This window comes from Papaver somniferum, chromosome 2 (genome assembly GCF_003573695.1).
Source record: "Papaver somniferum cultivar HN1 chromosome 2, ASM357369v1, whole genome shotgun sequence".
NCBI classification, from domain to species: Eukaryota; Viridiplantae; Streptophyta; class Magnoliopsida; order Ranunculales; family Papaveraceae; genus Papaver; species Papaver somniferum.
The window spans coordinates 13,833,728-13,905,816 of record NC_039359.1 but is presented as its reverse complement, the minus strand read 5'-3'; the positions used below and the strand labels follow the sequence as shown (position 1 = coordinate 13,905,816).

At 37.8% G+C, this 72,089-nt stretch overlaps 4 protein-coding genes, 1 long non-coding RNA gene and 1 pseudogene across 5 annotated transcripts; 4 read left to right on the top strand and 2 right to left on the bottom strand.

Moving 5' to 3' along the window:
• Nucleotides 1-7,885: 7,885 nt before the first annotated feature.
• Nucleotides 7,886-9,238, bottom strand: LOC113352978. Its single transcript, XR_003361009.1, has 2 exons — nt 9,146-9,238; nt 7,886-8,963 (listed from the first exon to the last, which is right to left on the bottom strand). It is a non-coding gene; the product is annotated as an uncharacterized LOC113352978 (long non-coding RNA).
• A 17,481-nt stretch (nt 9,239-26,719) lies between these two features.
• LOC113352977 lies at nt 26,720-29,129 on the top strand (annotated as a pseudogene).
• Nucleotides 29,130-29,461: 332 nt separating this feature from the next.
• On the top strand, nt 29,462-34,095 carry LOC113346958 (SWR1-complex protein 4-like). The gene is made up of 16 exons (XM_026590519.1): nt 29,462-29,803; nt 29,897-29,986; nt 30,090-30,155; nt 30,249-30,308; nt 30,456-30,512; nt 30,679-30,808; nt 31,161-31,228; nt 31,745-31,837; nt 31,956-32,003; nt 32,213-32,386; nt 32,504-32,614; nt 32,781-32,876; nt 33,009-33,080; nt 33,269-33,329; nt 33,419-33,453; nt 33,565-34,095. The coding sequence occupies exons 1-16, from the start codon at nt 29,690-29,692 to the stop codon at nt 33,640-33,642; spliced, it is 1,353 nt and encodes a 450-aa protein (XP_026446304.1). The 5' UTR covers nt 29,462-29,689; the 3' UTR covers nt 33,643-34,095.
• A 779-nt stretch (nt 34,096-34,874) lies between these two features.
• LOC113350667 lies at nt 34,875-35,909 on the top strand. The gene has a single exon (XM_026594800.1). It carries the CDS (start codon nt 34,875-34,877, stop codon nt 35,907-35,909), a length of 1,035 nt encoding a protein of 344 aa, XP_026450585.1.
• A 5,542-nt stretch (nt 35,910-41,451) lies between these two features.
• LOC113350666 (probable protein phosphatase 2C 72) lies at nt 41,452-42,778 on the top strand. The gene is made up of 4 exons (XM_026594799.1): nt 41,452-41,817; nt 41,916-42,033; nt 42,143-42,366; nt 42,488-42,778. Exons 1-4 carry the CDS (start codon nt 41,659-41,661, stop codon nt 42,776-42,778), a joined length of 792 nt encoding a protein of 263 aa, XP_026450584.1. The 5' UTR covers nt 41,452-41,658.
• On the bottom strand, nt 42,081-44,963 carry LOC113346957 (patatin-like protein 2). The gene is made up of 6 exons (XM_026590518.1): nt 44,822-44,963; nt 44,153-44,634; nt 43,938-44,076; nt 43,549-43,845; nt 43,243-43,418; nt 42,081-43,072 (listed from the first exon to the last, which is right to left on the bottom strand). The coding sequence occupies exons 1-6, from the start codon at nt 44,945-44,947 to the stop codon at nt 43,015-43,017; spliced, it is 1,278 nt and encodes a 425-aa protein (XP_026446303.1). The 5' UTR covers nt 44,948-44,963; the 3' UTR covers nt 42,081-43,014.
• Nucleotides 44,964-72,089: the final 27,126 nt, after the last annotated feature.

Sequence of the window (72,089 nt, the reverse complement as noted above, 5' to 3'; positions counted from 1 at the left end):
AATGTACTTCAAGACAATAAGGAAGCTTTAGGGTGGACTATAGCAGACATTAAGGGTATAAGTCCTACTGTGTGTATGCATCAGATTCATTTAGAGGAAGACTCCAAACCTTCTAGGGAGATGCAACGTCGACTGAACCCTAACATGAAAGAGTAGTTCGAAAAGAGGTGCTTAAGTTGTTAGATGCGGGTATTATTTACCCAATTTCAGACAGTAAGTGGGTCAGCCCTGTTCAGGTTGTCCCCAAGAAATCAGGTATCACTGTAGTCCAGAATGATAATAATGAATTAATCCCAACCCGAGTGACCACGGGATGGCGTGTGTGTATTGACTATAGGAAATTGAACAAGGTCACAAGGAAGGATCACTTTCCCCTTCCTTTTATCGACCAAATGCTAGAGCGATTAGCTGGACATAGTCACTATTGCTTCTTAGATGGCTACTCCGGTTATAATCAGATCGTTATTGCCCCAGAAGACCAAGAGAAAACCACTTTACCTGTCCCTTTGGTACCTTTGCGTATAGACGCATGCCTTTCGGGCTATGTAATGCCCCTGCAACTTTTCAGCGTTGTATGATGAGCATATTTTCTGATATGGTAGAACGGTTTTAGAGGTCTTTATGGATGATTTTTCAGTGTTTGGTTCATCTTTCGATGAGTGCTTGCATCATTTGACATTAGTGTTGACTAGGTGTAAGGAAAAAAAATTAGTGCTTAATTGGGAAAAATGCCATTTCATGGTTAAACAGGAATTGTATTAGGGCACATCGTCTCTTTCAAAGGGTATAGAGGTAGACAAAGCCAAGTTGACTTATTAAGCTTTACAGGTCCAAAAACGTAAAAGATATTAGGTCATTCCTAGGGATGCAGGTTTTTACCGTCGATTCATTAAGGATTTTAGCTTGATTTCTAGACCTCTTTGCAATTTGCTTGCAAAAGATGTTAAGTTTGTCTTTGATGATGCTTGTTTAGAGGCTTTTGAGAAGCTTAAAACTTTACTCACTACTGCCCCGATAGTCCAGGCACCTAACTGGAACCTACCCTTTGAGATTATGTGTGATTCTTCAGATTATGCTATAGGCGTCGTTTTAGGACAACGAGAAAACAAATTACTTCATGTGATTTATTATGCTAGCAAAACTCTGAATGATGCCCAAATGAACTACACAACTACCGAGAAGGAACTTTTAGCCATCGTGTTTGCCTTGGATAAGTTTAGGTCTTACCTATTAGGTTCTAAGATCATAATCTGTACAGATCATGCTGCTTTGAAATACCTTTTATCTAAGAAGGATACCAAACCTAGATTGATTAGATGGATCATATTGTTACAGGAATTTTCCCCAGACATTAGAGACAAAAAGGGTGCAGAAAATGTAGTAGCAGATCACTTGTCTAGGCTAGTTGTTGGTTCCCCTAGTGATTCCCTTCCTATAAGGGATAGCTTTCCTGATGAACAATTGTTCTCTGTTTCCCAATCACCTTGGTATCCAAATATAGTGAATTATCTTGTTACTGGTCGAACCCCTCAACATTGGGGTAAGCAAGATCGTTCTAGGTTTTTAGCCGAGGTTAAGCATTTCTTTTGGGACGATCCTTATCTGTTTAAGTATTGTCCGGACTAGATTATTAGGAGATGTGTATCTGAGAATGACCAGTCTAGTATTATCTCCTTTTGTCATGAACATGCATGTGGGGGTCATTTTAGTGCTAAGAAGACTGCTGCTAAGATTTCGCAGTGTGGATTTTACTGGCCTTCGTTGTTTAAAGATTCCCATAGCCATTGTGTTTCTTGTGAGCGTTTCCAGAAGTTAGGAACCATTTCCCGTAGAAATATGATGTCTTTGAACCCTATTTTAGTGATTGAGGTTTTTGATGTGTGGGGCATTGATTTTATGGGTCCATTTCCTATTTCGTTTGGTTATCTTTACATACTTGTCGCTGTAGACTATGTGTCTAAGTGGGTTGAGGCGGTTCCGTGTAGAACGAATGACCACAGGGTCATAGTCCAGTTTTTGAAAGAGAATATACTTACACGTTTTGGTACGCCGCGAGCTATAATTAGTGATGGAGGTTCACACTTTTGTAATAGACTGTTTTCTCTTTTAATGAAACAATACGGTATTACCCATAAAGTAGCAACCCCATATCACCCTCAGACTAGTGGTCATGTAGAGGTTTCCAATAGGGAAATTAAACGTATTCTAGAGAAAACATTTGATCCAAATAGGAAAGACTGGTCGTCGAGGCTTACTGATGCCTTATGGGCTTACCGTACTGCGTTTAAGACACCCATTGGAATGTCACCTTATCGTTTAGTGTTTGGCAAGGCATGTCACCTTCCTGTTGAGTTAGAGCATCGATCCTATTGGGCTATTAAGAACTTAAGCTTTTCACTTGACAAGGCAGGAGCTCAAAGAAAGCTCCAGCTCAATGAGTTGGATGAGATTCGTAGAGATGCATACGATAGTGCTAAGGAGTATAAGAACAAAATGAAACTTGTGCATGATAGGAATATTTTACGAAAGTCATTTTCTCCAGGTCAAAAAGTTCTTCTGTATGACACTCGTTTGCATCTATTCCTCGGGAAGTTGCGCTCTCGGTGGACCGATCCTTTTGTGGTCCGTACTGTTTTTCCTCATGGCGCTGTTGAGATTGAGACACCAGATGGTAGTAGTTCTTCGAAGGTTAACGGCCAGCGATTGAAGCCCTTTTTAGAGCCTTTTCTTACAGGTGATGTTGAGGAGGTCCCTCTGGAGGACCCTGTTTACCTTGATTGACCATCGAGGCGATTTTGTATGTTGTATAATATTTTTGTAGGTTTTTGGTTACACTTCACCCAGGTAATATCTTTCCGACTTCTCTCTTTACTATTTCCTCATGTTACTTATATTTTTGGTACTGTTCTTTGATTAGAAACATTGAGGACAATGTTAGATTTAAGTTTGGGGGTGGGGTAGAACTTTTTGTTACATTTTCGTTGCAATAATTAAACTCCAGAGCCTAGAAATTTATCCCTATTAAGGATGGCACTAACCAATCTAAGTGGATGGAAGCATTTTGGTTGTAGGAGTTGAGGAACCAATCTGACTAGATGGAAACATCTAAAGAGTTTATTCATAAAAGCACATAGCTCAGGTGTTATAAATAACATGATAGTTTCACCATAGCTTAGGTGGGGCTCACGATTCAAGTTTTTACCAATGCTAGGGTGAATTAGAGTGATTGAGATACCAAAAAAAAACAAAAAAAGAGACCAGACCATAAAACCAACTGGAATAAATTCAATAAAGTCGACCACTGGAACCCTTGTATATGCTAGTTGTGTTGACCTAGAGTTAGGATTATCAATCACTGGTTCCCTTGTATATGCCAGTGTGTTGATATTAGTCAGACTAGTATCTCATGCCATTAGGATAGGTTCATTTTGACGGAGGCCTTCAGACAGACATGAGAAACACCGTTCACCTAGTAAACATCAAAACCATCTATGTTTTTCTATATCCATCTTCTTGATCTATCCATGTGATTAGTTTTGACTCCGGATATTGATGTCCATAGTGCGACTATCTGAGTAGAGCTCTGTCACTTCATATGAATTTTAGTATGCTTGAGTGCAAACTCGTGTACAACAATTGGAATTTCGCATCAGGGTACTTCCTCCTGTAGTCAATAAGTATGCCGACCAAGGAGATTCTTTAGTGCCTTCCAAGGTTCTGTGTAGATAGCTAGGGTCTGGAGTAAAAAGGTTTTGTGGGTATACCTATGGTAAGCCCTCCGAAGACAACACTCCGCCACTAGGGACACCTAGGGGTTTAAAGGCTTATTGCATACGCTAAATGCAATCGACGATGCCTGCGACAGTGAGTTAGGATTTTATTTCTATTTTATTTTTGCTCGAGGACTAGCAAATAATAGGTTTAGGGGTATTTGATAGACACATTTTTGTGTCCGATTTGTCTCAATTCTATATATTGTTAGGGCTCATTTTTGTACTTATTATGGTGTTTTATTTATTTGTAGGTATTTTTGGCTAATAAACATTTTTGGAAAAAATTGGCTCGAAAAGTTGTCGGAAAGCACCCGGAGGACACTTTCTATTCGGACTGTCACTTTGGATAAGGGGTAACCTAATTACTAAGGGGCATCCCATTTCCATGAAGTTGCTAATCGCACCCCTACTCTGAATAAGGGGCAACCATCTTCAACATTAAAAAAAAAAAATTTGGCGGGAAAAAAAATGCAGTTAAAGAGCAGTTTTTGCAATCGTGATTTGAAGGAGTTTGAGGTCAATTAAACCTCTGATTTGCATAGGATAGACTCCTTATGGGTCTAGGAATCTGATATGGGTGTTTAAATCGATTAAACTGGGCTCAAACGACGGATTTTTCTCACAACAAGAAAATATGGAAAGTCACGTGTGTGACCTGTTTTAGGGAATTTTAGAGTGATTAAAACGCTGTAAACCTTCCCAAAGATTTGTATCTATCTAAGGAAGAGTTTAGAATAAAAAGGAAATCTCAGAAACGCGTAGAAATCCTAAAATAAGAAATTGTCGCAACTTGGCCGTGAAGAGAAGAAGGAGATTTTGGAAGATTTGGGAGAGATTTAATCGGTATTTTTGATATAAATAGATGTCTTCGGTCATATAGAAGAGGTGTCGAGAGTTTGGGAACCTAAGGAGAGCCAGAGAAGAAGAAACCAGAGCTTTACCAAACTCTGTTTCTGCTGCTGCTGCTGCTGTTGAAGAAGAAGAACGCGAAGAACATTGACCCCCGGTAGACAGTCGCAGAAAAGTATCACTGTTTAACAGCTGAAGAACATTAAGATGTTCAGGGAAGTCTTATTCTAGGGTTTTAAAATCAACGACAAAGCAACAGTTTTTCTGTAACAGTTCCATTGTAACAACTGTTTTGCAACACCAATACACTGTTACAAACAGTCTGTGGTATTACTTTTCACTCTTTTAATCATCTTTTGAGCAACAAACACATATTTTGAGATCATGATTAATATGAGGAGCTAAACCCCATTGCTGAGGCGATAGAGGAAGCTATTTTTCCAACAAAAAGTGGTATATTCTAGTTTATCTTTTTATTTGCAATAATTATATGATTATTTGCCTTGAAATATTATTGAATATGATTTTTATTTGAGTGATTGTGATCTATTTTGATGGAGTATGCTTAGTTTTAAGACTTTTGATGCTTCATACTTGGTATTTACAATTATTACTTTTGAAAATCTACTTGTTGCAATCTTTTAGAATCAAATTAAACAAGAAAATTGCATAAATATATGTATTGGTTTAATCACTTTGAACTTGGAAAATAGTGGAATCTTAGCCTCAGTGTTTCTTTTAGTATTGATATCATCTTTGATTGAGTTTGCTATAATTTTTGGTGAGTTTTCTATTTTAATATTAGGATTTAAGTCTAATTAATATCCTTCACAAGTCTGAGAATCGAACCACTTTTACAACTATCTACAAATCACATCACTTGTCTATCAATTGGTGTTGCACTGTAGTTTCTGTTTAGTGAGAGATCGGACAAGAAGTGAATAAGGTTGCAGTTGAAGTTAGCTGTGTATTGACTGATTTTCTATGTGTGGTTGAGTTTAACTTGTACAGGTTCTTCATACCGGAAAATCAGTTAACAAGATAAGTTGCTGCCGAGATATGGATTATGAATGCAAGTGATTTAAGTGATATATTAAAATTTTAGTCAAGGTAGAAGTGAGTCTTGAAGACCCTTGTTTGGTTGCATCTGATTTTGATGGCAAACAAGGAAGAACTTTGAAATAGTTTTGATTCGAATTTTCAGTAGAAATCAATGGGAAACTGATGTGGTTACAACTGATTTTAATGGTGAATAATTGTGTTGGGTAAGAACATCAAGAAAATGAAAGAAGATGGTTCCTGGAATAGGTGCCAATGCCTTTTTTTTTTCATGCCGATTCCAGCCAGGGGTTTTTCAGTCATTTGTAATTCAGTTCAAATCGGCTTGAGTTGGTATTTAACGACAGTTCACAGTTTTATTAAAAAAAATGGGATGTAAAAGCGAAACTAGGTGTATCTTAGCAATTTAGAAAGAAACGGGTATACTTTAGGAAATACTAATCCCACGTGATGTACTTTGTCAAAATCCCCATACAATTCTTATCTGTGTTGATTTTTTCGGAATTCGTCTTGTTACTTTTTCAAGTACCTTGATTGCATAAATTATGATGAGTAATGAAATCACCTACATATGATTCTGATACATCTTGTATTCTATTAGTCTATCTGGTTATTCCCATCGATACAACCATACAAGATTCTTCTAATATACATCTCATAATACCTACAGAATCATCAATAGTAGACCAAGCAGCTCCAATAAAAGGTAATAAACTTCTAACAAAAAAAGATGGAAGAAGAGAAGAAAAAGAATAGTCGGCGGTTGGGAAGAAGAGGAGATACTTGACTTAGGTTTTTAGTGTTTTTATTTTCACTGATAAAAATACCTCTTAACCTATGTTATGCCCCTAACTATTAATATCTCCAATTTGTGGAGGTATCCCCAATTATGTGTTCTTTAAAATATCATTAGTGTTTTAAACGTTGTCCAAAATTATATGCACGTTCAAACATGATTCCTTTTTGAAACTTGTATAAATAGCTCCACACAGACCACACCATATTGGCTCCACACAGACCACACCAATTTTATGCAAAATCTTGAACTGGGCGAAGTATAACAATTGCAAAGTGTGTTCTAAACGCGTGACCGTTATAACGTGTTTTGACAGGTGTGAGCACGTTTCTGGCAAGAAACGCGTTATTTAGGAAAAAAACGCGTTTTTATACGTTATTCTAAAATAGCGGCGTTATAACGGTTAAATAGAAAACAAAAAGAATTATGGTTTGAAATTCCTATCTGACGGTTACAACGTGCGTGAAAACAGTTATAACGGATCTAATAACGTTGTTATAACGTATTCGATATATTATTATTTTATTCTTTTATATTTAAAATATTAATTGTAATTTTTTAATCTTTAATTTAAAATATAAAGATGTGTAAGAAAATATTTTTATATTCTTTTTTCTTAAAAAAACGGTTATGACTGACGTGAAAACGAAAAAAATGGTCTAAAAAATTTACATGAAAATATTATTTAGAAGGAAAAAACGTAAAATTCAATTTTAGAAAAACGGTTTTAAAATGCGTGAAAAGGATTATAACAAGTCTAAATAAGGTCGTCATTTTCTATTTATCGGCAATACATAGATACGGGTGTCAGCGACCTTCACAGACACGTGACCGTTTTAACGGGCATTTTTCCAAAATAACGGCCGAACCTTGCTCTCATTCAATGTTGTTCCAGGAAAGTTTGAAACCACTTTAAAATCCAGGCCGAAACGGACAGTGATTTCACGGTGGTTTGACAGTCAAATGCAGAAAATCATTATCCGTTTTGAGATCCAACGGCTACCAGAACTCCATCTAATAAGAACGGATAGTGTTGTAGTGATTTCCCGAACGATCCTAGGGAACATCATATATCGTCAAACTCATCTATATACTTTTTAGCTTTTTGTACTGGGAAGTGGGAAAATATCAACCATAATGCATAATTGAATTTTACAGTATCTATCAGCTGAAAGCCTGAAACAGAGGAATTTTACAGTGTCTCTCTCACTATCAAAGAGCCCAAAGTTAGTCATACAAAAAAGAAGGAATTATGATGACTTCAATGAAAGTATTAATTTTTGAAGTCCACAAAGTAGCAGCAGCCACAGCAGCAGTGGTTTAATAGTACAAAGAGAGCAGTAAAAGTGACTATCAGTGTTTTAGGTTGTAGCAGTCACGAGTGAAACCCATCCAAGATTATGTCTCATCAACTATTAAGATTAATTTTGCACTTTAAAAAATACTAAGTACAGTATATAACACCATTATCATACATTTTAAAAGAAAAATTATCAGTCATTTTAATCAGCCAAGAACGCATCATGTAAGATTAAAAACTTATGTCATGATATCCATGGCTTCAAATACACATTAAAACCCTCAGAACAAAAACAAAAGAACACATGAAAGTGAGTTTTTTCTCGTTGTATTAATTCCACTGATTCTTGTTACACTATCAGTTGGTACGCTTGAGACAAACGTATACTTGACTTGCTGGAAAATACCCCACTAGTGGAAAACTAAACTAATAATGGACTGACTAAGATGTAGGTCTTAAACTCTCTGAAGTCACGACCTCCATGAACTCGTCACTTGGGGGAATGACTTTTACCACTATGGTTTCATCATTGTTCTTCTTCAGTGTCAGACACAATAAAACAAAAAACCCTAGCTAAAAGAAGAAAGAAATAAATAAGCTGAGATAAAGCCGGAGTTGTAGTAAGAAAATCTAGCTTTACTTGATCGAATTTCAGATGGGTACTCCCAAACGGGTATGATTTTGAGGAATGCCCATTTTCATGGTGATTTTTGATTTGTGAAAAAGCTCAAGAGGGATAGACAGGAGAAGAGAATATGAGTTGAGTGGGAAACACAAAAAGAGAAGCGAAGAAAATGGGTTTACGAAGGATTAAAGAGCGGAGAAGAAGAGATTGAAGCTGGGTCTTACAAGGTCAAGAAAAGGTCTTACAAGGTCAAGACAACGATAGAAAGGGAAGATAAGAAGGAATATGATCCAATACAAGGAAGATCGATGGTTTTAGAAAACAAGAGAAAAAGAAAGATGATGAAGACTTATCGAAGAAGATTAGCGGAGAAAAGCTCAGTTAGGATAACGCCAGTATATATGCTAAAGCAATAAAACAACATTACTAGTAGTGGTACTCATTGATGAACAGTGCTGTCCGTTGATGATGAATATTACTGTTGCTGCATAAGCTTTCCCTTTCTTCACAAAATATTTCCAATCTTGATGAACTCTTGAATGACCCATCCATGACATTACTCTACATACACAAAAATGAAACAAATTCAGAATTAACAGACAAAAATGTTTGAACAAACCTTGCCAATATATATTCGATACATGCATAAGATAAAATTAGCAGAAATAGTTTTGATCATATATCGATGGTAAAGATATACATGATCAAATTAATCCCCATGATTTTTTTTGCCATAACCTCACCTTATTGAAACAGCTTCCCTCTCCCAGTAGAAAGAAGAAGAAGCTCAAACTTTTTGAGAGAAATGAGAGAAAGAGAGAGAGTGAAAAGGGAGCTACTGGAGGTGTTCTTATGGAGAAGTCATAATGGGCTGGTTAGTTAATAATTGGACTAAAGCCCAGAAAGAATATTAAACCAGTTCCATCTATGAGGTCAGGTCTTATCCTGACCGGGACCGATCTGCCCGCACACCGCTGCGCTGACCATAAACCATTAAAAATCAATCACAGTAAGTCAAATTGATTATTCCTTAATTTGGTAATTTTATAGCTACGTGGACGCTGCTCATTTGTTGATAAACAGTCCCACGCACTAGGTAACTGACACGTGTAATTTGTTTATTGCTAATAGTTCAGTCTTTAGTAAATGAAGTTATTAGTTCATTAATTTAGAAATCTACTCGAAATTTGAGAAAATATCAAGTAATTATTTTAGTATGGTTTTGCACAAAAGAAATCAAAAATGAATATTTAGCTGGCAGAGAGTCACGTGCAACACGATACTGATGCACGCGTGTGGTAGTGGTAGTGAAGCGATAGATTAGTGGTAGTTTTCCGTGCACCTGCAAAAATATACTAAAAGAGTTTGTTTAATAATCTCCCATTAAATTATCACACTAACCTGATGATAATCAGGGGAGTATCTCGGAAAGTATGGATATCTAAGGTTAGTCGAAGTTTCAATGGTCATTACAAGGTGCAATGAATAAGTTTCTTCTTCTCTTCGTCGGCAGGATATTTTGGGAACTAGAAGAATGTGATTAGTGGAACCTAAGTGCTCTTTCAAGTGTTGGTGTATACGGATGATTTGTTTAATATAGGTGGGGTGGCATAGGGAAAGGAAGTAAATCCTGGTGTTAGTGGTGGGAAGGGATCAGCTCACGGTCTTCCAAAAATCGGTCAAGGAGTGAATCTGGCTATTTTTGTTAAGAATTAATGGATTTCGGGCAGCGGATAAGAGTTTAATTCAGTTGACCTTAACTGCCCGAACTGCCCAATCCTTTTCTGCTCAATTTTTTTATGAGGTCCGGTCCCCTACCGATTTAAAAATTCGCATGTAACACGCCGGTGTTTTATTTAGGGCAATTTTGTCTTCGAATAAGTGGAAGGACCCATGACCCTACAAAGCCTTTTCACTACCCACTAGGCGTGTCCCCCCAAAATGCCACACTCTGATTGTGCCCTCTCAGTTATGGGCTTTCTTCCCTGAATTTCTTACTGATTGTACCTTCAAAATGGATGGCCCCTCTCTAAAGTTTTCATGGTCAATTGTCATCTCTTTTAACACGAGCCGTATAGTGTACATGTCTATGTCTAATTTGATATCCAGAAAGCCTGAAACCAGGTGCGTTCCCTAGATGGAAGAGTTTAGGAAATCTCACCCGCTAAGTGCATGCTCAGTCACATACTTAGGAAATCTCCACAATGAAGGGGCTAATCTACAAGTTCAGCGCTTAGTAACTTGCGTGGTAACCTTAGATACTGTGTAGTCTTATCTACAATCTACGCTACATTGCTAGTTTGCTACATGATTCATCTTTTTCAGCCCACTATGATTAAACTGTGAAAGCTGAGATGTTGAGTCTAGCCTTTTAGGGTTCATCATACTGCCATCTACTAAGTAGAGAATAGCTTCTTAACCGGTGCAAGATTAATTTGCGCAACAACACTAAGTCTAAGGATTTCAAGTTGCACCATTCAATTTAGTATTGATTGTACATGACTAGCTAGCTAACAATAATGGTCAGATCCAAAACCTGAAACGCTGCAAGAAACTTTTGAATTGAATTTCCATCCATTATGTTTCCACAACTCTCCATTGAGAAAGTTAGGAGATGATAGAGATAGTACGTAGTAGGTATTGAATGTAATGAAAATAACTAAACACCGAAAAAGGAATAAACAGAATATATAAAAACAAATAAACAAAGAAGTACCCCCTGAGCCAATATTACGATTCTCTTTCTCTAGATAGATCTAGCATCTATATATGCAGAGAGAAACAAAAGAGAGAAGTAGTGGTCCTTCCAAATTTGGGGTACTAGCTATTCGTCTACCTTCGCTGCAAGAATATACGACTCAACTTGATCACGAGAATGAATAAGCGAAAATGCTTCCTATACCCCAAGGCGTGTCAATCTTTAATCGGTTGACATGGCTTTCGGAAAAAGAACTAACCCTCCAACAGTTTTCATAAGGATTTAACGTTACTAGATTTAGGATCTAGACGGCGTGTACATGTATTAGTGGTTTGCATATTTTGGTGTATACGTTTAGCATATAGACGAATAAGAAGGCATGCATGAAAACACACGAATCATGCACCGCTAATGTTTAACCACGTCTCTTGTATTTCACACAATAGATATTGCTGTACTTCCAAGAGCATGCAGATTGCCGTGGTAATTTGGGACGCCACGTTAGAGAGAGAGAGACCGAGATGATGAATTTGAATTCTGTCTCTTTTGTGAATCCCTAAAATCTGTTTTCTTTGCCTGCAAAATTTAATTTGAAAGTGAAGTATCAATGTGTCTTTAAACCAGAAATGGTCAATATACATCATCCTTTTCATAATTGATGAATCTTGTCAAAGTACAGGGAGGTGAGGCCAGGCCGATTTGGTGCACTGCGTAACGTTTTTACCCATGCGGTATCGGCCATGGTACAAGATGCTTGTACCACCCTCAAATATTACAAAAAGAGTAAAGAAAAAGAAGCAGGCCAAAAAAGCCTGGCGCCATTAGGGGTAACCCTGAAAGAGTTATGGGCGATTTTTTTATTCCCAATTCATAGATACGATTATGGGATGACCAATTTTCCGGAGAATACCCTTCTATAATCGGTAGTTTAGAATATAGTTATGTCTACCAATTACTAGTTTGTTTAAGAATGGATTATTGCCATAATCAGTAGAATACTAACATATCATATCTACCGATTGTTAAAGTAGAAAACTCGATTTTATCGGTTTTGCAAAAAAAATGAATTTGGGGAAACCGTCTATAATCGGTAGCAAATGAACATCATATGACTACCGATTGTATAATTGCCGACACAACCTTTGGACGATTAAAACCACCCAAAACCTAGGAATTTCATTTCATTTTCTTTCTCTTCCCTTCCGATTGTGGAGGGTAAAAACACTATCCCCCCTTTTCTCAAACTTCAATTCATCGTCGCTGAATCAAAAACATCGTCGATTCTTCTACAAAATGATGACTGATACTAATGAACCCACGAAAGCTCGAGAAAAATTAAAGAACAAAGTGATTGTTACTGCTGCAAACGACAAAGAACACGACGAAGACGACGAACACGAAGAACATGAAGAGGATGACACCGCTGATGTAGGTAGTGATGGTGATTCTGATAATCAAACTCTCCAGCAAATGGCCCCAGTTAGGTAAGTTTCTATCATTTTATGTGTTTATGTTGCTTGAATTTGACGAATCCATGAAAATAAGTTTTAGGGTTTTCGGCTATTTCCCAGAATTGGTAGTTAGATCTTATTTTTATCTCCCGATTGTGTTCATTTCTAGGGTTTTAGGTTACATCGACCAGAATCGGGAGTTAATTTTTATAGCTTACTTCCGATTATACAAAGTTGTTTGCCACTAAACCATAAAATTGACATAATCGGTAGCTAGGTGTTGATGGTGGTTTTTAGCTTACGGTTAAAATCGTAAAACCTTAGTCAAACAGTGACGTCACACTTGAGTAATAATGTTGCCACTAGCACATTTATTGAACCATTCAACATGTCTGCACAAAATTACCGGGGTACCTTTTTTATGTATAAGCCATGCTCCATGACAGAGCCCTCGGTAGTGACTGGCGTCATCTCTACACATGCCAGCCACGCATGCTAGCCAAACGTGCCAATGGCATGCCATGCCAGCCACATATCTGCGCCGAAGGCATGCCAACCGCATCATCGTGCCAATGGCATGCCATGCCAGCCAAATCTCCGTGCCAAAGGCATGCCCACCATGCCAGCCGCACCACCGTGCCAATGGCATGCCATGCCAACCACATCTCCGCGCCAAAGGCATGCCAACCGCATCATCGTGCCAATGGAATGTCATGCCAGCCATATCTCCGTGCCAAAGGCATGACAACCATGCCAGCCGCACCATCGTGCCAATGACATGCCATGCCAGCCACATCTCCGCGCCAAAGGCATGCCAACCATGCCAGCCGCACCACCGTGCCAATGGCATGCCATGCCAGCCACATCTCCGCGCCAAAGGCATGCCGACCATGCCAGCTGCACCACCATGTCAATGGCATGCCATGCCAGCCACATATCCGCGCCAAAGGCATGCCCACCATGCCAGCCGCACCACCGTGCCAATGGCATGCCATGCCAGCCACATCTCTGCGCCAAACGCATGCCAACCATGCCAGCCGCACCACCATGCCAGCCACATCTCCGCATCAAAGCCATGACGGCCATGCCTCCTTGCCGCTGGCTGCCAAACGAAGGGTTGCAAAAATCAACGGCCACCCTTCCCTCTGAGATGCAAATCTCAGCCGTCCAAGTTCGCCACCAAACGCGTGGAAACTTTTGGCCCAATGTCAATCCTTAATTTTGGTCGCGCCTGAACTACGCCAAAATCCTAATTTTGGCCGCGCCTGAACTATGCCAAAACCTTAATTTTGGCCGCGCCTAAAACTATCCTAGCTTGGCCGCGCCTAAACCATGTCAAATCCATGCGGGCCATGCCTCCATGCCGCTGGCTGCCAAACGGAAGGTTGCAACAATCAACGGTTGTCCTTCCTCCCGAAATGCAGATCTCAGTCGTACAAACTTGCCACCAAACGACTCGTGGAAATCTCTTGGATACGGTTCCAACTCTTGGTCACGGTACCAAAACCCTAATTTGGCCACGGTGCCAAAGCCCTAAGTTAGCCATGCCAAATCCATGCCGGCCATGCCTCCATGCCGCTGGCTGCCAAACGGAAGGTGGCAACAATCAACGGTTGTCCTTTCTCCTGAGATGCAGATTTCATCCGTACCAAATTGCCACCAAATGTCTACGATGCCAACTCTTGGCTACGATGCCAACTCTTGGCCACGATGTCAAAGCCCTAATTTGGCCACACCAAAGCCATGCCGGCCATGCCGCCATTTCACTGGCTGCCAAACGGAAGGTTGCAACAATCAACGGCTATCCTTCCTCCTGAGATGCAGATCACAGCCGTACAAACTTTCCACCAAACGACTTGTGGAAACCTTTGGCTACGCTGCCAACTCTTTGGCCACGACACATACTTAGTTATGCCAATTATTTGGTCACGACACCAAACCCTAATTAGCCACGCCAAGAGCATGCGCAAGCCATGCCAACACCGTGGCCACGCCACTGGCTACCAACAGAAGGTAACCACGATCAACGGCTAACCTTCCTCTCAAGATGCGAAATCTCGGCGGTCGAAAGTCACCACTGAACCGGCAAGCCTCTCAATCTTAACTTGACAAACAATAGCAACATGCTACACGTTTTCCACGAAAACACTCGAGACATCAAAACATGTCACAAACTGGGGGATGCTCATCAGGGTATTGGTATGAAGGTTTACAGCGTGCGGCGTACACTACGCCCGTTACAAGAAAGTGTCATAAGAGTGAGGCGGTTAGTAAATACAGGAAGTAATGGTGAAACGTTTCCTTCATTATGGAAACATCAATTTCAGGCGTTACCCGTTACCGCTTTCTTCCATTTACTCAACCGTTTCCACTTCTTACGAGACCAGGGTACGTTTTTCTTGCAACTTGTATAAATAGGTCTCACCTATTTCCACCAAAGGTCAAGTTTTTGGTCAGGAGAATACAACACTCAGAAATCACTTGTTAGCTTTCCCATATATTAGCTTTCCATTTTCTGATACAAGTCGTCAAACAACTACTCTTCCCGAATCAACCATTCTGGTATCAACACTCTCTTCGCCTCCCTCCCTAGACCAACCTTTCTCCTTCACTTTGTGACCGAAGCAAGTCTGGAACGACCATTTCTTGGTTTAGGCCGGATTTTTACAGATTAATCTCACGAATCAAAGTACTCCCTTGCAGTACATTGTTTAGGGTTTAGACTCGTTTCTCACCCACACACTCGAAATTACCAAAACCAACAGAAACTGTTTTCACTCTCAAACACTAGGTTATATGTTGCCTTATAATTTTAACAAAGAATTAGAACATGTAGGGACACACAATTGGTACCCAGAATCGGAAGATAATATATAGTATTTGTCTTCCGATTGTGTATAATCATAGGTTAGACGAATTCAACCCACTACCGATTATGTAAGTTGTAAAATTTGAAAATTTTGTGATTTTAGCAAGATCCAATTTCGGGGCTACGTTTTAATCGGAAGCCAAAGGCTATTTCTTTACTTCCGAGTATATGCAATCGGTGGATATGTTATATTGTTTATTTCGATTGCATATGTATCATGACTTTATCAGTTTCTGAACCCAAATTGATGCATAATCGGGAGATAAAACTAGAACATGACTTTCGATTGTGTAGAATCGGAAGAAAAGTTTTTACTCGTGTTTCCGATTATGCATAATCAGAAGTTTATATTTTAATTATGACTTCTGATTGTGAAGTTTGTAATATGATTCTTACGAACCAATTTTATTGTTTAGGGACAAGCGAGGTAAGAAAGACCAAGATACAACTGTTACAGGCCCTCGTCAAAAAGGGGGTAAGAAGCTAAGCGCTAGTGCGCGGAGAGAAAGGAGCCAAAAATAAGTGGAACCAAGCGCTCAACAAGGAACTCAAGAAGAAGTGCAACCAAGCGCTCCAGAAATCACTCAAGATGAAGTTGGACAAAGTGTTCCAGTAATTACTCAAGAAGAAGGACAACCAAGTGGTTAGAGCTGTCAATTTCTAACCCGGCCCGCAGGTTGGACCTAGCTTGGCTTGTTTTAACCCGGCTCGGCTTGGCTTGTTGTCTAAACAAGCCGGGTTAGGGTTGTCATATCTAGCCCTAGTAAAAACAAGCCGGGTTAGGGTCAACCCACGGGTTACCCGCCAACCCGTCAATTTCATGTGAGTTACTAATTTAGGATTTTTAAGTTACTAATTTAAGAATTTTAGGGTGTTGTGCTAGAAATAAAAGTTCATATTTCCTCAAATGATTTAATACAATCCAAATTTCATTTGATTTAGGATTACGGAGTAGTGATCCCTCTGCCCACTAAATTTTTTATACATTTAAGTGATTTTACGTTTGAACCACCCCATTTAACAAGCCAACCCGCAACCCGTTAGAGCCAACCCGTCTAGGGCTAGGGTTGGGGTTTTTGTCTTGTACATGAATAGTACTAGGTCTAGGGCTGACCCTAACCCGTCCATGGATTGTCAAGCTAGGGCCGGGTTGACCCTAGCTTGCCCGTTTGACAGCTCTACAAGTGGTACAAAAGGAGAAATAGGAGTTACAAGGAAGCCAATCACGAAGAAAGCATCACACCTTGTCCCCATTGAGTTGAAGAAGACGGATTTTGAAGAAGAAATCTCGGGGATGTCTAGAGATGGAGGAGCATTGTTATTTGGCTACAAAGACTCCTGGGCCAGAGAAATCTACGAAACCGAGGTAATAATCGTATTCTTTTTTAATAACTTATTGTTGTTTTATTCGTAATAATACTCTATTAATTTTGTAATGTGTTGTGTGTTTAATAGTATCATTCCGATGCGATTCGTCTACTCAAACCCACTGCCGCACCATCAAAAGTATTGAAAGATTGGCCTTTATCCGGTGAATGTGAGAGGTTCAACAGAACTATAGCCAACTCGGGATTATATAGTGCTGCCGAGAACTCAATGTTGGACTATGATCGGGTCGCGATATTGGCTTTTGTAGAGAGATTGTATCCCGAGACTGACACCTTTCATATGCCGTTTGGGGATATGACCATTACTACGGATGATGCGAAGCAGATTCTTAATCTCAATGACCATGGTGTAGCTTTCAAGTATGAGTACACAAAGCAGTTAAGTTGGGAACAACTTTATGATTTGTGTAAAAAGTGTTTTGGTTGGGATAAAAAGACAGTAGACATTGAGTTCACAAGTGCTTCTCTTACAAAACTAGACAGTTTAACATGAGTCAGTAGATCAAGATGTTCAAAGGCACCGCCGAGAAAGAACATCAAGGACCGTTAAGTGATGCCGAAGTGGATGTGTCATATTCCCCAATACCAGTGGCAACCGAGTAGACGCCAACCTTCTGCAACTATTTCATCATCTCAATAAGGTCGCGGACTACTCCTAGGGCACGACAACTATTGCATTCTTGATGGCAGAGTTGAGAAGCGTCGAGGGTATTTTCTCAACTCTATTAATCCATTGATCGTTATGTTTTTTTTTCTAATTTAAGAAACAATTTCTAATACTTGGTTTGATATCTATGTACACATAGATCTATGACCACTACCCCAGTCTGAAATTGGCAGATGTGAACACATCGTGGGAGAGAGGTACACCGAGAGGAACAAAGTACAAGTTCACAAAGAACCTTTCAAGGACAAAGGAGCAGCAGTTGGTTAGCTCGAGGGATAAATTAGACTCGCTTAAGGCCTCAGAGGTATGCTTTGATCCATACAAGGAAGACCGAGCTAGTGGACATATAGCGGGTCGTTCCGAGTTGTCCCATTATTTTGGACCGTTGTGGCATCCCACAGGTTATGTGATGTACAAGGGCTCCAGAGGTGATGCGACAACATGGTTCTTGCCAAACAATATTATGGCATCACATAAATGGCAAGTTCAAGTTGGACGTGGAGCATAACGAGTCTAACCAGGACAACATCAAGGTAGTTTACTATGGTACACCATCTGTTAATGAACATTGGAATAAGAGGTAATACCACTTGGTGAACGCTGGGAGAGCTGTCAACCGAGGTGATGAAAATGCTACAGGCTATATGGAGTGGTACCGGGAGTTTTCACATCTTCGTGTAATCCGTGAACTTAAAGCAAAGTCGATCTCGACGGCTTCCATTTACAGATGTATCATCAAAGAAAAACCCCCAGGCTATGATAAACCGGTGCGTATGGTTATGACTTTTCCCTCTAATATTACGATTAAATTTCTTAGGTGAACTCCATTTGATGTTTTGTCCATTAAAAAAACAAGTGAATAGGTTCAAGTTTTTGTCCAAATGGTGTGCTGATTGCATAACGGCTGGACAGCCTGTGCCAATTTAGAAGATAAAAAAGCACAGGGAGATGATTGATAATATTGATAATGAAGAGTATGCAGCTGAGTTTGGGGAGAAAGTGACGAAGAACCCGCCCAAGAAAAAAGCATCAAAGGCGAACAAAAGATCTCAGGCTTCTTCAAGCTATCATGCTGAAGGAAATATTGAGGGATATGAAGGTGATGCTGGTGATAATGCGGGTCGTTCGGATCGTGTTAAGCGTTCTAAAACTTTAGCTAACAATATGAAGAAGAAAACTAGGTGATATTGTGTTGTTCGATGTTATGGATTATGTTGTTTTAACAATTTCTTTAGGATTATGGTATTTTAAATACTTGTTTTGGATTATATGTTCTTAATTTTATGGGTTATGAATGTATTTTGAGTTATGTTTATTACTTGATTGTCTGAAACTGCTGAATTTTTCACCATAATCGGAGGATACATGTCAACCTTACCTACCGATTCTGGTAAATTTTCAAAAACTAGTTAACTTACCTAGTGTTTGTCTTGCCTAAAGAGAAAGGTCTAAGTTATTTTATGAGTAATTAGAGCCTGATGAGAGAAATAAAGTTAATTCCGATCTTTAATTTTGTCTTATCGAAACAAGCGATTGTACATACACAATCATTTCAACAATGGAGTTAAGTATCTTAGTCGATTTGTTGGACTATAGGGAAAATTGCTTCGGGAAATTGTTTCCTTGATAACATATTGGAACTAAATTACTTTTGTGATTTCGGTTTTAATATTGGTTATAGCGTTTATTGTTGTTGTTGTCGTCTTTCTTGTGGAAGCTAATATCTCCTTTCGTATAATCATTGTTCTCCACACCATGATTGATAAGCTCTGGTTCATCACCGATTCAAGTAATGGAATTTTTAACCAGGTCAGGCAAAATTACAGTCAACAGAAAGTCCATTTCAAATTTGAATTAATTCAATCCCTCCTCTTGATCTGGTCAATTTAAACGATTTTATTTCTTTTTCTGTTCATCGTAATCCCAAAAAAATCTCTGTAATGCCATATTCTTCGGTATATTCATCCAAATCTAATTCTGGTAAACCTAATTTGACCGGCATTTATCAAATCCCTAAAAACAACAATTGTATTCATTTTTCCTATCTCTCGGTAAGTCACCAAAAAATGGCCGCAACCCAAGAGAAAGATGATAATACTTTGGTTAACAACACTGAAGTCACAGATCTTGCTTCCAAGTTCAGGAAAGCCACTTTGGAACTGCCAACTGATGAAGAAATTATTGTCTTCAACCAAAATGAATATGTTGAGGATGAAACTGATGAAGGACAATAAGATTACTTCTTATTTGGAAAAGTTATAATTGAAGGTAGGATGTCTTATAAAGTTGTGGAAAAGAACATTAAATTTACCTGGAATTTTATACCTCTTGAAGATGTGAAGATCATTGAGGTTGACACCAATGTCATGATTTTTAAACTCAACGATGAAGATGTTGTGGATAAAATCATTAAAGAGGGTCTCTGGAACATTAATGGGTTGGTCATATTGTTTGATCATCAAAACGTAGACTGGAGCAAACAATCCTTCTGAATTCAACTAAAAAACCTGTAACCGGTTGCATAAGAATGTGAAGGAAGTTGAAGAAATGGGGAAGCTCATGGGCAAAGTGCTAGCAATTTAACCTCCTAACGCCGTTTCATCTGGTGGTATCCATGTAAAAGTCTGTATGCATATAGATATATCAAATCCACTTAGAAGACGAGTATTAGAAATGTTGATGGCACGACCAAATGGGTCCGTTTTTTCTATCAGAAATAACCTAACAAGCTTTGTACAGATTGCTTTATCATAAATCACCGCAAAGGAGCTTGTGCTGATGTTGCGGAATATGTATAAACTCTACACAAAAAACCATTACCGTTTGGAAGGGTAGGGAGACTAAAGAAGGTTGTAATAAATCGTCCTAACAATGTTACTATTCTTAAACAAGCTATAAGGAGAACTGTCAAGGCTACTGCATTTGTGCCTCCTCGAGATGGGATGTCAGTAAATATTAAAGCAATCTCTGAGACGGAAGATGGCTTTTCTAGGCTCGAAAAACGACATAGGCATTTGGACACTGCGCAAGGAATACTTAACCAGGATAATGATGATGCAAGCTCAAAGAACAATGATAATACTTCAAAAGGACCAACAACAACTAGAGCCATACAACAAGACAACCAAACTAACAACACTGTTGGGGAGAATTAGGTAATCGTTAGACTTTATCATAGCAAATTATTTTACTATAAATCTGTCTTACATCATTGCAGTTTCATTTTTTCTTCTTGTCCTAATTTTCCGTGTAATCCTTGCATCATGAAATTTCTGTTACGGAATGTGTGCGGTTTTGGGAAGAAAATACTAGGAACCATCTTAGAGACCTAACTAGATCTAATGATCCAGGCTTTATCTTCCTAATTGAAACAAAAAAATACAACCAGAAAAATGAAAAACTACATATCAAACTTAAACTACCCAAATGTTTTTTTTGTTGATCCTACTGGTCTATCTGATTGTCTATGTTTATTATGGAAATATGGCATTGATATGCAAATCATTGAAACTAAACTGAATGTGATCCACTGCAAAATAAGGATTGATGCTAGAACTAATTTTTTGCTTGTGTCTTTCATTTATGATGCACTAGATGATAATTGCAGGAACAATTAGCGGGACTATATGAATATCATTGCTTATCAATTCCCACTTCCTTGGATAGTCATGGGTGATCTGAACTTCATCCTTACTCAAGATGAAAAGGAAGGTGGGAACATGGTCAGTCAACATGATCTAGATGAGTCAAATAGATTGCTAAACAGGAGTGGTCTTCATAGCATGAATTTTCTAGGATATCCCTTCACATAGACTAATAGAAGATCATGACATGAATTAATTATGTGAAGGCTTGATAGAGTTTTGGCCAACCTAGATTGGATTAACAACTATCCAAACTTTATTTCACATCAACTCATTCCTCTAGCCAGTGATCATTGCCCTACATTGTTAGCAACGGATAGAGTCCATAATAATACTTATAAGACCTTTAGATTAAACAGAACCTGGTTTTCTGATCCTTCCTGTAAAGATGTCATAATTAACAATTAGGCCATCTCTGATCTTGGTTCAAATGCTTTTAAAGTCACTAGAAGGAAGTACAACACTAAAATAGCCTTAAGATACTGGAATCTTCATAGTTTTGGTAATGTTGGTACACAAATTGCTAAAACTAAGGCCCAAATAGAAGCTTTGTCAACCAATAACAACTTAGCAAACAACTCTAATGAAATTAAGGAACTAGAAAATAAACCCTATTACTGGATTGGTACTCAATATGATTTTTGGAGACAAAGAAACAAGGATGAAGACCTTAGGAATGATGATAGGAACACTGCCCATTTTCACAATAAGGTTAATTTTAGGAAAAATAAAACAAACATCGATATTCTTCAAAATTCTATGGGAGTTTGGTTGACTGATAGGAATGAGATTGCTGCTACTCTTAAGAATCACTTATTTAACATGCGTAGAACTACTTCTCCTGAAAACCTCACTGATTACTTTTCTTCAGTTGTTCCTTGTATCTCTGATGATGAAAATAATTTGTTACTATGATGCCTTCTGGTGAGGAGATAAAAAACATAATGTTTAGCATGCAGCCTTGGACCACTCCTGGTCCAGATCGCTATCCCCTGACTTTTATCAACAAATGTGGCCTACTATCGGAGAGGACATCATAAAAATGGTCCAATCCTTTTTTCACTCTAAACTTTTGCTCAAACAAATCAATCATAATTTCACTTCCCCAATTCCTAATAAATCTTGTCCTACCAGCCATGTGGATTTCAGACCAATTATTTTGTGTAATGTTACTTACAAAGTAATATCTAAGATTTTGACCTCTAGACTCAAACCTCGGTTAAACAAAACTATAGCTCCAACCCAAACTGGTTTTCTGTCAAGTAGAATGATTACATATAATATTCTAATTGCGCATGAGATGAAAAAGACTAAAAAGAAAGATGGTTGGATGGCTGTAAAACTTGATATGTCTAAAGCATTTGATAGGGTAGAATGTAATTTATTGATTGCATCTCTTAGAAATCTAGGGTTTGCTAATAACTTTTTTGCTCATTGAATAATGCATCACTACTGTTAATACTTTTATTTTATTGAATGGCTCACCAGGTGAAATTTACAAACCTCAAAAAGGGATAAGACAAGGTGATCCACTATCACCTTACTTATTTATTCTTTGTATTTAATCATTATCTATTTATCTTGCGAGTGCTAAGGTAAATGGCCAGAGTCATGGTATTACTGTCACTCAAAAAAGTTCATCAATCTCCCACCTTTTCTTTGCTGATAATTGCTTAGTCTTTACTAAAGCAAGAGAAAATGAAGCTGAAGTGCTAGCAGATCTCTTAGACCAATTTAGTAAATTATCTGGTCAATCAGTTAATTTTGAAAAATCTGGCAATGCATTTAGTAGTAAAGTAGACAATTCTGTTAAGAATACTATTGCAAATATTTTGAATATAAAAAGGTTGGCTCTGCAAGATAAATATCTTGGAGTACCTTTACTTCTTCAAAGGAGTAAAGTTGAATCATTTTCTCCCCTTATTGATAAGTTTGCAGGTAGACTGGCTCCTTGGCAATCAAAATTTATCAATCAACCAGGTAAGATCACTTTAAACCAATCTGTGCTAGGTACTCTTGATATTCATCATATGGATGTGTTTGAAATGCCTAAACATATCACTGATAAGATGGATGGTATGCAAAGGGACTTTTGGTGGAATAAGAAAGATGATGTTAGAGGTACTTACATTAAAAAGTGGAACAACATTAATTTACCAAAAGACTTAGCAGGTCTGAATATCAAGCAATCTGCAGTTCTTAATAAATCTTTTCTGTCCAAATTAGCCTGGAGAATGCTTGAGGATCTTGATTCTCCTCGGGCTTCTATTCTTAGATGCAAATACTTTATGTATTCTAACCCTCTTACTGATGTTTTAAATATGCTGGGTATCTGGATATGGAGAGGAATATGTGAGGCACTAGAGGTTATCAAAAAGTTATACTGTTGGCAAACTGGAGATGGTACCAACATTTCCATGTGGAAGGATAAGTGGATTCCTACCCTTAATACTCCTCCTAGATCAAACTTTGTCTCAGCCAATATAAGTTTAGTCTCCCAGTTTATAGACAATGAAACTAGATCTTGGAATTTGAGCACTCTTAAAGCTTTATTTGATAACAATATCACTGAAGCCATTTTAAAAATTGGGATACCCTTTACTGGCAAAGATTGGTTAAGATGGATACCAGCTAGAGATGGAAATTTCTACGTGAAAACAACTTTTAGAGCTATTCTTAATGAAAACCAAGATGTCTTTACAATGAATCCCATCATCTAATTGATTTCTCTATGGAAAGCTAACTTACCTATTAACATAAACCAGTTCTTATGGAAACTAATTCATAAAATGCCTCCATGTGAGACTTATACTTGTTGCGCACAGTCATAACATAAATACTGTTTGTCCTCTATGTTCTAATCATGTGGAATCTATACAACACTTATTTTTGGAATGTCATGTTACTTCTTCTGTGATTAGTTCAGTAGATGCAAAATTGTCATTTATGCTGCAGGAAAAAAACGTTCATGATTGGATTTCTTCTTGGTTTGGTCATGATCTTGCTGCTAGACCTACAAATGTGAATCTTTTCCATATTTACTGTTTTATTGTATGGGAAGTGTGGAAGCATAGATGTGTAGTTAAGTTTAATGCAATTAAGGTACATGGAGAAACCATAGTTAGGAATGTGAAATTTCACATGTCTGACCGGCAAAGAGTAAGTTTGAATGTTATTCAAAACAATAATTCTAAGCATAATCCATGTACTCGTGTTTGGAAGGCTCCAAGTAACATTGTTTCTAAGATAAATTTTGATGCTGCTTTCTGTAAATTCAATGGAAATCAGGAGTGGCCCTAATATTGAGAAACTATGCAGGTGCTTCCAATGGAGCTAGAAGTGCTCCAGAATCAGCAATAAATCCGGAACAGGCGGAGGCATTAGTTGCTTTAGCAGGGATCAGATGGGCAATAGACAAAGGACTCGCAAAAATCCACTTGGATGGAGATAGCGAGAGGGTGGTCAATGCCATAAATAGAAAGGAAAATGCGATTAACTGGATTAACTTAAACATCATCCACGATTATCGTTATTTCTTAAATAATTTTGAATTCTGGGAGTGTAATCATGTGCATAGAGATGCAAACAATGTTGCAGACTTTTTAGTAAAACATGCTTTCTCTTTATCAGTTTCAAAAGAGTGGGAGGTTGATCATCCCCCTTGGTTAAATATAGTTATTGTTCCAGACTTAATTTATATGTATTACCTTCTTAATAAATAAAACTTCTCCGTTCGTATTAAAAAAAAACTACTCAGCCATGCAAGTGAGTTTAAAAAAACTACAAAAAAAAAATTAATTTTTGAAGAGAGAGAACCATCGTGGAGAGAGTAGATGCGGCTATCATTTGCTTCATTCCTATGTGATACTATATTGATATCTAATAAATATTGTCTTTCTCTTCTCTATATTTTCCTTTCAACATCTACATAATTATACTGGAATTTATATAATATATATCCGTGGCGTGCCGTCCCTCGTATCGTTACACGAGATAGTCGTATTTACTTCGTCCCATATACGTATAGTGATTGAAAAAAATAAAAATAGAGATCTATTACTATATATAAAGGGAACTCCCTTTGCTACAGTACATGAACAATAACGAAGCTGTAAAATTTCAAAATTCAATACTGTCCTTAATTTTAAAGCTTTATCAAAAATGCTTTCAAAATAAAATGAGGCTAAAATGATAAAACTAAAAAATGAATATAGACTTACATCATGTTTGTTTTTTCCTCTATGTAGAGACTAACCTCTATTAGCCTCTATATAGTGGTGGGTCCCATTTATTCGGCGTTTGTTTTTTTCACTACCTCTACAAAGATAGAGGCAAATCTCTATCTATATAGAGGAAATCAAATAGCACCAATGAGGTGTTATCTTTGAGCCTCTACCTCTATTAAACCTTCAAATGACTAATATATCCTCGAACAAACTTATAATGTCCAAAAATAATTTCTTAATTTAAAATCTAAAATTTTACATGTTTCAAAAAAAGTGATACTTTCGCCCGTTTCAGAAAAAGGGATATTTTCACGCTGTTTCAGAAAAAAGTGATATTTTGCTCCGTTGCAGAAAAAGTGACACTTTAGCCCCGTTTCAGAAAAAGTGATACTTCCCCCGTTTCAGAAAAAGTGATACTTTCACGCCGTTTCAGAAAAAGTGATATTTTCGCCCCGTTTCAGAAAAAGTGTTACTTTCGCATGCTTCAGAAAAAGTGATACTTTCGCGCCGTTTCAGAAAAAGTGATATTTTTGCTCCGTTTCAGAAAAAGTGATTTTTTCCATGTTTCAGAAAAAGTGATATTTTTGCCCTGTTTCAGAAAAAGTGAAATTTTTGCCCCGTTTCAGAAAAAGTGATATTTTCGTTCTGTTTCAGAAAAAGTTATGTTTTTGCCCCGTTTCAGAAAAAGTGATTTTTGCCCTGTTTCAGAAAAGGTGATTTTTTTTCCGTTTCAGAAAAGGTGATTTTTTTTTCCGTTTCAGAAAAAGTGATACTTTCGCCCGTTTCAGATAAAGTGATACTTTCGCCCGTTTCAGATAAAGTGATACTTTCGCCGTTTCAGATAAAGTGATATTTTTGATCCGTTTCAGAAAAAGTGATATTTTTACCCCGTTTCAGAAAAAAGTTATACTTTCGCTCCGTTTCAGTAAAAGTGAACATCTTTGGTTGTATTTTCTAATACATTTTTTTCCTTTTGGAATTTTTGAACATCTTTGGTTGTAATGGATATTCATGAATTTTTTGAATATTATAAGGGTAAAATGAGAAATATATAAAATTGACTACATAATATAGAGTTGTTAGATAATGGTCAAATAAACATGATTTTAAGAGAAATTATATAGTGATATTTATATAGATATAGAGGTAAACATCTATATAGAGGAAAAAAGAAACGTGTTGTTAGAGTCTAGGCCTAAAAACCGATTATAACAGATTGTAAAAAACAGTGGGTCACGCGGAGAGATTGTCATCAAGGGAATATTGATTTTTATGCGAAGTGTGGCTGCAAGGGGAAGCACGTGCATAGCACGTGCGGGATACTTGTTTTATACAAAGATAATAGCATCTTCTCGCCTGAACGGATATTGATGACATACAAAGCATGAATATCAGAAAACTACTACCCTCATCCCATCAATACCATCAGATCATATCTCTAGTTAAATTCACAACCAAATCAATGATAAACCCACGGACTTTACAAATCAAACAGCAAGTTTTATCAACAAACCTTATTATATCTTACGGTAGAAAAGGTTTACTTAAACAAGCACGTACATTGTTTGATGAAATGCCTGATAGAGATGTAGTTTCATGGACGGCTATGATTAATGCATATGCATCTTGCTATGAGTATAATCAAGCATGGTTAGTTTTTATTGAGATAATTAACGAAGGAATTACCCAAATGGCTATGCAGTTTCAAGCATTTTGAAAGTTTGCAGAGAATTAGAATGTTGTTATCGTGGGAGGATGGTTCATGGTTTAGCTATTAAGTGCGGTATTGATGGATGTATGTATGTTGAAAATGTACTCTTGGATATGTATGCTACATGTAGTCATAACATGAATTATGCATGCATGGTATTTCAAGGGATTAAAGTGAAAAATGTTGTTGGATGGACTACTATGATTGCTAGGTTTACTGATAGAGGAGATGGCTTGACTGGCCTTGGAATTTTTCAACAAATGTTGAAGGTAATTTTCAAGTCACACTTGTTTTTTGATGATCCAGGCGCAAGTCAGATATAATACACTTCCTTGAATTTAAATATTTACCTGTTGCGTTTTGATTATCTGTTGTCGTGGTGTTTGTTAATGGTCATGGATAGGGATTTTGTCAGGGTGGATGGGGATTGTGAATATGATAGCCCTATAGGCCTGGCCCCTCGCGAGTCTCCATCCCAGCGTTGCTCTGTAAACTTTCTGTACTTTTAAGTATAAACGTAATTTGTGTTTATTCTCGTCTTATTTACACTTTGCAGCAGGAGGAAGTAGAACTGAGCCCATATAGTTGTTCAATAGCAGTCAGAGCTTGTGCTTCAGTTAAGTTGAAAAAGTTCGGCAAGCAGATTCATGCAGCCGTTGTCAAACACGGATTCAATTCAAGTCTCCCTGTCGGTAATTCTTTAGTAGACATGTACTGTAAATGCAATTGCTTATCTGAAGCATACACACACTTTCTTGATATGCGGGCACGAGATTTGATAACGTGGAACACATTGATTGCCGGGTATGAAAGATGTGGATCTTTACGGTCTCTTCATTTGTTTTCTCAGATGGTTTCACAAGGTTTGAACCAAAATTGCTTTACATTTACAACTGCTGTAGCTGCTTGTGCTAATTTAGCATCTTGGAATTGCGGGCAACAAATCCATGGTGGAATTCTTCGGAGAGGCCTAGAAACCAATATAGCTCTTGCTAATGCGCTAATAGATATGTATGCGAAATGTGGAAATCTGAAAGATTCTTGTAGGGTTTTCACTGAGATGCCCAGAAGAAATCTCATTTCCTGGACTTCAATGACGAACGCATACATGGTTATGCAAATGAAGCTATTGGACTGTTTGATAAAATGGTCAAGTCAGGTGTAAAACCAGATCAGGTTGTGTTCCTGGGTATTTTAAGTGCTTGTAGCCACTCAGGACTTGTGGATGAAGGTTTGAAGTATTTCAAGTCAATGGTTACTGATTATTCCATTAAAGCAAACCAGGAGATTTACGGGTGTGTTGTGGATCTTCTTGGACGTGCGGGCAGAGTTAAAGAGGTCTACCAACTGATTCGAAAAATGCCGTTCAAACCCGATGAGTCAGTTTGGGGTGCACTTCTTGGAGCTTGTAAAGCTTATGGAACTTCATATTTGGGAGGATTAGCTGGTAAGAAAATATTGGACTTGAGGCCAAATGGGGCTGAAACATACGTATTACTGTCAAATATCTACGCTGCTGATGGAAATTGGGAAGAATTTGCGAAAATGAGGAAACTAATGAGAGGAATGGGAATGAACAATAAAGAAGCAGCTAGGAGTTGGATAGAAGTGAGAAATCAAGTTAATAGTTTCTTTGTTGGTGATAAAATCAGTTGCGAAGACATTGAATTGGTTTATGCAGAGTTAGAAAGTCTTGCTCAGCATATGAATGGATCGTGTGAAGTTTCAATGGAAGATCACTTATTGTACGATATGCAAGACGGAACTTGAATAAAAGCCATCATAAGAAAGCTCTGCATACTTGGAGATAATCTAGAAGATATGTTTCAATCATTTCTTCCCTGACTTTTACCAGCATACAAGGAGCCACTATAAGAAAGCTCAACTGAGTTCGAGAGACTGATTAATCATTTTGTCTCTGACGCTTACCAGCATCCAAGGTGATTTCTGCAGTAACTTAACTGAATTCAAGTTCCATATAAAGTGTAAATACTGAAGTGCTGTACGTTGAATGAAAAATACCAGGGCGAGAACCAATATTACTGATTCTTGTGTATGAAATTTATGACATGAAATAAAACATCTCCTGTTACAAGACATCATTCTAGTAATCAAATGATTATTATCTACAATGCCATTTGATGATATCTTAATCAGTCTCCGTGTTCGAGAGATGAGATACTGAACATAAGCACATCACATCCATTAGTCTTTGCTGCATTCTCAGAAGATCCAGAACAAATACAGTTTCCAGAGGCAGTCAACAATGTTGACCAAATTCAAGGAAGTACTTTACTAAAATTATGTGAAATTATGAGGAGTTCTATTAAAAACAATGAAAGAAATAAGGAGTATATCTTAAATATATAGGTTCTATTTTTTCATCATCTGATAGTATAGTAGCTTGAAAAATAACTAGTCAGAGCTCGGATTCGTTCCCGCTTTAAAAAAGAAGAACACCCTTAAAATCTCGATCCCCAAACTGTTAAGAATCTTACGCGGGAAACAAAACCCTATCTGGAGTTTGGCGACATCTTATTTATTCAAAATTCATTATCCAATCACGAGTCGAATGAATAGAAACCCTAATTTTTGTTTTTCGTGAAGTTCGAAACAAACCCTAATTTTGTCCCATGGATGCGAAAGATATTCTAGGGCTACCTAAAATTCCATTTGGTACTAACCAAGAGAAGAAAACTAGACCTCCAAAAGATTCTCAAAGGAAACCTGATGGCGTTTCGAGAGAGGTCGAATTTCTCCCTCCCCGTCCCCATTTATTTATTTATTTTGTAAATTTTGAGTCTTTAACTGTAAATTTCTGTTGTGTTTGGATTTTCCAGGTTTATGCTCTCACAGGTGGTTTGGCACCATTAATGCCCTCTTTTGACCCATCACATTTGAAGCGAAAATCTCAAGCAGAGAAAGAAAAGGTTACATTTTCGTGGTTAAAAATTGTGTATTTCAGTGTTTAGAGTTGTGTTTTTCAAGTTGTGGTGGAGTTTTCTGACAATATTCCTGGTATTTTGTGTGTAGATTAGTTGGCAATGGCTTGCATTTACGTCTTCGGCTAGAAAAGATAATTTGCAACTTTATCATTGGGTATGTTCTGTGTGTTTCTCAATTAAGTGGAAGCAAAAGAAATGCTTGATTTTTTGAGTTGTCTGATGGGTAATTGGTTCTGTGCATTGTCAGGTTAAAGTTGTGAACGGTATTCCGCCAACAGATGATTATTCGTTTGCCAAGTATAACAAGGTGAGTGACTTAACTTGCTATGCTATGCTACCCTAGTTTTATTTGGTCTGTAATATACAGTGATTTTGCTTTCTTTGTCTAGTTGGTCTTGTTGCGTTTCTTAATCCAATAATCTAACATATGCCTTTTGTCTTGATATGGTTGTAGTCTGTTGGAGTTGTTAAGTACACAGATGAGGAATATGAAAAGTACATGAATGATCCTGTAGGTACAAATTAAAATTTGCATCTTCCTATTTGTTAGCACAGCTATTTTGGGACATTCGTTTAAAATTTTAATTGTAAGTGAGCCTTTTTTTTACTGTTAATGGGTTCTGCGAATACATTCCTAATAACATACTATTATTTCCTGTCTGTTTGTGCTATTTCAGTCGTGGACCAAGGAAGAGACTGATCAACTATTTGACCTGTGTGACCGGTTCGATCTGCGCTTTATTGTAATAGCTGACAGGTTTCCATCAAGCCGGACGGTGGAGCAATTGAAGAATCGCTATTATGCTGGTATATTTGTCTCTATCGAGGTTATCATAGTATGAACTTATAATTGCTTAAGTGTATCATACTAGTATTGCACTTCAGTTTTTTGCTGGAAGCTCAAAATTGCTGATACCTGTCTTCGTAAACAGGCATAGGTTTATGAGTTGAGAATTAGGTTTCTGCTAGCAAATTTTCTCCTGGTTCTATTAGCACATGTCTAATCCCCAAAAGCCCATACTACCAGATAGCTTCCTCGTTCTACATGTTTTTGGCAAATGAGGAATTCAATTATTTAATAACACGTGGTGACTGTAGTACTTTGTACCAAGCATAAATTGTCTACTGACTGAATTTCACTTGTCATTGTTTTCTACAGTTTCTCGTGCTATTGTGGTTGCCAGAGCTGCTTCTCCTGGTGAAGTTTCTGGTCATCATCTTGTCAAGGTGGTTAAAAATTCTGGATGGACGTTAATTTTTATATTCTTGCAAACCATGCCATATTCTTAATATTAGGTATAATCTTCTATGTGTTTTCTAACATTACTCATTTCTGTATTAGCATGACAAAAAAATTGCCAACATTTTTAGCTCTTCAGGACTACAATTGGGAATCAAGTGAACAATGTCTAAAACCTCAGTACGCTTATAGCTCAGTTCAGCTGTTTACTCTAGACTTATTCGTCCTCTAAGTTGCAAAATCTTAAATGTGCAAACGTCAGACAGATAATATCCCTAGCTGTTCAACTAAATCTTTTTATCATTTTGTACTCACTTTATTGGATAGAAAAGCATCCTAGATCATGTGGGCATGAGGCACCTGCATAAATATAGGGTGAAATTAGATTTAAACTCCTCATGAATTTAATGCAGTAGTCAGAAAAAAGGGGAAGACCGGAAAAGTGGTCTAGTGGTACTGTCTCTGTGTCGTTATCAGTTCTAAGTTCTCATTTATCTTTGTAGGACCCTTACAATATTCAACACGAGATTGATCGCAAGCGTGCATTGTCGATGGTTCTCTCTCAGACAAAACATCAAGAGCGCAAAGATGCTGAGGTGCAAATATAATAAATTTTATCCTTATCTTATGATAATCGGTATTGAAATCATTTCTGGCTACTTTCGATTTCTTCGACTTTCGATTACTTTAACACTTATTATCTGCATTTCCCAGGTTCTTGCTGAGGCAAAACGAATAACCGAATCTCGTATAATTGCAAAGGTACAAGTTTTTCAGTGTGATCTCACTCTTTTTTTTTTTTTAACTTGGTTAAGGTTGAAAAGTTTAAATAGTTTTTATGAATTCAAGTATTTGCTAATATTCGAGGGTTCACAGCTTCAAATGGTTTTTATGATTTCAAAGTATTTGCTAATATTCGGGGTTAAAATATGCACTAGTAATCATTTTTTTCCTTTTTGTTGTTATTCCAGGAAGCTGAAGCTGCTGAGTTGGCGAAGGCCACTTATGCTACTGCAGACAGCAATGAAAGGGGTATGACTGCTATTGATTTATCACCATCTTCAGACACTCATATACCAGGCTCAGCTGTTGTAGCGTCAACAACTTTTGCAGATATTACATCTACTCCGGCTTCACTCCGAATGGTAAGTGTAGAGTTCCTTTCTGAGTTATGGCTCATAATTACTTCAGTTTTCTGATCACTACCCCATTTTGGCAATCCCCATCTTTCCATTCGATATGACTGATTTGTGAAATTTCAGCTTCGTGTGTTCTTGAGAACAAATGCTTTTGACCAAATGGTGCAAGTTGCAAACACATCTGCTGGACTCAGAACTAGCAAGCGAGTTGAACAAACTATAGAGGAACTCGGGGTTTGTTTTCTTCTGCTAACTATAACTTCTTATGATATGTAAAATTATTTAATAATTCTGACAAGCTTGTCGAACCTCACTGGGTTTTAGGTTTAAGTATAATCAGCTCAAGCATAACTGTGAAGTCAAATTTCTTTGCTTGACAGATATTGGTTTCACTTTTCAGGTTAATCTAAAGCCAAAGGTCTTTACAAAAGCTGTCTGTGCTGAGCATCTTGAATTGCGAAGAGAAATTCTCACATTACTTAACCTTCAAAAACAGGTTCTTGTTTTATGATATTCAACATTAGTTTATTTTCCCACTGCTTCTCCCATTGTGTATGTTTTCCTGCTTCTCTTGGTATTGTTATTTTCTTACTGGGTATTCTTGTTGTCTTTGTGCTTTGATATTCAGTTGCAATACAAGGAGGCTGAAGCTTCGTCTCACCGTGAAGGTTCATATTCCGAGACACCAGGCACACCTAAGGCAAGGATTCTGGGGCCTTCTTCTATACTTATAATCAAATTTTGAAGTTGATATTGTTTTAGCTTGAGTAAGACGAAGTTGCTTATCTCGATATTGTTTTGCTAAAATCTGCAACTTTGGAATTGTTTTGATTTATCCGCGAACATATATCTTGCCTGATATCTGGATATCTTAAAATTGTGAAACAGCGTTCTTATCGACCTGGTGATTATGACCGACAATTTCTTACTGATTCAGCTAGTTTTGGAGGTAACACTCATATGCATTAGGTTTTTGCATGTCCAAGTTATATATCATTTTGCAGTTTTAGAGACTCATTTTTGCTTTCGCAATTTCAGGGGATAGAGTTGTCAAACGAGATCATAAGCGCAAGGTGCGTGCCTAATCTTTTGCTCTGCTTTACATTTTTCTGTGGTATTGTTTTTGTGTAGGTCTCTTCTCCTGACACAGGCCTTCTCTATCTCTTTTCAATTTTGTTTTACAGGGTCCTGGAAGACCGTCAGATGGTCCATCATCACCCACTCAACCTAAGAGGATCAGAAAGATGAAAGTTGAAAGTTGAAGGCATCAAGGCAGATCAGATCTTGGCAAGTTTTAGCTTTAGATAGAAATTTAAATTAATCGCCCTAGGCTTGGGGCAAGCTTTCAAGTCTGACCTTTATTTACTTTTTGCTTCCTCTTATGGAATAGTCCGGCTCCTGTACTATGCCTGGTGATGTGCTATGTTCTCCGGATCTGTAAATCTTTTTTTTTTTAATAGAGTTGTTAGGGAGGCTCACGTTTACTATTCTGTCTGTTCTGTGCGTTATTATCATCCCTAGTCACACACAACAAGGATGTGTTGAAGGTGATGTTTGTATCCGTAAGTTCCTTCCTTACAAACAAGTACAAGTCCAATTCTGTACTTGAACTGAATCTTATTCCGAATTACAAAGAGAATATACCTATTTCTTAATTATTATTGTACAAGAAAGAAGAGGGTGACATGGTTATATTTTCGTGTAGTTTTTTCTTATCTGTGTTGATTGGACTTTGAATATAAGGAGTTGGTTCTTATCAAGATGACTAGCTTAATTTGTACCAAGAAATAATCTGCATACATTGCTTATCATGCTTCGGACTCTGCTACTTATATATATTAATATGATATGCATTTCTTAACGTGCTGTTGCCAATGCATGACTTTTCAGACCACATATCGAAATCTGATACTTCAGTAATTTAATCTAAAGTTATTAGAAAAAACCCACTTGAATCAAATATTCCAAAGACAAAAGAAAGAAATCAAAGGGTGTTATGTGATACGTCTATTGATGTGGCTGACTCACCATAAAGACAGGTGTCCAAATATATCAATGACACCGGCTTATGTACGTGTTTTATCATGATTCTAGTTCTTCATGCTTTTACCCCTATAAAAGGAGCTGTTCAGTTTGTTGTACAGTAACAACTTTAAGATAGAAATGAAGTGCCTTTTTTTTCTCCCCAACAATTATATACTTAATTAGTAGTAGTATATGCATATGACTCTTCGTATTCCCTTTGTAAAGTAAAGCTACATAAAAGTAGTTAATTAGTATAGCTACTTATATATAGTTCTGGTAGTATATGGTTAGTCTATATCATCAGATTAGACTACGTATATAGCTACGTACAACGGTACCAAAGTTAGATTAGTTACAAGACGTTATCAGCACGAATCGTTCCCGACGCTCGACGGCCAAGCTACTACTGTTCAACAACTAAAATACAGGGAGTATAGATAGTTGTTGTTCCTTTGAATACTTTTCTTAAATGGTAAATCTAACGAAACTCGAATTCGCAGGTCTTGACATCTCAGAAAATAATTATATTTTTTGGGCACTTGATGCCGAGCTTCATTTGGAAGCTAAAGGCCTCGGACATACTATTACGGAAGGAAACAACGCGTCCAACCAGGACCGCGCTACGGCTCTAATTTTCCTTCGCCATCATCTCCATGATGATTTAAAAAGGGAATATTTGACAGTTAAAGATCCATTTATTTTATGGAACTGTCTGAAAAAACGGTTTGACCACCTGAAGTTGGTCGTACTTCCAAAAGCTCGGAATGATTGGTTGAACTTGCGGCTGCAAGATTTTCGATCAGTGGCAGCTTATAATTCTGCTCTATTTAAAATTACCTCGACATTAAAATTGTGCGGGGAAAATGTCACTGACGAACAAATGTTAGAGAAAACATTTACAACTTTTCATGCCTCGAATGTGCTCCTGCAGCAGCAATATCGAGAGCGTAAATTTACAGAATATTCCGAGCTAATTTCCTGTTTGTTGATTGCAGAGCAGAATAATGAGCTTTTGTTAAGAAACCATGAAACTCGTCCTGTTGGTTCCGCAGCGGTGCCTGAAGCACACGCTGCTACACATTTTAGACGAGGAAATAATCATGGTAACAAAGGAAAACATGGAAATGGTAAAGGAAACCAACGTGGGGGCCACAAAAATGAACGAGGAAAGGGTGTCCGTTACCAGCCGTACCAACGGCCGCTAAAAATTGCGGAACCAAAGGAACCGAAGCAAGAAAAGGGAAAGGGTTCTTCTAGTCAACCTCCTCAGAAAAGTGTTTGCTATCGGTGTGGCTTAACTGATCACTGGCAGCGTACCTGTCGTACGCAAGAACATTTTGTTAGGCTCTATCAGGCGTCCCTGAAGCGACCTGCCGAAGACATAGAAGCAAATTTAATTGAAGCCACTGCCCCCAGTACCAGTGATACCCACTTGGATGTATCTGATTATCTCGTCGACCTTGAAAGTGGCGAGCCTAGTCAGTTTTCTTTTGATGAGCTGTAGAATTGTTTCTTCCTTATGCCCTGCAGTATATTTCCTTGTGTTTTCTGTATTTTTTTTTCTCTTGTTGTAATTTTGGGTGTGTCCTTTTTGGTGATGTATACCACATTTTTTTGGTATAATATAAGTGGACATTTTGGTAGTATTGTTGTTTAATTTTCTCTCGTCTATTTGTGTTGAAGGATATGGATTCCAGAAGTAATCTATCCAAAATGGACGATGGAGATGTTTGTTTGGTTGACAGTGGAACAACAAACACAATTTTTCGAACCCATAAATATTTTATAAACTTGAAGAGGTTTAAAGGTAATGTGAATACCATTTCGGGTTCGAGTAATATGATAGACGACTCCGGAAGAGCGTGTATCATTCTATCAGGAGGTACAAAATTAATTATTGAAGACGCCTTATATTCTACCAGATCCCAAAGGAATCTGTTGAGTTTTAAAGATATTCGGCGTAATGGTTACCACCTTGAAACAACGGATGAGCATAATATGGAGTACCTGTATATTACTTCATCTGCCTCGTGCCAGAAGCACGTTGTGGAGAGGCTTAAGGCCATCTCTTCTGGGTTATATCTTACGAGAATTCGAATAGTCGAATCTCATATTGTCATTAACCAGAAGTTTAATGACCCTGAATTATTCAAGCTTTGGCATGACCGGCTTGGACACCCAGGTTCTACCATGATGAGTAGAATAATACAAAATGCTCATGGACATCCGTTACAAAACCAAAAGCTTTTGTTAACTAAGGATATGAATTGTGTTGCTTGTTCCCTAGGAAAACTGGTTATAAAACCATCCTTAACCAAAGTTATTATTGAGTCACCAACATTCCTACAGAGGATACATGGTGACATTTGTGGGCCTATCCACCCACACTGTGGACCATTTCAATACTTTATGGTATTGATAGACGCATCTGCTAGATGGTCTCATGTCTGCTTATTATCAACACGTAATGTTGCATTTGCCAGACTGCTTGCCCAAATTATTCGGTTGCGAGCCCATTTTCCGGACTTTCCTATTAAGTCCATTCGGCTTGATGGCGCTAGTGAATTTACATCTAAGGCTTTTGATGCTTATTGCCTTTCAGTTGGTATTGATGTCGAGCATTCTGTAGCACATGTGCACACTTAGAATGGATTAGCTGAGTCTTTTATAAAGCATCTTCAGTTGGTTGCTCGACCCATGCTTATGAGGACTAAATTACCAGTTTCTGCATGGGGACATGCTATTTTGCACGTAGCGGCTTTAGTCCGACTTCGACCAACTGCTAGCCATCAATACTCCCCTCTACAACTTGTCTTGGGGAAGCAACCAGATATTTCGCACTTACGTGTCTTTGGTTGTGTTGTTTATGTGCCTATTGCACCACCATAACGCACTAAATTCGGTCAACAACGTCTCCTTGGTATTTATGTTGGTTTTGATTCACCGTATATTATAAGGTATTTAGAGCCTTTAACAGGTGATGTCTTTACAGCCAGATTTGCAGATTGTCATTTTGATGAGACACTTTTCCCGCCGTTAGGGGGAGATTATAAGATGTCAAAAGAACGGCGTGAAATATCTTGGTACACACCAAGTCTGTCTCATCTTGACCCTTGCACTAATCAATCTGAAATTGAGGTGCAAAAGATTATACATCTGCAAAATATTGCAAACCAAATGCCTGATGCATTTACTGATATTGGTCGAATTACAAAATCCTATGTGCCTGCTAGAAATGCTCCAGCTCGGATTGATGTACCGACGGGACAAATTGGGAGCCCAGCGGCAAACGAGTCATCAAAGCCACGCCTGAAGCGTGGACGACCAATTGGTTCAAAATATTCTGTCCCTCGAAAGAGGAAGAGACAATCCTTCTCAATCAAAGGTAGTGCTCCTGAAGAGGGTACAGATAGTGCTCCTGAAGAGACAATCAAAGAACGATCCACTTTCTCTGATGAACCTCCTGAAGAGAATAAAGTCTCCGCTGAGACACAGGTACCTGTGAATGAGGAAATTTCCATAAATTATGCATGCGACAGAGAAGTGTGGGATCGTAATACAATAATTGTCGACAATATATTTTCATTATCAGTAGCTACTGAAATCGCCACAGATAATGATGATATTACCACACTCTATAGAAGAATGTCGACAAAGAGACGACTGGCCTAAATGGAAAGTGGCAATCCAAGATGAATTGGAATCTCTCTCTAAACGCAACGTTTTTGGGCGCCCAATACAGACACCAGAAAATGTGAATCCTGTAGATTACAAATGGGTGTTTGTAAGAAAGCGTAATGAGAGAAATGAAGTCGTTCGCTATAAAGCACGACTAGTGGCAAAGGGTTTCCTACAAAAACCTGGGATTGACTATGAAGAGACATACTCCCCTGTTATGGATGCAATTACCTTTCGATATTTAATTAGTCTGGAAGTCTATGAAAGGTTTGACATGCATCTAATGGACGTGGTCACTGCGTATCTATATGGCAAGCTAGATACAGATATTTATATGAAACTTCCGGAAGGATTCAAATTACCTGAAGGGAAACCACGTCATATGTATTCACTAAAATTAAATAGAGCTCTATATGGATTGAAACAATCCGGGCGAATGTGGTATAATCGCCTCAGTGAATACCTAATAAAAGAGGGATATGTAAACAATCCTATTTGACCATGTGTATTTATTAAAAAGACAGAATCTGGAATTGCAATAATAGTTGTATATGTAGATGACATCAATTTAATCGGAACTCCTGGTGAACTCTCCAAAGCAATTGAATGCTTAAAGAAGGAGTTCGAGATGAAAGATCTCGGTAAAACAAAATTTTGTCTTGGCCTACAACTTGAGCATTATGAAAGCGGAATTCTTGTTCATCAATCCACTTACACAGAGAAAATCTTGAAATGTTTTAAAATGAACGAAACATATCCGCTTAGCACCCCAATGGTTGTAAGATCCCTTGATCCCAAAAGATATCCATTTCGTCCTAAAGAGGAGGATGAAACACTTCTTGGTCCGGAAGTACCATACTTAAGTGCAATTGGGGCTTTATTATATTTAGCTTAATGTACCAGGCCCGATATTTCTTTTGCAGTAAATTTATTAGCCAGGTATAGTTCTGCGCCAACAAAAAGACATTGGACAGGGGTAAAATAGATTTTCCGTTACCTTCGTGGTACTACTGACATGGGTTTATTCTACTCGAAAGATTCTTTACACTATCCACAAATAACAGGATATACGGATGCTGGATATCTATCAGATCCGCACAAAGGAATCTCTCAGACAGGGTACGCTTTTACCATTGGCGGTACTGCAATCTCATGGCGTTCCTGTAAGCAGAGCATCCCAGCGACTTCCTCGAATCACTCCGAGATAATTGCTCTCCATGAAACAAGTAGAGAATGTGTATGGTTGCGGTCATTAATCGAACACATCAGAAGCTCTTGCGGTCTGACTTCCATAACTATTGTACCAACGACAATTTGTGAAGACAACTCGGCGTGCATAGCAAAAATGAAAGAAGGCTACATCAAGGGTGATAGAGTAAAGAACATTTCACCGAAGTTATTTTATTCTCACCACCTTCAGAAAAATAAGGAGATTGATATCCAGAAGATACAATCTTGTGAGAATTATGCTGATCTATTCACCAAGTCTCTGTCGACTAAAGTTTTTCGGAAGTTGGTATATGGAATCGGAATGCGCCACATGTACAAGCAGACAAATTAACGGAGGTTTTGTTCAGGGGGAGTTTTGGACTATAACGCGCTGTACTCTTTTTCCTTCGCCAAGGTTTTTGTCCCACTGGGTTTTCCTTGTCAAGGTTTTAACGAGGCAGCATACGCGTGTCCAACACCGTTCTAAGATTTTTGTTGTACTCTTTTTCCTTCGTCCGGGTTTTGTCCCACTGGGTTTTACCGGTAAGGTTTTAACGAGACAACGTTCTTAGAAATGGTGGCCCAAGGGGGAGTGTTACGTAAGCAAGCTTCCATCGTTCAAGTTTTTGTCCCGGTTGGATTTTTCTGGCAAAGTATTAATGAGACAACATATATAGAATGGTGGTCATCCAAGGGAGAATGTTATGTGATATGTCTATTGATGTGGCTGACTCACCATAAAGACAGGTGTCCAAATATATCAATGACACCGGCCTATGTACGTGTTTTATCAAGATTCTAATTCATCATGCTTTTACCCCTATAAAAGGAGTTGTTCAGTTTGTTGTACAGTAACAACTTTAAGATAGAAATGAAGTGCCTTTTTTTCTCCCCAACAACTATATACTTAATTAATAGTAGTATATGCATATGACTCTTCGTATTCCCTTTGTAAAGTAAAGCTACAGAAAAGCAGTTAATTAGTATAGCTACTTATATATAGTTCTGGTAGTATATAGTTAGTCTATATCATCAGATTAGACTACGTATATAGCTACGTACAATGGTACCAAAGTTAGATTAGTTACAAGAAAGGGTTAATTTATAAACAAATTTAATTAAAGAAGTTGCCCATTTTTTTCTTTGGTACCACTCCAATAAACAAAAAGATATTTGGAAGATTTGTTTCTTTGTCTTCAACTTTGTAATGCTTATGTGCTCGATGAGTACTTAAGTCTTAATCTCAACTTGTCTTCTAACTTTTGTTAATGATTTGAAGTTAGGAGCTTAAAATATGTTTAGTCTTAGTTTCTCTTATCAGCAAATGATGTCATATCGCGCGCCATGGCGTATATGCTTAATTCAGATCCATTCATGACAGAATTACAATCACAAGGTTCCAATTTTCCTTGATATAGATAATGGGTGCGGGACATGGGGAACCTAAAATACGGGACTCTCTCCACAATTTACTGGATTGCATCAACATCATCTTCGGCCCTCTGCGAATCGGCCCTCATCCTCCACTGTATAATAACTTTGTACGGGTGAAGTCTTGTATGCATATGAAAAAGGTACACTTTGATACTGAACAAGAGCCAAAAATGCAAGTTTATGCATCTGATAAGGTCTTATCAACAGCTTGCTTTGATGGAAGCTCTTATTAAAGAAAGTTGACTTTGTAACTAATTGCCTGCTTGATGATTCTTGGGCTACTAAACAAATTGACATTTTGGTCATTAAAAAAGTTTGGAACTGGGTTATTTCAACTTTCATAGACGACCCTGAGCTAGTTCTAAGTAAACTACTGCTTCCAGAATCGAATATCCTTTTAGTTGCTGATGCAAGCACTAATGCTCAACTTCTTGCAAGTTACTATAATTTCCACTTCTTTTAGAGAAAGAGGGGAAGAAGGTTGAGCAAAACTTCACAATATCTTCTTAGAACTGATCACATAGATTAGTATGGGTATGTGTATATCAGGTCCATCTCCACAGATCCAAAAGACGAATGAAAATGAAAAAAATGTATTAATCATTGAAGATAATAATTCTAATACATCTCATAAGGTATCAAATACATTGGTTTCTGTTTTTTCACAACAAGGTACCAATGAAGTTAACCAAGATTCTGCACTCTTTTATAAGGTCTCTCTTTCTCTCCCCCTCTATCTCTAAAACTTCAAATTTTGAAGATTATATATAATTTGTTAACAGATATTGGTTTTTTCGGTTTTGTAGAAATTTGGCAAGGGAGGAGGGTAATTCTTTGGAGTATTTGATGGGCATGGAGTAAATGGTCATAAAGGGAGTAGATTAGTAGTAAATAGATTACCAAAACTCTTGTTAGAGCAAGAGGGTTATAGAATGTTTGAAGGGGAGAGTGAATTAGTAAGTACTTACATGCCTAACGAATGGAGAAGAGAATGTGTTGGTGCTTTCAAGGTTATGGATAGAGAACTTAAGCTTCAGAAGGACTTCGATTGTTCATGCAGTGGGACTACTGCAGTTACCTTGTTAAAGCAGGTAATCTTAAAGAATATTTTTTTTGTTAATTTGAAGTATGCAACTAGACCTTCTCATTTCAAGAATGCAGAAACTTATGAAGTTGACTTAATGAGCAGGATCAAGATCTTTTAATAGCTAATCTTGGAGATTCAAGGGCAATAATGGGAACCCTTTCAGAGAATGGTGAGCTGAAAGCTGTACAATTAACTGTTGATCAGAAACCTGACTTGCCAAGTAAGTCATCTCCACAACTCTATTCACATCTCTCTTTTTCATTATGATTTCAAATATTAGGTACTCATATATAGTGTTTATGATTGGTTTGAATCTGTTGCTTGAGCAGAGGAAGCAGAAAGAATAAGAAAATGCGGGGGAAGGACTATCCCGAATAAGGATGAACCAAATGTTCATCGTGTTTGGTCAGCCTCCGCGGAGTACATGAGCCTTGCTATGACACGAGCTTTTGGAGACTTCTATCTCAAGGATTACGGCGTAATTGCAATCCCTCAGATAACACACCAGCGTTTAACCATACAAGATCAGTTTCTTGTTCTTGCCACTGATGGAGTAAGCTGGCTGGATTCCATTACTCTGATAACTGCAATTCTTTAACTGCCTCAGCTGGGCGTTCATTCGCATTTTTTTTTTTAATTTGTGTATGTGACTTTATTTTTTATTTTTTTTGCAGGTGTGGGATGTCCTTAGTAACGAGGAGGTTTCATCAATTATATGGGCGGTGAAGAACAAGGAAGAGGCAGCACAAACAATTGTGCAAGCAGCCACTGTAGCATGGAAACGTTATTACCCTTCTTCGAAAGTGGATGACATCACCGTTGTGTGCTTGTTCTTGCAAGAGACCGAGAAAGACACGACACTTACAACAGAAGAAGAAACCTTATCAAAACTTTATCAACCACACCAACAGCAGAAGAAGGTTTCTTTTTTTGAAAATGAGGATATAACTGAAGAGGAAACCTAATTACACTTTCAGACTGATTTGATGGTAACTAGATAGTGTCAGTGGAGGTTCAAGAGGTGTGACAACATCCTCCCCTACAACATAATGCAATTTGACGGCATTATTTATCTTTGTAAGGTGACTGCTAGCTAGCTAGGCTGCTAGGGTAGAGTCAGTGACGTACGGTTCCTATAATGACATATATAATGTCCAAAACTCTCCATAATTGGGGTTTCTTAATGTTGCTGTCGAACATATCAATAGTTAACAGTGGCCATTCGTCGTCGCCTTTCTGCTGATAATCTTCCAGAAAATCTGCATAATAATATAGATTGAAGTAAATTAAAAAAAACTTAAATGTACTGTTGTCCATCATTTTATAATGCACTGCTTCAATCTTTTTTTTATAATGCATTACTTGTTGAGAAAGGAAGGAAACTAATGAGCAATAAGGATAGAAGTTAAAATTGAGTTAGAAAATTTACTCGATTAAGGCATCTTTATTAGAACGTGCCCCTTGGACAGGTTCTTGTAAACCAGTGTCCAAGTTTGTCATTGAAACTCGTTTCTCCAAGAGAGCTTTTCCAATCCTCTCTAACCTCAACATATTTTCCATGCTTGAATCATCTGTTGAGGTTTCATTAGCCTTCATGTTGTCATCCTGCCTCAGTTCACATATATTTGTCATAACGCTGTCAAAGTTTGTACTGAATCACATTTTGTGGAACCTTTTGTTTGATTTAACCGAATATGGGAATTGAATACATGTGTAAAATACTGACTTACTGTACCTGGATTCGGAGATAGTTTCGGCTACAGTTAAGATGGGTTGGGAAGATCAAGGACAAGTAAATATCAACCATATCATCCATGGCATTACAGAAGACATCAAGTAATGGAGGAGTGCCTTTATCACTAGCAAACCAATCAAGTAAACCCCACTGGCTCTTTTGTACTTCATATCCTTGTCTTTTGGCAGACCCGGTGCCTAAAGACAAAACTAGGTACTTGCTATAATCTTGAGAACTATAATATGAGTTTTGCTGGTTACCATTTATCTTTGTCGCTTCACGTATTGCAAGCAATGTCTGTGCAATTATTGCGAAAAATTCAATTAGTTAAATTGATTTAGTAAACTAGCATCATAAGTATCTATTAGATAAAATTTGTTAAAACTTACAGGATTATTAGCTGCAACCCCGCCATCAACGAGGTTGTATATGGCCGTGTTGGTACGGAAAAAATGTGGGGGGAGAAAATAAGGTGCTGCTGATGAGCTAATTACTACGTCAGAGAGCAATACGACCTTGGTGGCATCTCTTTGCCTGCATTTGTGAACAACTTTAGGGAGGAGTAAAATGAAGAAAGAATGAAAAGTCGAGAATGTTAACGGACGAACGGACCTGAAAAGAGGAGAAAATGATCGGATGGAGAAGTTTAATATCAAAACTCGTGATTAGCACATTCGTCAACGTTTCGTTCAGTTTTCTTCCTCCAAGAATGTCCTTCGTTATCATCCGTAAGTATTTTCCGTCATATTTAGGATGAAACACCACTGTGGGTAACCACGCCATGAAATATTTGACCGATACATATGCTGTACTGGCAATCTTTTTCCATGTCACTTCTGATAGCCAGTTTGGATCGTCAGACCAAGGGAATTTGTACCGTTTAGTAGCTTGCCTATGCACTTTTGATTCTTCACAAAATATCTTTGGGCACTCACCGAAGTAGAAAGGGCAGATGTCTTTTGCAGCATATAGTGGGCGATTGTTTTCCTTGGGAGTCGATAGCATTGCTGTTACAAGGCTTCCTGTACTTGTGCCGGCTATCAAGTCAAAGTAATCAGCAATTCTTGCTTCTTTTCCATCGAGTTTCTGTTTTGTTAAAACAAATGTAAGAATATTACAAATATTTTGAATTTCATTCCAATCAAAATTAACCATACTGTAGAAGAAGTAGAACCCGTAGATATAATTCCATTTTGAAGGAAAGTTGGAGTAATCATTTTTATGTAGGCAAGGAAAACCTTGAATATGTGGGGGTGTTTTTTTTTTTGAGTACCTGAAGTTCGGATTCAAGGAACGCAAGTATTGTTGCAGGTATAATTCCACGGACTCCACCTCCATCGATGCTAAGTATGGTAATTGGCTTTTCAGACCGAACTGGCTGTACATAACGTGCTGACATCCTAGTATCTAAGAGTAGTAACTATATCGTAGTGAAATATGACACTAATTGCTATGTATATATATAACAAATTTCAAACCGTGCCGTGAAAATATCGCCAGCGTTAATCACACGCAGTAGAGCTGGAAATGTTTGTACTGGATATATTCTTGTTGATCCTAAAGGCATCATTATCCTGTATACTAAAATTTCAGTGACAATAAAGTTGTAACATCGCTGTTTAATCTTCTTTGGATAAATTCCTTCATGTTCTCTAACGAATAAAGCTTTCAATCTAAAATTTGAACCGAGTTACCATGCGAAGTCAAGATTAGAGCTGTCAAATGTGCCTTGCCAGAAAATGAATGTAGTTACGGATAATCCCACCACCACATCCAAGTGATATTATCAAATAAATCTAAGACATGGTGGAAGAATCTCTAAGTTAATTCTATTAAGAACATGAACAAATACAAATGCAATTTGAAAAAACCCTAACTTGGAAAACAAATAATTTTCTCTCTCTTAAATTTCTCTCACAAACTCTCAAAAAGGTCTCCCTTTTCTATGATGGTCTCAGGTTCCTTTTATAGGAGGTTACAGAGTGCAGGAAAAGTAATAAAGCCCCTTAATTCGGATTTGAGAGAGCGATACTATCACGCCTGTGTTAAAGTGTGATTCTTGTGACGTCATTGCGCTCGTCAGTAATGACATAATGGACTTGTTACTTTCACCTTTGAGTAATGATTTTCTCGCATTCTTATTCGTTGAGCGGTATTTTGTATCCACATTTTGCCTCTTCTCGTATTGATCTTCTGGAAGAAACGGCGATAAGAGAAGTCTTAACCTATCGTATCAACCCTGTCTTTTCGTATTCTCCAGATCCACTGACACTATTCCGGGTTTTCCGCGAGACACTATTACGGTCGCACCGTCCATTCAGTTGGTTAACGAGGCTTCTCTCACTGGAAGAAATGTTTTGGTGGATACTAGTTCCGGGTTGATTCAATGTTGAAGATTTGTACAGCCGTTGGTTCGTCTAGCAATTATCCTTATCTATCTAATGTTTGCGGTATTCTCACAAAGTTTCTATACGATTCTCCACCCGAAGAGTCAGCCAGATGTGAGATTTTCTCCAATCTAGACCCAAGCATCCATCTTTCCCTTGATCGCTTGGTATGTGTTTCTCATTTCCTCTGCTGTATTTTCCGCTTTATCATTTCCTTACCTTTTCTTGTTGCATCCTCTTAGGAATCTCGTCTCCGCCTGATACAAACTGAATTTATGAGTCTAACCACATTATCAAAGATCTATCTCATCAAGTCTCCAAGCTACAGGGCGAAGTGGTTGTTCTTAATGGAGATCTTTTGTCCGAAACTACCGCAGCCGAGGAACTGCGTACTAAGAACCAAGAGCTCCGAGTTAACACACTCTTCTTTCGCTTGTATTGTTTATTTTACTCTACTCTCGCCTTCAATTCATAAATTGTCCGCATATATGTAAAGCTTTAAACCGGAAGAGCGCCATGGAAAGGTATGAATACCAATACTCTCCTGAGGATGCCCGCGTTGAGAATGAGAGGTTGCAGAGTCAATTCGATCAATTAGTCAATAACCACTCGTATTTGTTAGACCAAATTGATAATCCAAAAACTGAGAATTTGTGTCTCTATAATCAAGATGATTTTCTCGGCTCTCAAGTAAACAATCTTTCTGGGTTATTATATAGTTCTGATGTGAGAAACTGAACCCTATCAGATGAAAATCGAACTCTTGCTGATGAAAAACGCTCATTCGCGAATGAGAAGGCGATGTTTACTCGCCAGAATCTGAAGTTGCAGCAGACTTGCACTGTTCAAGAGGAATCTCGTCGCTCCTTGAAGAGTCAGCGTGATGAAGAGGTGAAAAAGATAAATTATGAGAACGAAAGAATTATTCAGAGTAAGATAAAGGTTATTGTAAATAGGAACCAACTCTTGGAGGAGCATAAGCAGTTAAAGTCTTCATATGATAATCTAGTGAAGGAGTACGATTCTCTTTCCGAGTGCGAACAGAAGATCATATCTCGCCTTCAGGGTTTAGTTAGTGACTAAATTCGATAAGTGCATGTAGGGATTTGAAAATAGTAAACTTGCTCTGTTCCACCATCTTACTGCTCAGAAGGAAGGTAGTCACATCAGGCTGGTTGCCTTAGCTTCTGCCTCAGTTCCGATTCTCTTTATTTGCTTGTCATTTTATCGCCCTTGATTTTAATTCAAATCTGAAAAAGCGGGGGTCTAACAACCTCACCCAATATTTCGTTTAGGAAATCTGTATGGACTAACTCCAATATAATTCTGAGAGCACCAACTAACAAAGCGATCTCAATCAAGAAATATATCCAAGAGTTATATCTCTGTTTCTTAATGTAATCAGCAAATAAAACAGATAGAATTCCATGAGCATGATTAACATAAGAAACAACTTGGACGGTATCAAAAACCAATATCCAAGTGTCAATCAGTTCAATCAACAACCAATGGTCGGATTCACAATTGATTGAACTTACGCATAACCTGTGATATTTCAATTATATAAACAAATATAATGCGGAAAAGAAATAACACAGACACCAGAAGTTTTGTTAACGAGGAAATATATCTCAACCTAGTCCAGATTTGAACACCACACTGTATTAAGCATCTAAAGACACTAGCCTACTCCAAGTTAACTTCGGAATGGAATGTAGTTGATCCCCAACCAATCTTACACTGATCAAGATACAATCGCGTTCCTTACACCTCTGAATCCCAGCAGGACTCTACGCACTTGATTTCCTTAGCTGATATCACCCACAACTAAGAGTTGCTACGACCCAAAGTCGGAGACTTGATAAACCAATCCGTCTCACACATAAAAGTCTACTGAATAGATAAATTTGTCTCCCACAGAAATACCTATGAGTTTTGTTTCGTCTTTTGATAAATCGAGGTGAACAGTAACCAATTGATACACCGGATTTATATTCCCGAAGAACAGCCGAGTAGTATCAATCACTTCACAATAATCTTAATTGTATGGTAGCGAAACAAGATATATATTTTGGAATTACAAACGATGAGACAAAGATGTTTGTGACTACTTTTTATCTTGCATATCAGATATTAAATCTCGAGAAAATCATATAGAATATAATACTCAATACAATAGAACAAAGCAAGATCAGAACACGCAACTACAGAGAAAATATTTGGGTCTGGCTTCACAATCCCAATGAAGTCTTTAAGTCATTAACCTATAATGGTTTTAGGAAAAACCTAGGTTAAAGGAGAATCGACTCTAGTCACAACTAGTTACTCACAGGAGATGTGGGGATTATGTTTCCTAGTTGCTAGAGTTCTCCCTTATCAAGTCTTCAAATCAGGGTTTGCAATCAATGTTACCTTGGTAACAATACATTGAATATTCACCGTTATATGAAAACCTGATTAGACTCAAGCTAATATCTTTCAATCGTTAGACCGAACTTAGATTGTTACACACAAATGAAAAGTGACTTCATTTAGATATGGGTAACCGTACCTAAATGTGTACACCTTGTTGGCTCAACAATAGTTAACCAAAGTTAGCCATATGAAAACTTTCATATCAACCTTGTTCATCTTAACACAACTAGTTCAAATGACTCAAATGAAACTGGTTATAAAGTTGTTCAATTGTTTATATTCTCATAGAAGTATACAAGACACAATTGAAGAAAAATCGATTTTGATTCATTCGAATCAATTCATGAATATTATAGCCACAATTTGCAAAAGATTTCATTCCTTAATTTATAAATGTATTAGTTCATGAACAAACTGATTTTAGAACATAACCTACTCAAGTATGCAAACGGGTACGCATACCTAAGTGGTCGGACTTAGTTCGGGTTTGCCAGTATGCAAACGGGTACGCGTGCTTCCAAACTCAGTTAAATTCCCGGATTTGAACTTGCGCCATTACGCATAAGGGTATGCATACTAAGTTCTCGTACTTTCATTAAACCAACCAGTACGCATACGGGTATGCATACTATGGTTCCAGGACTTGGAATAACTTGCAACAGTTAGCATACAAGTACTCATACTGTCCTATATCCAATCATGGTTAATTGTTTTAAACTCTCATTTAAATCATTGAAACACTCTTAGAAGAGGACAATAGCTGTCTCACACAAACTATTAGCTTCAAAGCAATTTTCAAGTGATCGATTGATCAATACGAAACATTCTGAGTCTGCATCAGATGACTGTCTCACACAAATCATGTAAGATATTACCAGGCGATTTTCACATGATCATATTTTGACTTTCGTCAAGAATATAAGATAAACTTGGTTAAAGCAAAAGCTTACCAACATATATTTCGAGAAATATGTAAGCGAGTTAAACTCAGCTCGAAATATCAAATGTGTATAATCTAAGTTTATATAGCTATACGACTTTTGTCTCAAATAGGAGATAGATTAGATAGACTTTTGAGTGATAGATGAGTTCAAGTATCCATATACCTTTTGTTGATGAAGTTCCACAAGCTCCCCTTAGTAGTACTTCGTCTTCAATCAATGAACGCCGTGAAGTCTAAAGCTCAACTACACTTTCTATCCTAATCTAAGACTTAGGTATAAGTAGACTAGAAATCAAGACTTATAGTTTCGGAAAATAAACTTGACAAACATGCTTGAGATAGCAATACTTGCGAGTTCGACCGCGCAGTGCTCTAACAAAATCTCCGCATCTTTGCAGTATCTGACGAATCCCACCACTATGCTATAAATAAGTTGAAGTCTGAACTCTCCAAGGCCCAAAAAGAACTGGCAAATGCTCAAATAGAATGTGATGACTATAGAAAAAAGCTCGTCTTTAAAAGAGTGGAAAAAGAAGCGAATAACGTTTACTGCAGAAGATGCACGAGAAGAAAGCCAAAGGCGTACAGATCCTAAATGTGAATCAGATAAAACAGATGAATCAACTACAAAAGATTGAAAATAAAAATGATTTTCATCAAAAATAACATGTCTTAAACCATAAAATTTCTTTGAAACTGGATTATAGCACTTATAACCCTTATGTAAAGGACTATATCCAAGAAAAACACGTTTAATTGATTTGGGAGACAGTTTATCATCTCTTGAGTGAGCAAGATGAGGATAACATATAGTGCCAAAAACTTTCAATAGAGAATGGTCTGGAACAACACCAAACAACACTTCAAAGGGAGATTTAAAATTCAAAATTTTAGATGGAGTTCTATTGATCAAATAAGTTGATGTAAGATAAGCATCATATCACATTTCTTTTGGGAAATGTGCAAACAATAAAGAATTTCCCATTTCAGTAATATGCCTATGCTTCCTTTCAGTAAGACCATTCTGCTCTGAGGTTTTTGGACAAGAAATTCTGATAAATATTCCACTAGACTCCAACAAATGTTTAAAGGACCTTTAACAAGTTCAGCTGCACCATCAACTTGAAAAGCTAAAAACTTTGATGATAATTGAAGTTTCATAGAAGTTTTAAAATGAGAGAAACATTTAATAACATCTGACTTTAGTTCCATTGGATAAATCCAATAAAATATACTATACATTAGTTGTCACATTAATTGCAAGGCGAACTTCAAAGTCAAAAAGAAAAATACGAAACAATCATAAGACTAGGCGGTAGATAAGCTTGATAGATACAGGGAGCTCAATAGACATATTATTCTACCATACCTTCAAGAGGATGGGGCACAACGATGCGGAGCTAACCCGACCAACGTACAACATCCACGACTTCAACAATGTCGATAACCAAACCAAAGGGAGAAATCATCAAGCACATTGTCCTAGGGGAAATAGAAACGCATGTCATATTTTGGCGCTAGAAACAGGGAGAGACTAAATAAACGATTGTTCTAAACCATTTTGAGAACCTAACAAGTGAGGAACCATCCAAAACTGTTTCTTCGTAGATCTAGAAACCAAAGAACCATCCAAACCTGTCGAAACAAAGAACAAACTTTAAATCTTTGAAATTAAACAAACTATTTTCAAACCCTTTTGGAAAACTTCACAGGTGAGGAACACTCCTCTTACTCATCTGAGCTGATTTCTAGCGCCAAAATGTAGTTGCGGATAATTCCACAACTACATCCAAGTGATATTATCAAATAGATCTAAGACATGGTGGAAGAATCTCTAAGTTAATTCTATAAAGAACATGAAAAGATATAAATGCAATATGAGAAAACCCTAACTTGGAAAAAAATAACTTTCTCTCTTAAATTCCCCTCACAAACTCTCAAAAAGGTCTCCCTTTCCTACAATGGCCTCTGGTTCCTTTTGTAGGAGGTTACATAATGGAGGACATCTAATAAAGCTCCTTAATTCGGATCTTATGGGAGTGATACTATTGCGCCTGTGTTATCATCGCGTTGGACTTCACATGTTAAGTGTGATTCTTGTGACGTCATTGAGCTCGTCAGTAATGTTGTAATGGACTTGTTACTTTCGCCTTTGAGTAATGATTTTCTCGCGTTCTTATTGGTTGAGCGGTATTTTATATCCACAATGAACTACTCAGTAAGCAGTTAAATCGCCATATACGATAGAACTCCTATAACTTAATCCGTGATGAATTAATAAATTTTGCCGGTCCTGAATCGGGACCAACGTGTTAAATTAATAATTCGCTAATTTTATAAAATAATAACTTTTTTTAGCTTTCTATAGGTCCCTTCGAATATATAAATTAATAACTCTCCAATTTATATAAATTTAGTTTTACATTTATGCTAATTTGGTAAGGAATGATTCAATTGTGACTTGGTTTTTCTTAAAATTGATGTCACATTGAATTTCAACTTGGATTTTTCTTAACCTTAAAAGAGTTGGTGTTGTCGTTTCCTGATGCAATAAAAACCTATTCAATACCTTTGCAGCTTTGATAGCTTCTTTACGGGAAGGTGGCTCTGTAACTACACTTTCATCTCCGACTTTCACATCATCACTTCCGTATTTTCCCGTGCTACTCTCAGTTAATTCAACATCGATTCCACTGTGATAATTCAATCCATTGATTAAATTTTCAATTATCTAGTTCCTTTATTACCTAACGCTTCACTTGGATTCTTTAATACATTGTCATCCATTGAACGAATGTTACAATGACGAAAACAATTTAATGGAATAAGGTGTATTGGTTCATCTTGTTGATTATTTTTTTTTTTAGAATTTAAAAAATATTTTGATTAATTAATTAATATATAATTTAATAATTATTAATTTATGCGATTATTTAATATCGCGATAAATTGATAAATTTTATCGGTCCCGACATTGTTATTATACAGGGATTATAATGTATTCCAATCTTACAGAGATATAAAATATCAACCTTAACTTAGAGATATTCTTGTGTTGTAAGTGCATAAATGATAGGTTGGGAAACCTACAATAAATTATTGCAAGTGCACAGTGTCTAATTAGTAGAATAATGGAAAGTACAAGTCGTTCCCACGAGGAGTGTGCAAATACTATTACTGGCTAATACCAAAAAACAAATAACCAAATTGGCAAAGTTTTAACGGTTTTCAAGAATTCAGAATAAAGCGAAATAATAAATAATTTTAACGATAAACAGAATGATAGAAGGTTGTTAGGATTTTCGGTTTCCACCAATTAATTATGCAAATTCTACTAATCTTTAAAAACCTATTCCATGCATTTCAAATATTGTTTCTCCGCTGTAATTTTCTTCGCTTCAAAGGTAGTGATTCTAAAGCATTACCTGTCAATCATAAAGCATACCACGTCAAGGGATTTAACCGAAGCACGAAATATCAATTGAAGAGCATAAGTAATCAAGAAAATCACATGAGCAATTAAATACCAAGCTATATGAAAAAAAAATACTAATCAATCATATCATTATTAAACATGTAAATGTAGAGTTTACACAATGAAATTGATTTCTACCTAAACTCTAATATGGAATTAGCTAATTATGGATTTCTTAAAAACCATAAACAAATATGAATCAATCCTTAGCTAATTGAAATCCAATGGGAGAAAATGAAACTCCAAACCATAGAATGCCTTTGCCGCTGTCGTCGGCTCCCAGCCGCAGCCTCCTCCCTTTCTTCTTTCTGCCCAGGCATATATGTGCTGAGAAGAATCGAAAAGACCTAACATAATTATTTCTCAAGGCCCAGTCCACTTAACGATTCCACTTTCCAAACTCCATATCCAGGTCCCACACCGAAGTCTGGCCAATAGCTTACCCGCATCAGCCAATCACTGCTGCCAACTTCTTCTTGCTCGGACCAAAATTCCTTGAATCCCACATCCATCTCAAACTCGCACCACCAGCTCCGTGTTTGGCCTGTACTTGCAAGTCGAGACTCTGGCAGCAAACTTCTTTTCAACCCTTCATTTTCTCACACGTCTTTTTAAGCTGCAACTCTGCAAGCAACTCAATCCAACTGAACGTCACAGTTTCGTCAATAACCCTTGCAACGGATTAAATCATTCTCCCAACTCCGACACATTTCAGACCACCGTATCATTCGAACACAACGCCATAGAACTAACTCATCCATCTTCCATTCACGTACTTGCCTGACCATGCAACTCCAGCGTAGCATACTCGCCAATTAAGTCTTCACAGCTCCGATATCTGTAGTGCTATGGATTAATACTAACAGTCACAGTCAAGCTTGATCTCTTCTTCATTTGGTCTAAGATTTCTCATACAGCCACCGTTTAGCGAAAACCATTTTGGACAGAACCCAATGAAACTTTAGAAAAAGACATCACCACCGAATGCATACAACCAGCTCAACCTGAACCCCATAATTATCCATTGCGCGATTTACTGAGATAGCTTCTTGACTCGCCGACAACACCTCCTACTGAACCAGCTTAGGCAGTACCCAACAAACTCATGGTTGGGAAACTTAGTCCAGCAGTATGTCCACTGTCGGAAACTGTTCATACATTCAACAACATTTCTAAGCCAACGTTGCATGAAATCATTACTTCTTGGAGATTGGTTCCAACTTTATTCATGGCTGAAGACTGCCAGACGGACACCATCACCTGCACCAACCCTCTCTCACAACTTCCATTTATTTGGCAAAGAATGTTGCCTTGACCAATCCGCAAAGATGTGATGGATAGATAGGCCACGTGACACGTCCACTCTTATTTTTCTTACCTCCATTGCACTTCTGGTATTTGTCCACCTTGTTTGCTTTCTTCGTAAACTTGGCACCTGAGTGGGTTCCCTGTGGCTCATAAGGAATGAACTTTCTTTTATGCGGTAAGGTATTCTTAGTGGTGCTAATACCTATTAACTTCTGTGGTAGTATCCAGTAAATCAAGTGGCAGAAAAAAAAAAAACTTCTCATCTTGGTTCCATGAGCTAGTTTGGTGATTTTTTTTTTTGCCGCAAACGCCATTTGTGTTCATTTTCCTCTGGAAGATTAAATTCTTTTGTACTTTCTAGAAAAGCACTAAAATAATGTCATTATTCAAAATACGGAGTCCTAACTAATATAAATATGGTATAAAATGTTGTACAATTGTGCTTATCAATAAAGATGAGCATCAATATAGTGGACAGTGGAAATAACTTTTAGAGAATATTTGCATGTGTTAGCTTAGGTCCTCTTTATTCTCGTAAAGTGCGACTCGTTGTGATCACCCAGTACCAAGGAAAAACAAAGATACAGAGAATTCCGTCACAATTTTTTTTTTTAAGCGAAGGCCTTCAACAAGGCTAATGATCCCCTTTAACTGTTGGTAAAAGCCAAACAGGAGGCATAGACCAGTACATAGAGACATTGTTTGTTTTTTCCCATTGATCTAGCTCATGAGCTACCGAATTACATACACGCGGTTGGAAACTAAAGATACAAGCTACTAATTTAGAAGAGAAAAACTGAATGTCTTTGAAAATAGCATCCGTATGCGAATCTCCATCGAACTGGCCAGCTGAAAATTGGTCGATCAGAGTCTTCGCATCACTTTCCACAATGACATGAGTTAACTGTTGCTCCAAGGCTTTCTTCATGACTGCCCAAATAGCTCTGGTCTCAGCTTCTTCAGCAGACAATACATCAAAGACCAGGGAAGCACAAAAGGAAGCTTTATTTGAGAAGTCTTTTATTACATATCCTGCACCATTATCTCCAGAAATGTCATCAGAAGCACCATCAATATTATATTTTATCCATCCAACAGGGGGGAGGGATCCATTTGTCACATAGGTGTACATGAGTAGTAGGAAAGACAGTGAGGTAGGTTTTTCTAGTTAAAAGCATGACTCTATCTTTTACAAGGACAATAGTGTGGTTTTCCTGAATGTTTTGAAAAATTAGGTTATTCCTACTAGTCCACGGAGAGACCACAAAATGACAACGAAAAGACATTGGGATTCATTAGGGAGTCTAGACAAAGGATCAATTAGCCAAAACAATAACCACTCAATGAAGGATTTATTTTAAAAAACAGAGAGTTAATGCAGAAGTCAGAAAGAAACTGAACACGACTAGCAAAAGGGCAGAGAACCAAAGCATGTAAAATAAATTCTTGAGGATCATAACACCTAGCACATTCAACATTATGCATAAGCATTCTGGTATGCAAGATAGTTCTAGCAGGGAGAGCATTTCTAGCATCTTTCCACGTGAAGACTTGGATTCTGTAGGGAACCCTGATTTTCCAAATGTGCATCAAAAGTTTTTACATGGGGAAGGTCTAAGACCTCTAAGTCTCATATAGGAATATTTTGAAGAAAACTTGCCATTCTTTGAAAGATCCCAAGCCCTCCTGTCAAGAGTGCAAAGCTGGCTTAAGGTAATAGTGACAATTTTCTTAATAGAAGCACTATCAAAATGGGTGTTAAGTCTGGAAAAATTCCAGGTTCTGGTATGTGGATCAATGAAATAAGAAACTTTGACACTAGGGTCAGGTGGGACTAGAGGGTTGGGTGTGGCAGATCCCAAGGATGGGATCCATTTATCACACCATGGGTCAATAAGTTGACCATACCCTACAATCCAGGATATAAAAGGCTTAATAGTTCTTTTATGGCATGCAAACACTTCCAAGTCCAAGAACATTTACCAGTACACTTGGCATTCAAAAAATCAGTAGTAGGAAAATATTTAGCTTTGAGAACAGTAGCTAGCAGATAAGTAGGATTCTCTAGAATCCTCCACGCATTCCTAGATAGCATAGCCCGTTGTTAAGCTCAGCCTTTCTAAAACCAAGGTCACCTTCAGCCTTAGGGGTACAGAGAATATCCCATTCTAGAAGATGCAGTTTTCTGTCTTAGGATCTAAGGTTTCTCCCACCAGAATTTACAAAAGTGGAAGTCCATCTGCTAACAAAGATGTTTAGGAATAAGAAAGGCTCCCATTTGAAAAAGGGGGATAGCCTGGGCAATATGTTTAATCAAAGTAGTTCTAGCAGCTTGAGACAGGAGCTTGTGTAGACAGATAGTGATTCTGGCATCCACATCTAGGAGAATACCCATATGAGTTTGAATTTTAGAAGCTTGAAACACAGTAGGAGCGCCAAGATATTTTTCTCCCAAGTCTCTACTATTGATTTGTAGAATGTTAGCCAAAAGAACTTTCTTATGTTCAGGAATTTTCCTACTGAATAAGATAATAGATTTATCAAAGTTTATTTCTTGTCCAGAAGCTAGACAATATTTTTGAAGGTAATCTTTGATAATTTGAATTTTTTTGATAGCAGCTTTAGAAAATAAAAGAGAATCATCAGCAAACAACAAATGTGTCATTTCAGAAGCATCTTTACAAACCTTGATGCCTTATAAGATCCCTTTCTTTTGAAGGCTATCAATGTAAGAGGAAAGAGTTTCAGAGAAGATGATGTAGAGATAGGGGGAAAGAGGGTCCCCCTGTCTAAGGCCTCTTTTAGGTTGAATATAACTTGTTAGGCTACCATTGAGAAGGACAGAATAAGAAACTATAGAAACACACTGGTTAATGAGCTTGATCCAGTGGTTTGAAAGACCCATTCTATCCATGACACTTTCAAGAAAAGACCATTCTAGCTTATCATAAGCTTTGTACATGTCAAGTTTAATGGTAGCAATGCCTTCAATTTTGTCACGGTGATTGAAAATAAATATAGCCTTATTAGCCAGCAGAATATTATCAGAAATACTCCTCTTAGGAACAAAGACACATTGGTTTTGAGAGATAATATTATTTATAAAAGGTTTTAGTCTATTATCCAGAGTTTTAGAAAGAATTTTATAAATGAAATTACAAAGCCTTATTGTTCTATACTGAGACACAAGTTCAGCAAGGGGACTTTGGGGATGAGAGCTATATTGGTATGATTAAAAACCTTAGCAATGTGACCAGTCCTAAAGCAAGTTTGAGTCATGTCAATAACAGCGTCACCCACAATATCCCAATTTTTTTGGTAAAACAAACCAGTAAAACCATAAGGGCCTGGAGCCTTCCACCACCCACCCCCCCCCCCCCCCCCCACCACCCTTTAATTTGAAAGACATCATTCTTAATTTCCTCTGCAGTTAGAGGTAAGTTCGGAAGGGAGTTGTCTTCAGGAGAAAACTTAATGGGGAGGTCACTAAAGATTTCATCATAGAATTGTTAAGGATGGGAAGAATACGGGTTTTTGAAGTAATTTATAAAAGAAGTTCCAATACTATCTCTATCGGTTAGAATAGTGTTAGTGGAATCTTTTATCCAGCTAATAATATTTATTTTCTTCCTAAAAAGGATAACTCTATGGAAATATGGTGATTTTCTGTCACCTTCCATGAGCCAAACCTCCATGGACTTGTCCTTCAAATAAAGCTCCTCTAGGTTGTAGAGGTATTCCAATCTAGCTTTGAGTCTAGAGGTAGTACTAGTATCAGTAGGATTTGAGATCTGAACCTCAGCCAAATCTTTCCTAATGGTAGATATATTGTTTTGAATATTACCAAAAGAAGATTTATTCCAGTCTCTGAGACCTCTTTTGGTATTTAAAAGCTTAGCTTTTAATTTATAGGCAAGAGAGACTACAACATTCACAGACCAAGAGTCAGCAATGATATCTCTACAAGTGGGATCTTCAATCCACATTGCCATAAAATGGAAAGGTCTAGGCATACAGACTTCCCCACAATTGAAACCAATATGCAAGGGGCAGTGATCAGAAGAGTCTCTAGGTAGATTATTAACACATAGTTTGGGACAAAGGTATTCAACAATTTGATTTAAGAGACATCTATCTAACCTTTTCAAGAATTAAATTAGGACCTTGTTCGATATTATACCAAGTAAATCTAGGGACAGAAAAACCAGGATCATGAAAGTTAAAAACATAACATAAATTTCTAAGGTTTGAGAAATCAGAATCATCAACTTCTAGCCCACCATTTTTATCTTCAGTACCTAAGAGAGCATTAAAATCACCTCTAAAAAAACAGGTTCATCTAATAGGGCATTAGAATGTTGACATTGTTGTTCCCAGAAAGCTTGTCTCAAACTACTATTGGATTCACCATACATAAAATGGATATGACAAGTTTTAGAATGGATGATGTCAGTGGAAGTAACATAGATGCCCCTCATACTGGATGAAACAATGTTTAGTTGAATTTCCTTTTTCCAAGCCAGGACCAGACCATCACTTCTACCGACACTAGATACATTAAAAGTGTAGGACAATCCCATGTTTTTTAGCTTCCTAGCCGCCATATCTTTGTTCATTTTTGTCTCAGAGAGAAAGATGATATCAGGTTAACATTCTTACATAGTAAACTAATCTCCTTATTTGCAGATTTTTTTCCAAGACCTCTAATGTTCCAAGCAATCATATTGATGTTATTGACAGGGTATTAGTTTATAGTATTATTGGAATTATCAATTAAAGGGAGGGAGAGAGTTGAATTTACCTGAGTGGTGGAGTCAGATCCACCACCAAGAGAAGTACTGGTAGCACCACCGCTCAGAGAAGAATTTTGGGTGGAATTGAGACTAGAAGTAGCAGCATTGAGATGATAATTACTACGGACACCATTGTTGTTTGGAGAATTATCAACATGTACATTATAGCTCCCATAAGAATCAATCAAAGGTTGTGTATCGATAGAACAATTGGATAGGTTGACAGCAGGCAATTCCCCCAATTTGGTAATGGGGGGACACAGTTGAGCATAGTCAGGTTCTGAGTTATCCTGTTCTTATGGAATAACCACTAGACTAGCTAAGTTGGGGTTTTCTCTAGTATGTTTTCTCAAATCAGCTCTAGGATTAATTTTCTTTTTGAGATTGGATAGAGCATCTTGCTCAGCTGAAATAAGAGATCCTCTAGTGATAATCGGAGTTGTACTTGGGACAATAGCGGTTTTGAATCTTCTTGAAATGTTAGATGTTCGAATCAGACCACTCATAACTGGTTCAGGGCCAGTAATCGAAGCTTCAATAGTGACATTTTGGGTGGTAAACCGTTGTTCTGCTGAGTCGAGTTTTTTTGAATCGGTCCAACACCAAAAATCTTCAGAGTTGTGGATCGATTAACGAAAGGTCTCATTTGAAACATGTTTGATAAACCCTTTTGAGTGATATTATCCATCTTCTGCTCACTATCCATAGCTTTTCCTTTATTGCAGATAGGAGTAGCAATAGATTCTACTTGAGTATCTGGCGCAATTTCAGTTTGTTGCATGACAGTATCCAAGATTACACTGGAGGTGGAAGCAACTTGTTTATTTTCTGGTACTGATGGCATCATGAGTCTTGATACAGCAGGGAGAACATATTTACTGCTAGAGGGCGCAACTTCTTTAATTACTTTCTGCTTTAAATTCCAAGATGGACAGTTATGATTTTTATGATCAAGCACATGGCATGAAGTGCATAAATATCTTGGAAATTTGATGTATCTGCACTCAATCAGGAATGGTTGAGTTCTTCCACTGGTGAAGAGGGGAATACCTATTGGTAAAGCTTTCAGTACTGGAATTCTGACTCACACATTGACATTCTTCTTTAAAGGATGATTAACTTAAGGATATAGAGCTTCAATGAGTTCTCCCATCTTGAAAGTAAGTTTCTGGAGATCTTCAAATTCGGTACATTCTTTAGGGATATTACACAGAATAAACCATATTAGTTCTTCAGTAAAGTAGAGTTGATGATTTGCTGGGAAACCCTCCGTTGGAACAACTTTAAGAACCATTAGTATCCACAAACAAACCAAGGTCTCTGAGAGTTAATTCTGTTGAAGACTTCTTCAACTAAGAATCGAATAAGGACTTTGTTGCGCAATCCACTAAAAGTTGCAACAATAGGAGATTGAGCTAGAGTCCGATGATTACAGATGTAGAAGCAGATTGAAGAGGTATGTACCAAGGTTTCACATCATAAATATTCCACTATACACCATTTCCAATTACTATCAGACTCATCTAGAACAAATTTGTTATCAATGAATACTGGTTCTGAAAGGGTGGATGGTAAAGATAATTTCTCAGCCATTTGAGCAGATAGGTTTTGAATATCTTGGTCTAACTTTTGATGGTTTTCTGGGGATTTGATAGCTCCATTAGGTAATAGGACTAGATATATATGAATAAAGACTGATTGAGGCGAGGGTTACAAATAACCAATATAATATGCAATTGTATAGAAAGGAATCTCTTTTTGGTATTATACTGGTATTGGTCACAGACCATATGGATGGAGAAGTGGCAAAAGGGTTTTATTAGTTTATATTTTTGAACCTTAAAAAAGGAATGAGAAGACTGTTGAATAAATTTTGAAAAACTTTCAGGGGAAATGTAAGATAGTTGTTGTTACACTGCTATAACTGTGTTGAGGGCAGGGTTTATCATACGAAATGTCACTTTCTTTCCCATACTTTATGCATACCATCAGAGAGGGGATATATGTATTCACGTGAGTTTGATGGTAAGAGAACCAAGTAAGGACAAATCCGATGATCCCTTGTAAACTTTCCTGGGATACGAGAGATTGATACGTAAGCATAGCAAAAATTGTGGTTGGTGAATAATTAATGGGTTTGTCTTTTTTTAGATTGATATAGGTATGATGGTACAAACTGCCAAATGTAATAATGGTAATGAAATTGCAAAATGGGTGGTGGAGGTAGAAATTGAGGGAAATATCATATGGTGGTTGATGATTTTGGTTGTGGAGTTGTATTTTGGTAATAAGCATAGGTTTGATGGTAGAGCTAGTAACCCATCTGGCAGACATGCCTCAGACCGCAATGGTGCCTCTCAACTGATGTTGCATTCTTCTAATCTGCATAAAACACAAAATTTTAATTAGACCCCAAATTTCTTTTTGTGAGTTAGATGACCTACCAATACTCCACTTGAAGGCAGTTCCATAGGGAGTTATGGCTAATGAAGTGGTTAGGTGTTGAAAATAGGATTTTATCGGGTAATTATGAAGAATAAATTGAAGGGGGTACGCATGGCTTTGAAGGGACGTGAATAACCAAGCGACGAGACTGATTACCAAAAGCCATAAATGTCAGTTAATATGCAAATTTGTATCTTTAAAAGGGGTGTTTTGGATGGAATTATCATAGCCATTAACAAATTTACCAGAAGATGGAAGGTTTAGAAATAACTGAGAGAGAGATGTCCAGTTCCAGTAACCCTATTCCGGCAGTTCCTGCCAATTCCAATCAGTACAACCTAGCCAAAACTCAAGCCGTTCTTGCTAGAAATGGATGAATTAATGAAATTGAGAGATGAAGTTCAGGGAGAGATAAATAGGCATGCAGGGGAAGTGGCACAACGTCAAAGAGAAGAGGAGGAAAAGAAAAAGAGGTAAGAGGAGGAAACTGGATCTCTTTTTGCTGCTTGGTTTCTGAAGCATCTTGCACGAGTTGATCGTAAAGATGAGGAAAGGTTTTTGAGTCATCAGAAGGGTCCAAAGTATGGACGTGCGACTGAGAGTGATTCATAGGAATGCAGTAATGGTGGATTTGATTATCCATTGGGGGAATTGAACACCAGTTAAGAGGACAAGAAGAGGATGGAGAGGTACTTTGGTTGGAAGCTGCGTCGATGGTTCGATTATGAGCGTGTCGATCCAAAAATCTTTTCCAGAACCATGCAAGAGGGAGAACCCAGTGGTGATGAGAGAGTCCCTGATAGGTGTTGTAAACACCTAGATTTATATCTATTGTTTATGCTTTCTTCGCGAGTTTTCTTGTAAATTATGTACTTATGTTTGCTTTTGAGTGTATTAGGTGCAATGGAGTCATTATGCGCAAAAGAAGGAGAAAACGTCCATTTGGAGCGTAAAAGTAAAATGGTCAATTCACAGGTGAGTGATATTTGGAGCAGGCTAGGTCGCACAAGGAGAGGTGAAGAATGAACTGTCAGTTTCTCATAAATGACAGTTGAGTCGAAGAATTAAGCCGTCGGTTATCTGGAACTGACAGGCCAAAGAGTTTAGGTGGCCCTTATGTACCGCATAAGGGTGGCTATATCCACTAGCCTATTCCTACACAAGACCTGAAATTCAGAGTATATTCTATCGTTGGTTTCACCTGAGATGAATTTGGGAGAGGTGAGAAAACGACTGCTGTTATTGCCGAGAGAGATCGAGAAGCAGAACAGAGAGAGAGAGTTGAATTAAATCAAGAAGATGAATCTGTTGATGTTCAGTTGAAATGGAAGAGATGGTTGTGGTTTTATTCCTGTCGATTGAAGCATCAGAGAGGATTGAAGTTAGGGTTTATCTGGAATGGAAACGAATTGAAGAAATGGGTGTTTGTGAAGAGTTGTTACCGTTGATTTTCATGGGTTTTGTGGCTGTGCAGTTGGGAATTGTTGCTGCAATTGAATATGGGAAGAAGTTCAGGGAAGTGGTGATATGAAACAGGAACTAGTGATTGAGAAGAAAGAATTGCAGCTACAGTTTTAGATGATGTTGTTGATATCACAGATGAACTGAACCTGGGGTTTGAGTTGAATTTCTCTATGGGTTTGAAATTGTGAGATAATGGGTACTGGTTCTGTTAATCAGATGAACAGTTGGTGGTGTGAGTACCAGCTGCAGGGAAGGTTGATTTGGTAAGCAGGCATGGGCTTAAATGAAATGGGAATGATGTTGGCTGGTCTGAGATGGCAGCTGAGCTGCAAATGGTGGTTGCAATGTAGTTATTGCTGGTGACTGCAATTGAAGTTGGTGGTTAAGATGATACTGCAGTTGCAGAGAAGCAAAAGTGGCTCAAGGGAAGAAAAATTTGAATTGAATTGAGACTGCAGGCTAGATTTTGAGCTGAGATAAATTAAGCAAATGGGTCAGTGTGTGAATTGCAGTGTGGTGGTTGTTTGCAGTTTCTACTGGTGATGCTGTGATGCTGATGCCGTGGATTAGGTGGAGAGGAAGATGCGGAATGGATGATTGAGCTGTGCTGAAATGGAGTTCTGGCAGGATGATAGATAGCAGTTGGGTTGGTGCTCGATTGTGTTGTGCAGTGAAGGCATGAATCTGTAGCAGATGTTTCAGCTGCAATGTAAAGGAGGTATGAATCTGTTTTAAGGGGAAGTGATATGGACTGTTGAATGCAATGAGCTGCAGGTGATTGCAGTTGTGGTCTCTGGATGAATTGAGGTCTCGCAGATTCATGAGGAATTGGATTTGCGGGCATGTTCCATTGCAGCATTGGAGTTGTATACATGAGTCATGGAATGGATGCTTTGTACAGGCAGGGATGGTAGTATCCAAGTGATGCAGCAATGAGTTTTACACTGAAATGTGTGCTGTAGCTATGGGTCAGATGAGAAGAACAAGAAGCTGCTACCAGTATTTGAGTTTAACAGCGAGACGCCAAGAGAAGCTGGTTGATGCAAAGAAAGCTAATGCAAGAGAAGAATGCACTATAGGGAAGTGGTGTTGCAGCTGAAGAGGTGAATGGTTTACAGGTTATGGAGCTGTGATGAGTGCCCTGCAAAGGAAAGTGTAGGCAAGACAATGAAGCTGAATGTATGAACTGTCGGAACTGAAATGGAGGTTACAACTATAGTTTCAGGGAAGAGAATACATGGAATTACAGGAATTGCGGTTGGTGAAGCTACTGAGATGTTGGTTCAGTGACTAAGAAGACATAGGCATTGCTTGGGAGCTGTTCTTGCTGTTGTGGATGAAATATGTTGTTGCAGGTGGTTTCTAGTTCAGGTTAAAATGTGGAAGCAGTGACATCAGATAGATATGCTGAATTGGTGGTTTGGTGTTACAAGAGGCTGCTGCTGTTGTTGGTTATTGTAAGCAGCTGCTGCAGGGAATGGAACTGATACAGTTAGAAGGCTAGAATACACTAGACAATAGACTGTCAGTTATCCAGAACTGACAACCCAAATACTAATGGGCTATGGGCTTAGCTTTTTGTGGGCTGTTTAGGAGCAGGATTGGCTTGGCTTGGCCCGGCTTGAAACTGAATTGTGGCCGTGCCTATTGGAAAAGAGGAAAACTATAAAAGGGCAGAAACAACATAATGATCTATCTTATCTTTGCTTTTACTTTGTTGTAGGGTTTAGAAACATGAGTTTTATCTTTATTTTTGTTATGAACTCCATTAACATGAGTAGTTAATCTTATTATTGGTTATGGAATAATTGAATTTCACACAACATGCTTTATAATATGATAAATTAGTTTTGTCTCCATATTATCGATTATGATTCACTATTTATATTGTTACATGATTTGAATGCTTGTTTGATCGAGTCTTGAGTCGGTTGAGTTTGTTTTCATCTCTATTGCTAGATTAGGGTTTTCAACACAAAAAAGTTGTCTATCCCTGATTCTAAGTAGCATAGTGTGAATATTGCTTGTAGTGATACATCTTAATAGTCACAAGTGGATCATAACCTTTGTTAAATCGGATTAGTGGTTTTACACGTTCGATTGCTTTGATTGGCATGATTTCATAGAACTTAATGCATCTAGGGAATTAAACTTGATTAGTGCTTTTACACGTTAGGTTGTTCTCTAAGATAGAATTCATATTCGCATCTTTTAATATGTTTGTTGACGACAAGAGGAGATTTGCGGGATATACTTGCGATCAAGGTATCGTAGGGCCTTAATACAAGAGGTATTAAATATCAATTCTAGTTATTATTAAAAAGAATGTTTGTGAATGAAGATGAATCCTTAACCAATATCTCTTCTATTTGATTTGCTTGTTTATTTCTTTATTTGCATTTTTTTTTTTACTTTACAAAAATCAGAAAAATCCCCCCATTGTTTTATGTAGGAAACCGAAACAATTTGACAACCTAAGACCTCTCTGTGGGAACGATCCTTTCTTGCCCTTGCTATATTATATATTTTGAGTAGTGAGAAAGTAATTTATTTTTGACGCATACGACAGCGATCAAATTTTGGCGCCGTTGCTGGGGAGGCAGCGATTGTCACTTGTTTTTGGTTTCTTATTTTTTTTGTTTTTAGTTTTGTTTTCGTTGTTATTTTATGGTTCTTGACATAGTTTTGAGAACCCTTGTATCAGGTACCAATTTCTATGGATGGAGCATACAGGAGCAATGGATACGGTTTTCAACAACCTCAACACTATGACAATTTTCCACCATCTCTGGGGTACGATCAAACCCAATTTATTGACTATAATCAATATCCTAGAGCTTATGGTGATTTTCATACATACCAATAACAACCTTGTAGTGGGTATGTAAGTCAAGCAACTAGGTGGGATAATTCTACTCCTAATTGGCTTTATCCGAGATGTATGAATGTTATGAATGAACAAGACCAACTTGACCGTGATAGATAGAACGTTGCACAAACCGATTTCTACAACACTTTTTCTTACCCGACTCCAGATCGTAGTTATGATCATTCACCTATTCAAAGGGAAGAGTCATGGAAAAGAGAACTTATTGTAGCCAATGGTGGTAAGCGTGTGAATGTTAGAAAACTTGCAGAAAAATTATACAAGTTGGAAGATGATGGAGCCTCGGAAGAGCTTGTCGATGAAATTAGTAGGACCATTCATATGGAACTTAAACGACGTCGTGATAAAGGTTGGGAAACCGACGACGATTCTGATTTCGGTGAGTCTGAAAATGAAGACGAAGAGGAGTATGTTGAGAATGTGACCGAATTAAGTAATGTTGTGGAAGACCCAATTGAGCTTGCACATGATTGTAATGATGATGTTGATGTCGAGACTTTGGTTGAGGCAAAAACGGACGAAGAATGCTTGCAAGTTTTGATAGAAGATTACAATGTGCAAGAGGTACTTAATTCACTTGAATTCTTTAAGGATGGAGAGGATACCATAACACAAGAGTTGCAAGGTTTGTCTAATACTTTGCCTATTAATCCTTCTCCTTTACCTCTTATTGGCTTGAATGTATGTGCTTCGAAAATATTGTTAAATGATTTTGTTTCTCGCTACCCTCCATTAGAAACATATGATTCTCATACTATGCAGGTTTTGGAACAAGAAATCGTGGAAGTTCCCAAATTCTATATTCTTTACACACTTCCAAGTGTGGACAAGAATAAGTGTGGGGGAAACTTCTATGGGGCCTTAGCTTTCCTTCTGTTTTCTCGTACTAATATTTGTGTGAAGCGAGTATTTGCAAAACAGGTTACATGGAAGGATCCCCAACTTTTCAGATTGTTGGCATATGGGGAATGAATCTTGCAAGGATATAGTCGGGCTGACGGCTTTAAACCAAGCGCTGCATGGGAGGCAACCCACTGGTTTTGTATCTCTTATTTTTTTAGCTTTTTCTTGTCTTGTATTTACTTTTTTTTTTTGATTTCTTTTCTCATACCATTATATGATTTCCCACCTTGACTTTCTTTGGACGATTCAATTTACATTGAGGACAATGTAAAGTTTAAGTGTGGGGAGTGGTTAAGCTTGCATTGTAAATTTTTCATGATTTTTCAACTTTTGTGTAAATTAGTGAATAAAGAAACTCCAGCTTGTAGTTAGTTTAGAGTCACATAGTATACATGTCGCTAAGATTACATCGAGATTTTCACAAGAGTGACTGAACTTAAAGATGACAGAGAACGTGATAGGGTTTCTTGCTTGTATGAGAGTTAAAGTTGGATTTAACCATGACAGTGGCAAATGAGGTGCAGGATGAATTCGGTATTAGAGTTGTGATGCCCTATAGTGGAGACTACCCATGTTACATCATGAGAGGAACTGACCTTCACTTCTTTGTACGTGTCTAAATATGTGATTTTAGAGTGTGTGTCACCATACGTAAACTCCGGGTAGAATGGTGAGCTACCCAACCTCCCACCAATAGAAGCATTATTTTGATCTCTTTAGTGTTATTTTATCAATCATGATGGTGACATCGAATTGCTAACTTACATGCCACTTGTAATCTTGTTCGCAGTTAGCACCATCCACTTTATCTCTCTCTACACCAACAGGTCCATAGAAACACCATCATCATCAACAAGAGGAGCATCACAAATTCTAAGGAAAGTTGAAGACGTTCAAGGTTGACAAGTAACAATACAGAAATGAGCAGATTTCAGATTCAAGTAAAGCAACAAGACGAGGAGCAGAATTTTTACAAGTTGAAGACCTGTGTACAAGAGAGATTATCAATATAAGAGTTCAAGAAGTTTAAGATATCGAGACATACAAGTTGTGAAGAATCGAGCGGTAAAGTACTTACACCATGGCCTTTGTACTTGCATTTTTATTTTATCTTATTTGTTAATCTGTATTTTATTTTCTCTTGTCTCAAAAGAAAAAGAAAAGAAGAAAAGAAAAGGAAAAAAAAACAAAAAAACTTGGGACATGGTCATCATTATGCCAGGTCTCTTGCCAAAAAAAAAGAAAAAAAAAAAGGAAAAGAAAAGAAAAGGCAAGAGAAAATTTTGTTAGGATCATTACTTTTATTATTTTGGTTTGTTTTGTTTTCATTTTGAATAAAAAAATAGTTTTTATAATTTCGGTTAACCTTAATGATCTCACTTACAAAAACTTAAAAATTAAAAATTACATAGCAGGCAAGCGAGCAACAAACTGCGCCGCAAGCCCTTTTTGAATTGCAAAGTTTATCCTTTTAAATACAAACTCTCTCGAACCGGGGGACATGAAATTACTGTGCATAACTTTCCGAACTCTCGTAAGAAGTCCAACCGCCTTTGGAGCCAGGTACCCAAAAGTATCAAAGGCAAAGGGATAAAAGCATGTCCATTATCAATACACGCTTTCTCGTGCTTCGCAATCTTACCTGAGAAAGCCCTTAAAGCAGCTTTCCCAACTGTGAAAGACCTGTGTCCAATGCCTACTAACGGTGAAACCCTAGTAAGGTCAACACACGTATATTTACCATTAGTCCACCTAAAAATAAGAACGTCAGCTGGCCTGAGTGTTGATCTCCCCTCAAGTGGGTCTGTCAAAAAGTTGACATTCGCTTCTTTCTTTGCTGAAATATCAGCCATCCATAATATGTCATACAAGGTATCTCTCACATGATCATGTCTATATTTAAATCCAGGATCCACCCTACAATGAACTGCATGTTCCCCATATGTGTCTAAGCACCCTGTGATGCAAGCAGGACATTGTGAATCAGAAGGGTATAAGGGAATCATTAACCTGTACTTAAGGATGGACCAGTACTCCAAGGGCGACATCTTTTTCCCAAGCCCTTCAATAGGGATAGCAAGAAGAAAATCCTGGGCATGTGCTACTTGTAGGAAACCAAAGACTGCTTTTTGTCTGTCCGATAACTCATAATCCCTATCCAAATCTTTAACCACTTTACCAAAAAGGGCACTCGCCAAGTTGCTTTGAGCTTTAAGGGGGGCGGTGTCTTTATTGGTGAAGTTGCTAAAGTCTTGATCAGGAAGAGTTGCTTGAAGAGTCTTTAAAGCCATATAAAAATTATCATCCATACCTTCCAATCCACTGTCCCTGAGTATGTGATCCTGCAAACCCCAAGATTGCACCCGTGATGCCAGAAACGCATATTACGATGCCTCCTTAGTCGTGTATAGACCAAGACCTCCATGTCTAATAGGTAGGGTAGATAACCTCCATTGTAACTCCCCAAAGAAAGGGCCTCCACAAAAAACAATACCCTCTATCATCTCTCTCAAGCCTCTATCAAAAATATCTACCGTCTTCGTAGTGTATTCTTGACTACAAATACGAAGCCCAAAAAGCAACTTGGAGATACCCATACATGCGCGTAGGAGTAACAATTCAGCCCGAGGATCACGTAGATTGGATAAAACCTGCATCAGCTCTACTTCCTTGGCTGCTCTCTTGATTGCAAGCCCCTTCACAAACTCATCATCAAGACTGACTACACCACCTAATAATTTAACCCCCTTGTTCGGTCTTGAGATCTCAGCAGGAAACATCCCATCCCTTACCTTCCGCCCATCACAAGAGGGCCAAAAAATTTCTGTTTTTTTTATATTCAATATAAGACCCATCCCAGGACCTTATGTCTGGACAATAGCGAGAGCTTTCGCCACCTCGACAGTATCGCCAATGACAGTACCATCATCAAGATACCAAGCCTGTAAGGATAATGTGCACTGTTCTTTTATCTTGGTTATAAGCTGATGAAGTACCAAGGAAAATAACAAAGGACCCAAAGGATCCCCATGTTGAACCCTTGTCGAAGAATAGATATGATAGTCTCCCACATACAATCTTGCAGGTTGTCCATATAAATAATCTACCCACAGCGATATAGATGGACAAAGTCTGCGCACCTCAAGGAGCATAGCAGTGTGGTCAAAAAGGTTGAAAGCATTGGTGAAGTCTACAGTTAGCATAGTAAGGCTAGTATTTGTGTGATGCTTACTAACAAAACTGTTCACAGCATGTAGGATTGCTTCCGCGCCTCCTGAAACACCCACTCCAAAGTTCCTGCAAGTAGGCTACCATGTCTTTGCCAACTCCCTTCATTGCTACTTTGGATACAAGACGCCGCCAAATCGTCACATCAGAAATAGGACAAATGCTTTTGTCTGGCTTTAGGAGAGGAGTTAAAGGTGCTGAAGCAATGAACTCCGCCAGAATGAGTGGGCATTTTCCACTCAACCATAAATTGACAACCCTTGTTATTGTCGTAACTAGGTCAGTAGATACAGAAGAACCTTCCCCACAAAAGGCATCCAACAAGTGTTGTCCCCGGAGGCCATCCCGTCCGCACGTAGTTCCCTGGGAGAACGATTTAATGCAGCTTAAGATAGTGCCAACTTCAGCCAGTAAAGGTGTTTCATTCAACGGGATAATTGGTTTTTGTGTGTGTGTGGGGTGGGGGGGGGGGGGGGGGTGGTGAGGGGGGGGGGGGGGTGGTGGTGCATGTATGGGTGTTTATCTTCAAGGGATTTCATTGTATCTGCATTATATTGCGCTACTCCTGAAGAGCTGGGGGCTTTAACTGCAGCAGTGAAGTGACCAGCTACCACTTTTCGCAAGCATGCAGAAACATTGGTGCGCCTGCTGTCAGCTTCCTCAAGCTTAACCCCCTCCCCACCCCCACCCCCAGTTCGCTGTACCTGCAGTACCTCTCTAACCAGCTTCTGGACTCCCCCATTTTCACTCCAAGTTGTCAAAGAACTTAATATTTGTTTCTGTTGCAACATTTTACAACTTCCAGACTTGCGCTCTATCCTATTTTTAGGTCTAAAAACTTGCAACGTACATCGAGGTAGCAACAACAAACTAATCCAATTCCTGTCTGATTTAGGTTCCACCGCAACTGATAAATGTTTTTTCGTGGGTTGTAGTAATGAGGTTCAAACTCTCGGACTTGTGAAGATTAAATTTAAAGATTTAATAAAATTATATACAAAAATATTAACAAAGTGGGCGAGAGGTAACCAAGACACTAGATTCCACTATTATGCAAAATTGAATGATAAATATTTCAAAACTCTATTCAATTCTTAAGTCCTCTTTTATCTTTAATTCACTATCAATCATACAGATTATCAAACATTATTTGTAAACCTTAAGCATAGATTATAAAGAGATTAAACCAAGCATAACCTATCAAACTGAATAACAAATAATTAAGACAATCATTCAAATAATTTAAAACTCTGCAAAAGCAGCGATTAGGTGAATTATATAATTAAATGAAATAGTTACCCATTTATGTTGCGTGAATAGCTTCCTCCATTGCCTTGGTTACGAGGGATTTAGCTCATCATAGTAAAAATGCTCTCAAAATAATTTATTATGGCTCAAAAATGGTTTACAAATGATGAGAATATGAGAAATACAATAAAACCAGAGACCTACGACCCTCAGTGACAAAATAAGACTGCTGCAGCTGTGTCGCAAACGCTGTGGCAAATAAGACTGCCTGATGTACGACCCACAAGTGTGAGTCGTTATTACTGTATAAAAACGACTGCTGGTGCAGGTCCGTTCTTCGTGTTCTTGGTGTTCTTCATCATCAGCAGCAGCAGAAACATAGTTTCATCAACTCTTGATTTCTGATTCTCTGGACCTCCTCTCGACCCCAAACTCTCGACACCCTCTCTAGTAGACCCAAAGAGCCTATTTATGCCCAACAACAGCTCCAGACCCTAGCTATCTACAACGAACCTTGGAAGGCACTAAAGAATCTCCTTGGTTGGCATACAATAATTGACTATAGGAGGAAGAACCCTGATGCGAAATTCCAATTGATGTACACGAGTTTGCACTCAAGCATACTAAAATTCATATAAGTGACAGAGCTCTACTCAGATAGTTGCACTATGGACATCATATTCATAGTCAAACTAATCATATAGATAGAAAAAGGAGATGGAAATAGAAAAATGTAGATGGTTTTGATGTTAACCAAATGATCGATGTTTCACATATCTGTCTGAAGGCCACTGCCAGAATGAACCTATCCTAATGGACTGAGATACCTGTCTGACTAATATCAACACAACTGGCATATACAAGGGAACTAGTGGTCAATAACTTAAATCTAGATCAACAAACTGGCAAATACAAGGGAACCAGCAGTTGACTACACAGAACAATAACCATTTTTTTTAACTTAACGGCATGAATAGATCTTTTTGATCCAAGCGCATGCTTCTTGTCAGCAGATTACACGATAGTTCCCACGGGTCCTGCATTC

Bases quoted from the DNA above. Each gene is read 5' to 3' on its own strand.
- LOC113350666 (XM_026594799.1), top strand. From the start codon at position 41,659: ATGTTTGAAGGGGAGAGTGAATTAGTAAGTACTTACATGCCTAACGAA. The intron at 42,034-42,142 runs GTAAGTCATCTC...TTGCTTGAGCAG, and splicing joins TCAGAAACCTGACTTGCCAA to AGGAAGCAGAAAGAATAAGA. The intron at 42,367-42,487 runs GTAAGCTGGCTG...TTTTTTTTGCAG, and splicing joins TTGTTCTTGCCACTGATGGA to GTGTGGGATGTCCTTAGTAA.
- LOC113346957 (XM_026590518.1), bottom strand. From the start codon at position 44,947: ATGTCAGCACGTTATGTACAGCCAGTTCGGTCTGAAAAGCCAATTACC. The intron at 44,635-44,821 runs GTACTCAAAAAA...TTAACAAAACAG, and splicing joins TCCTTGAATCCGAACTTCAG to AAACTCGATGGAAAAGAAGC. The intron at 43,073-43,242 runs GTAAATTTTCTA...ATTATTATGCAG, and splicing joins AATAAAGATGCCTTAATCGA to ATTTTCTGGAAGATTATCAG.
- LOC113350667 (XM_026594800.1), top strand. From the start codon at position 34,875: ATGGTAAATCTAACGAAACTCGAATTCGCAGGTCTTGACATCTCAGAA.
- LOC113346958 (XM_026590519.1), top strand. From the start codon at position 29,690: ATGGATGCGAAAGATATTCTAGGGCTACCTAAAATTCCATTTGGTACT. The intron at 30,156-30,248 runs GTATGTTCTGTG...GTGCATTGTCAG, and splicing joins ATTTGCAACTTTATCATTGG to GTTAAAGTTGTGAACGGTAT. The intron at 33,081-33,268 runs GCAAGGATTCTG...ATTGTGAAACAG, and splicing joins AGACACCAGGCACACCTAAG to CGTTCTTATCGACCTGGTGA.